This window comes from Periophthalmus magnuspinnatus, chromosome 15 (assembly GCF_009829125.3).
Source record: "Periophthalmus magnuspinnatus isolate fPerMag1 chromosome 15, fPerMag1.2.pri, whole genome shotgun sequence".
NCBI classification, from domain to species: Eukaryota; Metazoa; Chordata; class Actinopteri; order Gobiiformes; family Gobiidae; genus Periophthalmus; species Periophthalmus magnuspinnatus.
In genome coordinates this window covers 32,798,234-32,865,169 of record NC_047140.1, presented here as the reverse complement: position 1 = coordinate 32,865,169, position 66,936 = coordinate 32,798,234, and the positions used below count along the sequence as shown (strand labels likewise).

Here is a 66,936-nt window from a genome sequence, read left to right as displayed (position 1 = left end):
TTCAGGTCTGTGGACTTCAGCTGCAATGGAAACAAAAAGAGAATGTGGAGAATGTGAGAACCTGCTCCGTCACACACACCCCCACACCCCCCCCCCCCCCCCCACACACACACACACCCCCACACACACCCCCACACACACCCCCACACACACATACACCCCCCCTACACACATATACACACACACCCACACACACACACACCCCTACACACACACCCCCACGTACACACATATATACACACACACACGTACACACATATACACACACACTCAGTTTTGTCTCAGTTTTTTCCCAATTTTTTCTGTTTTGTTTCAGTTTGTCTCAGTTTGTCTCAGTTTGTCTCAGTTTTGTCTCAGTTTTGTCTCAGTTTGTCTCAGTTTTGTCTCAGCTGCTTTGACAGACTTAGAGTTGTCCGTGTGATTTCTGCAGATCACAGACTGTATAATACTGTATATATAATGTACTGTATATGTACAGTCTGTGCAGATGCACCAGTTTAGTTGCAGAGGGACATTTCAGCCCTTGGTTTTGTCTGTGATACTGATAAAATGTGTTGTTTTGTACAAATGTACTTTGTTTAGAAGTGTAACCTGCTCCTTGAGTTCTTTCTGTGTCCATTTTAAGACCTCTGATAACGACATAACAGTTATGATTTATGAAAAACCACAAAGTGCAAAAGAAAAGCTCTGACAGGATGTGACCAACTCTGAGTCAACAACAGCTCTGAGTCAGGAGGAACTGTGCCATGTGCCAAGAGCCACTGCCACACACACACACACACACCCACACACACCCCCCCACACACACACCCCTACACACACACACACGCACCCCCATATACATACACACACACATGCATACACACACACAAATACACACACATACACACACACATATACATACACACATGTACATACACACATGCACACCCATACATATATATGCACATGCATACACACACATATACATACACACACACATATACATACACATACACATACACACACACACACACACAGTATCTGTCAGAAGTAAAAGCCATTTTAAAGATAATCGTACCTGAGGCTCTAAACACACATGATTTTCACTGATCTTTTGTCGTCTCCATGGAGACAAACATAAACACTACAAGTTCAGACCAGCAGAGCCGCAGCACTGTTCTGGAGACACGGAGAAACCTTGTCATAATTGCATCATATTCAAAATGTCTTATTGGTCCTGGCCCCAGTGCAGCAGCTGTCCAGTGGTCAAAGAGTGTTGTGGGTCAAACTGTGCCCTGTGTGCTTTTCCCTGTGTGCTGTGCTCTGTGCCCTGTGTGCTGTTCTCTGTGTGGCTGTTCCCTGTGTACTGTTCCCTATGTGCTGTTCCCTATGTGGCTGTTCCTTGTGTGCTATTCCTTGTGTGATTGATCCCTGTGAGGCTGTTTCCTGTGTGCTGTTCCCTGTGCCCTGTGTGCTGTTCCCAGTATGCTGTTCCCTGTGTGGCTGTTTCCTGTGAGGCTCTTCCCTGTGTGCTGTTCCCTATTTGGCTGTTCCCTGTGAGGCTGTTCCCTGTGTGCTGTTCGCTGTGAGGCTGTTCCCTGTGTGCTGTTCCTTGTGCCCTGTGTGGCTGTTCCCTGTGAGGCTGTTCCTTGTGAAGCTGTTCCCTGTGTGCTGTTCCTTGTGCCCTGTGTGGCTGTTCCCTGTGAGGCTGTTCCTTGTGAAGCTGTTCCCTGTGTGCTGTTCCTTGTGCCCTGTGTGGCTGTTCCCTGTGAGGCTGTTCCTTGTGAAGCTGTTTCCTGTGTGGCTGTTCCCTATGTGGCTGTTCTCTGTGTGCTATTCCCTGTGTGCTATTCCTTGTGTGGCTGTTCCCTGTGAGGTTGTTCCCTGTGTGCTGTTCCCTGTGTGGCTATTTCCTGTGAGGCTGTTCTCTGTGTGCTGTTCCTTGTACCCTGTGTGCTGTTCCTTGTGCCCTGTGTGGCACTTCCCTGTGAGGCTGTTCCCTGTGTGCTGTTCCCTGTGTGCTGTTCCCTGTGTGGCTGTTCCCTGTGTGGCTGTTCCCTGTGTGGCTGTTCCCTGTGTGGCTGTGTGATTCTGTCCTACACAGTAATAAATCAGGACTTAAGGCTTTGGTGAGAAATACTGTCAGTTTGTGTGAGACTCAAACTGCAGCAGCATCGAGAGCCTTTTCTCAACCATGTTCCACACTCTGCCCTGAGCCTCGTCTAAAGAGACTGTTCTGAAGAGACTGTTCTGAAGAGACTGTTCTGAAAACTGTTCTTCTGACGGAGCACAGTTAAATGTGTCTTTGGGATAACACTTAGACAAGCTGGGACCTGCTCAGACTGGAGCCTCTCCGGAGATACCAAAGGTCGTCTGCGTCTGTGAGGAAAACCTGTGGTGAAACATGTGAAGGAATATAGATCTGAAAATAAATATAGATAAATATAAATATAGATAAATAAATAAATAAATAAATATAGATCTGAAAATCAGTTTTACAAATGGACTGGTCTCTGTGCCACAGTTTGTGCGATGGGTCAGTTTGAGTCAGTCGCTGTCATAGTATTTTAAAAGTGTTTTTCAAGTGTTGTTCTGTTTGAGTTACATCTTTTTACTGTAGTTTGGGCACAGACGGGTGATGAACCCTGTCACACATTTACCTTTAAAGTTTGACATATCGCTGATGTAAATATAAACAATAAAAGCAGATTTAAACCACAAAAACTCAAAATCTACAATATTGTTAAACTCATGAGCTGCAGTAAATAAACAGCAGAATCAAACACTTCACTAGTTTGTTTTCATCTGTAATGAGTCAGAGAAGTTTTACTTCTGTAACTCCAATCTTAAAATATAAAATGTCCCAGAGCAAAGAAAAAGTTTCCACAGTAAAAATGTAACAAAAAAAAAGTATCATTCCATCTCTCACGTGTCGAACCATGAGTTGAATCCTCAGACAGGCCTCCTCTACCCCTCAACCCCTTTACCCCTCTACCCCTCAACCCCTTTACCCTTTTACCCCTTTACCCCTCTACCCCTTTACCCTTTTACCCCTTTACCCCTCTACCCCTTTACCCCTCTATTCCTTTACCCCTCTACCCCTTTACCCGTTCCCGTGGGTTGAGGGTGTGTTGCAGTGAGAGGAGGGTCAGGGTTTGTCTTATCTGTCAGACGCAGGTTTGGGAGTTTCTGCCAAAGTGAAACACGTGACTCAAACATTTCTATTTACTAATAATCATAAGTTTTAGGTTTGTTCTTTGTGTCCAGGTCCATCGTGTTGAGGATTTAAAATGAGACGTTTGGCTCAGGGGCGGAGCCTCGTACACGTTTGTAAACACAGTGTTTTGACTCAGAGCCTGAATTTACTGTAAAAACATTTACCCACGAAAAATCTAAGAAGTAAAAGTAGAAATAAAACAACGAGACGTGTGCCACAGTAAAAGAGAAGAGGCACTAAACCAGATCTAAACCAGAACTAAACCAGGACTAAACCAGGACTAAACCAGGACTAAACCAGGACTAAACCAGGACTAAACCAGGACTAAACCAGGACTAAACCAGAACTAAACCAGGACTAAACCAGAACTAAACCAGAACTAAACCAGGACTAAACCAGGACTAAACCAGAACTAAACCAGGACTAAACCAGAACTAAACCAGAACTAAACCAGGACTAAACCAGAACTAAACCAGATCTAAACCAGAACTAAACCAGGACTAAACCAGGACTAAACCAGGACTAAACCAGAACTAAACCAGGACTAAACCAGAACTAAACCAGAACTAAACCAGGACTAAACCAGAACTAAACCAGAACTAAACCAGAACTAAACCAGGACTAAACCAGAACTAAACCAGGTCTAAACCAGGACTAAACCAGAACTAAACCAGGACTAAACCAGGACTGAACCAGAACTAAACCACGACTAAACCAGAACTAAACCAGGTCTAAACCAGAACTAAACCGGGACTAAACCGGGACTAAACCGGGACTAAACCAGGTCTAAACCAGATCTAAACCAGGACTAAACCAGGACTAAACCAGGACTAAACCGGGTCTAAACCGGGACTAAACCGGGACTAAACCGGGACTAAACCAGAACTAAACCAGAACTAAACCAGGACTAAACCAGGACTAAACCAGAACTAAACCAGGTCTAAACCAGGACTAAAGCTGAACTAAACCAGGTCAGGAGCTGGTGTGAAGTACTTCCTGGTTCTAGTCAGGACCCGAGCAGCAGTGTTCTGGATGTTCTGGATGTTCTGGATGTTCTGGATGTTCTGGATGTTCTGGATGTTCTGGATGTTCTGGATGTTCTGGATGTTCTGGATGTTACTGATTTGTTGTGGCTGATAAAGTAGATGATTTGATTTGAAGGTTTTAGAGAGAGAGACTGGAGGTGATGCTGACACTTTCTCTATGTTTCTGTGACTTGAGTCTTGTCTGAGTTTATCTGGAGAAAGTTGTTTTTCCTCCGCACACTGATCTTATTTATTTATTTATTTATTTGATTGGGACAGTGCATGTTAATGAACATACATGACAAAAGCACCAATGTAAACACGCCATGTTCTTCCTCTTATCCGGGCCGGGTCGCGGGGGCATCAGTCTAAGCAGGGACTCCCAGACTTCCCTCACCCCAGACACGTCCTCCAGCTCCTCCGGTGGGACCCCAAGGCGACATAGACATAGTCCCTCCAGCGTGTCCTGGGTCTTCCCCGGGGCCTCCTCCCGGTGGGACATGCCCAGAACACCTCCCTAGGGAGGCGTCCAGGAGGCATCCTGAGCAGATGCCCGAGCCTCAGCTGCTCCTCTCAACATGTAGGAGCAGCGGCTCTACTCCGAGCTCCTCACCCTATCCCTAAGGGTGCGCCCGATCACTCTGTGGAGGAAACCCATTTCAGCCGCCTCCTATGGTCGGATTGTAGCCGTACGGCTCATTTCCATCCGTAGTCCCACGGGTCACAGGGATCAAAAATACAACAACAATAAAATTTACATTAAACAATGATCAGGCCTTAAATACAATTTTCAACCATACAATCTTACAATCTTAGTCACTTTGCACAAAACTCCATTAACATTCACTCAGCTCATTATCCAGACCCACATGCAGCACACGATACTAAAACGGTCCATAAAGGAAACACAATATATAATAAACAGCCTGGCTCTTAGTGTGTGCAAGTTTGGTTTGCCCAGAGCCAGTTTTTCAGTTGAGCCTTAAATGAATTATATGTTGGGCCTCAGAGTTAAAGGGAGGATATTCCACAGGTTCCCACCTCGGACAGACAGGACCATCTGACCAAAGGTGGTGCGTCTGTGGGGTGTGACCATATCTCCTCTGGCGGAGGCTCGTGTGCTTCTTTGTGTGTTTTCTTTACTCTTGATAAATTCTTTTATTGGTGGAGGAGTGAGAGAGTGCAGAACTTTATAGATCAAACATGCTGATTTTAGATTGATCATGTTTTGAAAATGCAGTAATTTATATTTGTACAGAACATGGCAGTGGTGATGTGACAATGTTTTTTTGTCCAGTGTTTTTAAAGCTTTTTTGTAGAGGCATCTATGATTTTCATAGATGTGGGGCGAGTGACCATGAAGTGAGACAGTAATCAATATGTGAGATGATCATGGAGTAGAAATACATTTTAGCTGCTTGAAGTGTTAAGTTATTTCGAATATGGGGGAAATTAAATTTGACTACCTGTGCTACTTTTTTATATGACTTTTAAAAGAAAATGTTGGATCCAGAACTACTCCAAGGTATTTAAACTCTGAAACAAGGTTGAGCTCCTCTCCATTCAGAAAAACATTTGACCTGGTTGATTCTATGCAACGTTTTGAGAAATACATACAAACTGCTTTTTTGTGTTCAGCATAAGACACGAGTCCCTGAGCCAGTCCTGAGGACAGTGCAGCTGTTGATGCAGTGAATCCACTGGTCCATATTCACCTGCTGCAGTGAGACATAGATCTGACTCGTCTGCAGAGTTGTGTGTGACACATTATTGTTGTGTATTAACTGTCCTAACAGCAGCATGTAGAGACTGAACAACAGGGGTCCCAGGTTTGACCCCTGGGGCACCCCACAGCTCAGGGACATTTTACAATTTCAACAAAGTTCTCCCTGTTTTCTAAATAGGACTTGAACCAGTTTAGTGCAGTACCACAGATGCCCTCCCAGTCCTCTAGTCTCCACAGTGTGTGTGTGTGTGTGTGTGTGTGTGTGCGCATATGTATCTGTGTGTGTGTTTGGGTGTGTATATGTGTGTGTGTTTACGTGTGTGTACGTGTGTACATGTGGGTGGGGTCTTTTCAAACCTCTTTCTTTCTTTCTTTCTTTCTGTTGTTCTTTCTGAGCCTCAGTCGTTTGTTTCTTTGGACACGCCTCTGTTTTGTGATAAAACATAAATGAAAGAACAAAGCTCTTTGACTGTGGTCGAATCCACTGAAGAACACGAGCTTTAGTTTCTTTTTTCTCTGCAGTTGAACTGTTATAATGACACTCCCCCCACATCGCCCTCTACTGGTCGACATCTGTGTTTAATGAGTCATGTGTTAAATATTTGACCTTCTACAGTTCAAGGATCTACATACGACGCAAAGTAACACACCACTGGAGAAACTGTGTTGTCACAAAACAAAAATTTCAAACTTTCTGATTTTAAAGAAAGTTTTGATGCTAATATTGTATATTGTAATATAGTATATTAATAGTAAAGTTTAAATAGACTTACTATTTGTATGTTACAGTGTGTTTTTTACTGGTTTTGACTAAAAGAAGAAAGTTCTTCTTGGGATTTTGGTCAGTTTCTAATTTTAGTAGTTTTGAGATTTAGCTTGAGCTCTTTTAAGACAAATACAATATGGTTCATTACTAATTTACTGATCTATAAGTGAAGATTGAAATGAACCTTAACGTCTCCTTGTCTCCAGCACCTGCCTGATGGTGGCAGTGTGGAGCAGGGGAGGAGGCAGTCTGCTGATCCTGAGGATGTCAAATAAAATAATTATTTATTTATTTATTATTATAAGAGAGCTTCATCAGTGAGATGTTTTTCCTCAGACCTGCCCCAGTCTGACGTGTCGTATATCAGCGGTTGTTACTTTCTATAGGCATTGTCAGCCTAACGGACCAATCAGGTCACTCAGACTGACCACGCCTCCTGTCGCCCTGTGCCCCCGTCGCCCTGTGCCCCCGTCGCCCTGTGCCCCCGTCGCCCGGTGCCCCCGTCGCCCGGTGCTGATATCTGATGCTTATGATACATCACTGCCGGGGGGTGGTCTCTCGTTACATTATCTGACCACACACCACAAACATATTAGACAACAATAACAAAACAAAATGGAGGATTTCACTGTTGTCCGGTGCGGTCACTTTAATCGTCCTCCTGACCTCTGAGGGTCCCTGGACACACCTGTCCCCTGTGTACGGCAGGTTCTGTCCTTGTTTCTGCTTTGGGGGCTTTTAGTGTCACTGAAAAACAAAAGTGTTTCTAGTTTATTTCTTTGTTTTTTATTTTTTTTCACTCCAGTTGGACCAGTCTTAGTTCATATTGTCCCATTTCTACAAAGTCAGATCTGTCAAACAGGAAAACTTCCCCGTGTCCTGTTACTGAAGGAAATAACAAAGTAGTAAAGTTGTTCTTTGTCACACCACACTGGCCTCTGCTGACCGGTGCCCTCTGCTGACCGGTGCCCTCTGCTGACCGGTGCCCTCTGCTGACTGTCTTTATGAATTTTAGGGTTTGAACTTAATTTGAGATGTTTGGCCATAGCTACAATCGTGATATAAAATTGTGTCAGTCTGATCATCGCAATTACCATAAATTCTCACCAGAACACGCTCACCCTCGGGCGACAGTCGGGATGTAACACACACTCTGTCCACACACTACATGATCCTGGGCTTTTTATTTCACTATTGTGTCTTTAAATCAAGATATGAACATTAATAACAGACAAATCAGGTCCTTCTGTCCCTGAGGTCGCTCCTGTTAGCGTTAGCAACAGGATTGATTGACAGTGTTGCGCTTGCCTCCTACTAACCCAGCGGCACGAGTGGGAAGAGGCGTTACCTTCATCAGCCTCGCTCTGAACTGGCTCTTTGGTCGCTATGAAACTTTTGCATATGGTTGGAATTCAAAATACAGTGGTCCCTTGTTTATGGTGGGGGTCACGTTCTAAAAATAACCCACAATAGGCGAAATCCACGAAGTATCAACTTTATTTTGTACAATTATTCTCTATGTTTTTTGCTGTAAAACCCCTCACCACACACTTTATACACTTTTCTCACACAGGCATTAACATTTTGTCACATTTCTCTGGCTTAATTAATAGTGACTCAGGTGTATGTCACAGTTCCTCTGACCGCGCCTCCTCATCCTGACGCCGTTCCGCTGTAGTGTCAATCGAACATTTATGTAAGTTTAGCTGAACACATCCTGTGCTGTGCGGGAGGTGCGGCTCACAGACGCGGTTGACAGTGGTCTGCAGTGCCTTGGCCGGTCGAGACGCAGAACACAATGTGCATACACTGTAAAAAAGTGTGTAGAATTGCACTGGAAAAATCTGCGAAACAGCGAGACCACGAAGTTTGAACCGCGATATAACGAGAGACCACGAAGTTTGAACCGCGATATAACGAGAGACCACGAAGTTTGAACCGCAATATAACAAGAGACCACTGTACACGTCATGCTCCAGATCAGCCGCTCTCGCCTCGATGAGCTTCATTTGGAGCCGAACGCCATGGCACCAGACTCAGTCACTTCTTTACAGTCTGTGGTTGTGTCGATGTCCTACGGCAAGGCGACGCCTACGCATGGTGGTGTATATGGTGTAGGTGGTGTAGGTGATGTAGATGGTGTAGGTGGTGTAGGTGGTGTAGGTGGTGTAGGTGATGTAGATGGTGTAGGTGATGTAGATGGTGTAGATGGTGTAGGTGGTCTATATGGTGTAGATGGTGTAGATGGTGTAGGTGGTGTAGATGTTGTAGGTGGTGTAGATGGTGTAGGTGGTGTAGATGTTGTAGGTGGTGTAGATGTTGTAGGTGGTGTAGGTGGTGTAGATGTTGTAGGTGGTGTAGATGTTGTAGATGTTGTAGGTGGTGTAGATGTTGTAGGTGGTGTAGGTGGTGTAGATGTTGTAGGTGGTGTAGATGTTGTAGGTGGTGTAGGTGGTGTAGATGGTGTAGGTGGTGTAGATGGTGTAGGTGGTGTAGATGGTGTAGGTGGTGTAGGTGATGTAGGTGGTGTAGGTGATGTAGATGGTGTAGGTGGTGTAGGTGATGTAGATGGTGTAGGTGGTGTAGGTGATGTAGATGGTGTAGGTGGTGTAGATGTTGTAGGTGGTGTAGGTGATGTAGGTGGTGTAGATGGTGTAGGTAGTGTAGGTGGTGTAGATGGTGTAGATGTTGTAGGTGGTGTAGGTGATGTAGGTGGTGTAGGTGGTGTAGGTGGTGTAGATGTTGTAGGTGGTGTAGATGTTGTAGGTGGTGTAGGTGGTGTAGATGTTGTAGGTGGTGTAGATGGTGTAGGTGGTGTAGGTGGTGTAGATGGTGTAGATGTTGTAGGTGGTGTAGGTGGTGTAGGTGGTGTAGATGTTGTAGGTGGTGTAGATGTTGTAGGTGGTGTAGGTGGTGTAGGTGGTGTAGATGGTGTAGGTGATGTAGATGGTGTAGGTGGTGTAGGTGATGTAGATGGTGTAGGTGGTGTAGATGTTGTTGGTGGTGTAGGTGATGTAGATGTTGTAGGTGGTGTAGATGTTGTAGATGTTGTAGGTGGTGTAGATGTTGTAGGTGGTGTAGATGTTGTAGATGTTGTAGGTGGTGTAGATGTTGTAGGTGGTGTAGATGGTGTAGGTGGTGTAGATGTTGTAGGTGGTGTAGATGTTGTAGGTGGTGTAGGTGGTGTAGATGTTGTAGGTGGTGTAGATGTTGTAGGTGGTGTAGGTGGTGTAGATGGTGTAGGTGGTGTAGATGTTGTAGGTGGTGTAGATGTTGTAGGTGGTGTAGATGTTGTAGGTGGTGTAGATGTTGTAGGTGGTGTAGATGGTGTAGATGGTGTAGGTGGTGTAGGTGGTGTAGATGTTGTAGGTGGTGTAGATGTTGTAGGTGGTGTAGATGTTGTAGGTGGTGTAGATGTTGTAGGTGGTGTAGAAGTTGTAGGTGGTGTAGATGGTGTAGATGGTGTAGGTGGTGTAGGTGGTGTAGATGGTGTAGATGGTGTAGGTGGTGTAGGTGGTGTAGATGTGTGTGGTTGGAGGCTCTTGGTTCATTTTCGTCTCTGTTGAAGTTTCTTCTTAAAATCTGCTGCTTTAGTTTTACGTCTCTGAGTTTTGCTCCATTTTAAGGCAAAGAGCGACTTTAAAAAACTCTTTTAACAAAACTTTTTTTTAACGTGTGTCTTTCCTGGAGATTTCAGTCGGTAAAAACAAGATCCTCAGACCCTCAGACCCTCAGACTGTGTCCTTGGAGGTCGAGGTTAAGTTCACGTGGGTCTTAAGGTCGACACCAGAGCTCGACTCAAACGTCCAACACACACTCAAACACACACACACACCCCCACTGTACTCACACACACTGTACACACACACTGTACTCACACACACTGTACACACACACTGTACTCACACACACTGTACACACACACACACTGTACACACACACACTGTACACACACACTGTACTCACACAAACTGTACACACACACTGTACTCACACACACTGTACACACACACACAATGTACTCACACACACTGTACACACACACACACTGTACACACACACACTGTACACACACACACACTGTACACACACACACTGTACTGTCACGTATTTTATTTCACTGTTTAATGTTTTACATGTTTTTTATTGTTGCTTTTCACCTCGAGTGAACAAACTGTGTAAATGAAGACTGATCCTCTGCATCTGCAGAAGTTTGTTCTTTAACTGTCAAAAAAGTGAAAAACATGAAAACATATATATATATATATATATATATATATATATATATATATATATATATATATATATATATATTTATATTTATATGTTTGTGTTTTGTTCTTTTTGTGTTTTTGCAGCCTCTCTGTTCCGCTACAATGTTCTGTCGCTGGTTTACTTCCTGTACCTGCTGCTGCTGCCGTGGTTCCTCTGCCCGAACAAACACACCATCAAAGGTACGACCAAAATATACTGCAACCAATATATATATATCCCGTCTGGATATGTGTCCGTTGTAGGGAGTATTATACCTCTGATGATGTAATGGGGTTTCTCTAAGAGTATGGTGGATGGAGCCACATGTGAAAGCTACACTCTGTAACTTTTCAGGAAGGACTCCATGGAGACAATGATCAGTTATCTTTAATGCCATACTATGAAAAGTTCTAGGCAAAGTTCAATCATATCTGTGGAGACAAGCAGGTTGTGGATTTAGTTCCAAGTTCTAAAGACTTTTCTCTTAAGCAACAATTGTACTACTACACACTGTACTACACTATACTACACTGTACTACACTGTACTACACTATATTACACTGTACTACACTGTACTACACTATACTACACTGTACTAAACTGTACTACACTATACTACACTGTACTACACTATACTACATTGTACTACACTATACTACACTGTACTAAACTATACTACACTGTACTACACTATATTACACTGTACTACACTGTACTGTACTACACTATACTAAACAATTCTACACTGTACTACACTATACTACAATGTACTACACTATACTACACTGTACTACACTATATTACACTGTACTAAACTGTACTACACTGTACTAGACTATACTACACTGTACTATACTGTACTACACTGTGCTACACTATACTACACTGTACTGTACTAGACTATACTACACTGTACTGTACTATACTGTACTACACTGTACTACACTATACTACACTGTACTGTACTACACTGTACTAGACTATACTACACTGTACTATACTGTACTACACTGTACTACACTATACTACACTGTACTACACTATACTACACTGTACTACACTATACTACACTGTACTGTACTAAACTATACTACACTGTACTACACTATACTACACTGTACTACACTGTACTAAACTATACTACACTGTACTACACTATACTACACCGTACTACACTGTACTAAACTATACTACACTATACTACACTGTACTACACTGTACTAAACTATACTACACTGTACTACACTATACTACACTGTACTACACTATACTACACTATACTACACTGTACTACACTATACTACACTGTACTAAACTGTACTAAACTATACTACACTATACTACACTGTACTACACTACACTGTACTAAACTATACTACACTATACTACACTATTCTATACTGTACTATACTGTACTATACTATACTACACTACACTGTACTAAACTATACTACACTGTACTACACTGTACTAAACTATACTACACTGTACTACACTGTACTACGCTGTACTACACTATACTACGCTGTACTACACTATACTACGCTGTACTACACTGTACTAAACTATACTACACTATACTACACTGTACTACACTGTACTACACTATACACCTACTGTACTACACTATACTAAACTATACTACACTGTACTACACTACACTGTACTACACTATACTACACTGTACTACACTATACTACACTGTACTAAACTGTACTACACTATACTACACTGTACTACACTGTACTACACTATACTACACTATACTACACTGTACTACACTATACTACACTGTACTAAACTGTACTAAACTATACTACACTATACTACACTGTACTACACTACACTGTACTAAACTATACTACACTATACTACACTATTCTATACTGTACTATACTGTACTATACTATACTACACTACACTGTACTAAACTATACTACACTGTACTACACTGTACTAAACTATACTACACTGTACTACACTGTACTACGCTGTACTACACTATACTACGCTGTACTACACTATACTACGCTGTACTACACTGTACTAAACTATACTACACTATACTACACTGTACTACACTGTACTACACTATACACCTACTGTACTACACTATACTAAACTATACTACACTGTACTACACTACACTGTACTACACTATACTACACTGTACTACACTATACTACACTGTACTAAACTGTACTACACTATACTACACTGTACTACACTGTACTACACTATACTACACTGTACTAAACTGTACTACACTATACTACACTGTACTACACTGTACTACACTATACTACACTGTACTACACTGTACTAAACTATACTACACTGTACTACACTATACTACACTGTACTACACTGTACTAAACTATACTACACTGTACTACACTATACTACACTGTACTAAACTACTACAGTATACACTTACTGTACTACACTATACTACTCTGTACTACACTGTACTAAACTATACTACTCTGTACTACGCTATACTACACTGTACTACACTGTACTACACTATACTACACTGTACTGTACTAAACTATACTACACTATACTACACTGTACTACACTATACTACACTGTACTAAACTATACTACACTATACTACACTGTACTACACTGTACTACACTATACACCTACTGTACTACACTATACTACTCTGTACTACTCTGTACTACACTGTACTACACTTTACAGATTCTATTTTAAAATGACAATCTTCTGGTTCAGTCAAAGTTTTAGTGACGCAGTGAAACAAAGAGAAAAACAGGAGGCCCCTGTGGAAAATACAGCGCTCTGCCAACACACACTAACACACACGCTAACACACACGCTAACACACACACTAACACACACACTAACACACACGCTAACACACACGCTAACACACACACTAACACACACCCCAACACACACGCTAACACACACGCTAACACACACACGCTAACACACACGCTAACACACACGCTAACACACACGCTAACACACGCTAACACACACGCTAACACACATGCTAACACACACACTAACACACACACTAACACGGATCGGTGCAGCGTCTGCAGTCCCTGAGAGATAAGGGGAGGAGCTCAGTCACACGCGAAGAACTCGGAGTAGAGCCGCTGCTCCTCTAGGTCGAGAGGAGCTAGTCGAGGCCCGGGCATCTGTTCCCGATGCTTCCTGGACGTCCTGTTGAGGCTCGGGCATCTGTTCCTGATGCTTCCTGGACGTCCTGGACTGGGAACACCTCAGCATCCCCCTGAGGAGCTGGAGGAAGTGCGTGTGGAAAGGGAATTCTGGGCGTCCCTGCCCAGTGTCTGATGAACATCATGCATTTGAGGTTTGAGACACAAAATGTCTGCCTCTGCGGAGCTACTTGAGATGGTTTGAAAAGTGTAGATATTAAAGTCACACAAACATCTGTGACCTGCTGCACTGAAACATCGTCTGTATTTACAGTCTGTGTGTTAAACGATCCAGAGTCTAAACTTCTTTCTGTCCCTCTCGTCCACAGGTCACACGGGGCGATTTATCTCAGCTGTGTTCTGCACCGGGCTACTCTTTGTTCTGGCCCACGTTTGCTTCCAGACTGTCCTGTTCACCTACCCGCCTCTGGACACGGTTCTGGGGGACAACTGCTCACAATGGGACACCGTCAGCCGCCAGATCGGCCTGTCCAGGTACGCAGCACGTGACACAAAGTGCACCGCTCACGGTTCTCCATGAGGGGGCAGACACATTAGCACCATGACATTATTTAGGCTATTGCACTTTCAGATGCCACAGTAAAATAAGAACATTACATCATCTCTCAACATTTGCCATCTGTCTATCCTGAGGCACACTGTGTGTATCTAGTCTATCCTGAGGCACACTGTGTCTGTATCTAGTCTATCCTGAGGCACACTGTGTGTATCTAGTCTATCCTGAGGCACACTGTGTCTGTATCTAGTCTATCCTGAGGCACACTGTGTCTGTATCTAGTCTATCCTGAGGCACACTGTGTGTATCTAGTCTATCCTGAGGCACACTGTGTCTGTATCTAGTCTATCCTGAGGCACACTGTGTCTGTATGTAGTCTATCCTGAGGCACACTGTGTCTGTATCTAGTCTATCCTGAGGCACACTGTGTGTATCTAGTCTATCCTGAGGCACACTGTGTCTGTATCTAGTCTATCCTGAGGCACACTGTGTCTGTATGTAGTCTATCCTGAGGCACACTGTGTCTGTATCTAGTCTATCCTGAGGCACACTGTGTGTATCTAGTCTATCCTGAGGCACACTGTGTGTATCTAGTCTATCCTGAGGCACACTGTGTGTATCTAGTCTATCCTGAGGCACACTGTGTCTGTATCTAGTCTATCCTGAGGCACACTGTGTCTGTATCTAGTCTATCCTGAGGCACACTGTGTGTATCTAGTCTATCCTGAGGCACACTGTGTCTGTATCTAGTCTATCCTGAGGCACACTGTGTCTGTATCTAGTCTATCCTGAGGCACACTGTGTGTATCTAGTCTATCCTGAGGCACACTGTGTGCAGTCACATTCACAGTTGTGTCCCGTGTACAGGCTGCCCCTGGACGAGCCCTGGACTGTGGCGCGGCTCCTCTGTCCCGACCTAGCCGTGTGTCTGGTTTCCTTGGTAACCAGCATCCTGTGTCATCGCCTGGTGAAAAACCGGCGGATGGTGGCCGCCGCTAACATCACGTCTGTGAGTCACACCGTGTCAGCCATACTTCAGTAACAAAATGGCCGCAGCTGTTTTCTTTTCAAAATGAGTGTCCACAGTGTTTTTACCCCAGGTCGATACAGTAAATCTGTGTGTTTCAGCCTGAAATAAAACATGAATAAAACACACTGCAGACGTCTGGAATCACCTTAATTTAAATAAATCAATATATTTCCTCATTTTGAAAACCTAAAGTGGCAGAAAAATCAAACTGACTTTTAACAGAGTGAAACACGTCAGTTCAAACATAACAAACAACAGAAAAAGTCCAGAATGTTCAAGTTACTATAGCGATGTCCAGGTGTCACATGACTGGATCAGATGTACGTGATAACTGTATGTGCTGTCTGCCTCCTGCTCTGACCTCTGACCTCTGCTGTCAGAGAACGAGACACGAATGAAGACTAGTGTCTCACTGTTTCTGTACAAATTAAACTTTCACTTTTTTAGCCAAACGTCTTTTTCAAAGAGCTGTTTCTTTGGCTGAGACTCAGCTTAAAGTGAGTAACTCTGAATGTTTGACTCCAAAATGTTTTACCTCAGCTGGAGCCACGGACCGATAGCCAATCAGAGATGGAGGACAGTGAGGAAGAGGACGCAGAGGACGCAGAGGACGCAGAGGACACAGAGGACGCAGAGGACGGGCTGTCAGAGGATGAAGAGGTGTCTGCAGGGACTCGGGCGAAGCAGTTAGCCGAGCGCCTCAAATCGACCGCCTGCCGAGTCCTTCGAGATCTCGGCCGCATCCTCGCCATCAGCCTGCTGGCCCTGGCCGGTACTGCACCCACAAACACAGTGTCTAAATTAAGAAGTGGGTCATTCCTCTGCCCGTGTGTGAGGGGACGGGACAGTGGGTCATTCCTCCGCTCGTGTGTGAGGGGACGGGACAGTGGGTCATTCCTCCACCCGTGTGTGAGGGGACGGGACAGTGGGTCATTCCTCTGCCCGTGTGTGAGGGGACGGGACAGGACAGTGGGTCATTCCTCTGCCCGTGTGTGAGGGGACGGGACAGTGGGTCATTCCTCTGCCCGTGTGTGAGGGGACGGGACAGTGGGTCATTCCTCCACCCGTGTGTGAGGGGACGGCACAATGGGTCATTCCTCTGCCCGTGTGTGAGGGGACGGGACAGGACAGTGGGTCATTCCTCGGCCCGTGTGTGAGGGGACGGGACAGTGGGAATGTTAATTTGAAACAGGTGCTTCTTCTTAACAACTCGTTTATTTGTTTATTTATATATTAGTTTATTTATCTGTTTATTTGAAATGGGACATTTAAACCATAATATGCACATAAATAAATACTGTATGAGCGATACAGTTTCCTGCCGTAGTCCTTTGGCGAGGCGTAAAGTACCCGCAAATGCCGCTAAAGTACTCGCACATGCCGCTCCTCGTCTATTCTCGTGTGGGTCATGTGCCCGACGCCCAAACTGTGCCACGTTCAAATATTTACACTGAGAAACAACAGAAGAGGAAGATCTAAATATACAGACGGTTAAATGAGTTTAACATAATACTGTGAGTACTTTAACATAATACTGTGAGTACTTTAACATAATACTGTGAGTACTTTAACATAATACTACTTTAACATAATACTGTGAGTACTTTAACATAATACTGTGAGTACTCTAACATAATACTGAGAGTACTTTAACATAATACTGTGAGTACTTTAGCATAATACTGTGAGTACTTTAACATAATACTGTGAGTACTTTAACATAATACTGTGAGTACTTTCACACATAAGCCGTTAGTTTTAGTTTGTTTTAAAGATGTTTAGATGAACTTTACTTTGTTTAAATAAACTGTCTCTCTGTTCCAGGCATCACTCTGCCCTCCGCCTTCTCCGCCATCTACTTCCTCCTCTTCGTGGGCGTGTGCACGTGGTGGGCGTGTCATCTTCCCATCAGCCACTTGGGCTTTAACGCTCTGTGTGTGATGGTGGGCTTCTTCACCGCGGGTCACATGGTCTGTCTCTACGTGTACCAGAGCTCACTGTCCCAGGCCGTGTTCCCCCCCTCCAGTCTGTGGGCCCGGTACGTTCACTTGTGTTTACACAGAGGTCAAGGGTCACTCCACACCTGTCCTGAACCCATAACATCCACAGTAATGACCGCGCCAACTGTCCCGGGACGCGCCCGCTCTGTCCACACATTTACACACGTCTGTCTAAAACAGAGACACGGTGCTGTTTGGACACGAGGCGACGTCCCGGGACAAAATCTGCAGGTTTAGGCTGTAAATAAACGACGTGGACGCTCTGATGTGACAGAGGCCCCTGACCTCAGGGTCACCCTGACCTCAGGGTCGCCCTGACCTCAGGGTCGCCCTGACCTCGGGCCCATCACACTCATTTTACTGCTGTTGATGAAGGGAGTGTCCCAGATTCACATCCTCTTTTTTCTGCTCAAGTCTTTTTCCAAACACAAACTTGAAGTTTGACTTGTTTTGATTATTCTCTCATTTTACTTTATTTGTGACAAAAAAACCTTCTGTAAATATAAAATAGTTTTACACAAATCAAGAAGAAACATGAAAAATATGTTGAAAATGACACGAAGTAAAGAGTTCTACTTTAGTGAGGTCCTTTGGTCCTCAAAGCTCTTCATCAGTGAGTGTGTGTGTTGTGTGTGTGTGTTGTGTGTGTTTGTGTGTTATGCATGGGGTGTGTGTGTGTGTGTGTGTGTGTGTGTAGTGTTTGTACAGAGTGTTGTACTGTGTTACTTCGGGGCAGATGCAGCAGTTTTGATTGTTTTGTTAAAATTTGTGTTTTTTGTCGTGTTCTTGTGGTTCAGTTTAAACATCCTGATTTGACTTGTTCTGTTCATATTTGTGTTTTTTGTGAATCTGGTTAATTCAAGGCTGATTTGGTCCTGGTTTAGTTCTGGTTTAGTCCTGGTTTAGTCCTGGTTTGGTCCTGGTTTGGTCCTGGTTTAGTCCTGGTTTAGTTCTGGTTTGGTCCTGGTTTGGTCCTGGTTTAGTCCTGGTTTGGTCCTGGTTTAGACCTGGTTTAATCCTGGTTTAGTCCATCGTTTTATTCTCGTCTTTGTGTCTTGTGAAAGTTGTAACTCAGATCGTTATAAATTTCTTCAGAAAAACTTAATTTCTGTTCTGTCGGCGAAACTCGATATCGGCTCAAATGAGGATCTGGTTTCAAAACCTGTTTTAGTTTTGATTAGAATCTTTTGATAAAAACCATATGACCTCAGGTCCTTTATGATCGTCTCTTGACGATTTTTTAAATGTAGATGTTTTAAATGTAGATGTTTTAAATGTAGATGTTTTAAATGTAGATGTTTTAAATGTAGATGTTTTTATTGTAGATGTTTTATTGTTTTTATACAGACAGTTTTATATAAATGCACCAGTCTCGCTGAGTCTGTCCAGAATGTTCTGGATCTCTTCTGGATTAATGAGTGACAGGTGAAACTCTGTCTTCACCTTTTATTGATTCAGAGTATTTTTATACACAGATAAAGTTTCTGCAGCTTTTACAGCTGCTCCACTTCATTTAGACTTATCTAAACGCTGACGGTCCTTCCAGTTCGACCCCCCGCCTCGAGGTAGAGGGATCTGAGGTTGGAGGGGTCGGTCCGGGACTTGGGGGGAGGGGTGGCCTAAATATCTAAATATCTGTCACTTGCTGCTGATACCGACAGTTACTCTGGGCTTTTCCTGCTCATAAAAAAACACAAACCTGGATAAAAGTGACCAGTTTAAAATGACCCGTCTGGACAGTGCTGGACTGACCTGAGCCTGTCTCATGTCGTTGATGGACAGGTCTGCTCAGAGCTGCCCCCTGGAGGCAGTGTGTAGGGAATACACATCCTGAATACTTATCTAGAGTAACTGTAATCTGGTACACTTACTCTTACATTTGGTGATATTTAGATTACAGTTATTTTTTTATAAATGAAAACGAATACATGGCATTTGTGTGTGTGTGTGTGTGTGTGTTTGTGTGTGTGTGTGCGAGTGTGTGTGCATATGTTTGCATGTGTGTATGTTTGCGTGTGTGTTTGTGTGTGTGTATGTGTGTGTGCGTATGTTGGGGTGTGTGTGTGTTGAGTGTGTGTGCGCGTATGTTGGGGTGTGTTGTGTGTGTGCGTATTTTTGTGTGTGTGTGTGTGTGCATGTTTGCATGTGTGTATGTATGTTGGGGTGTGTGTGTGTGTAGGGGTGTGTGTGTATGTGGGGGGGTGTGTATGTGTGTGCGCGTATGTTTGCATATGTTTTCATGTGTGTGTGCGTGTGTGTGTCTATGTTGGGGTGTGTGCGTGTGTGTGTCTATGTTTGTGTGTGTGTGTTTGAGTGTATGTGTGTGTGTGTCCGAACGCAGTGCTCTGATTGGCCCATGTGTCAGAATACTTTACCAAACATTTTACTGCAGTATTGAGTTTTCTGTGACTAAACACGTTTCTTCTTCTGTGGCTTCATGAGACATGAATGAGTTGAGTCTGCCCCCTGCAGGCCGCTCTGGGGAGAAGAGTCCAGACTCTTAAAGCATCTGACACTTGGGTTTAGATGTCGTCAGTTTAATGATTCTGTTTCAAAATAAAATCATGAGTGAGTTATACTTTGGGTGAGTTATACTTTGTGTGAGTTATACTTTGGGTGAGTTATACTTTGGGTGAGTTATACTTTGGGTGAGTTATACTTTGGGTGAGTTATACTTTGGGTGAGTTATACTTTGAGTTATACTTTGTGTATAAACTTGTCAGTGGCGATTTGACATTGCGCCCCCTAGTGTTTACACCCGTGCCTTTGTTAAACATTCTGTGCTGTGTGTTGGAGCAGACTGTTCGGCCTGAAGGACATCATCATATCTGGAAACTGCTCCTCTGCGTTCGAACTCAGTCTGAATTCAGACCATGACTGGCCCGTGTACGCCAACCCTGGGGTCCTCTTCCTCCTCTACATCACCATCACCACTGTGCTCAAAACGGGCGCCATCGGGGCGTCAAAGGTTCGATTTTATATATAAAACATAATAATACATAAGAAATATATAATATAAAGGATGTATCTCCCTCCAGTCCCTTGTTTTAAGAACTGTTTGTGTGCGATACTTTTATGTGGAGCAGGAGGAAGAACAGAAAACGCACAGGGGGGCGGAGTCTCCTGGAGACGAGGAGATGGTGGCGTTTACGACCTGGAGAGGACCCAGTGATGACTGTCGAGATGATACTGAGGTATGGAGACACTGTCTGCGCCGGGTCATGGGCCTCAGGGGGTGTGGCTAAGAGAGTGGGCCTCAGGGGGTGTGGCTAAGAGAGTGGGCCTCAGGGGGTGCGGCTAAGAGAGTGGGCCTCAGGGGGTGTGGCTAAGGGGGTGGGCCTCAGGGGGTGTGGCTAAGAGAGTGGGCGTGTGGACTGTGAGGGGTGTGGCTCTGTCCTTTATCACACCATGACTCAGTCTCACCACATGAGCTCTGTTATTATCAGTATTTCAAAATCATTGAGCAATGATCAGATCTGACACACGAGCTCAGAAATGTATAAACATAAAAACATGATGATGTCATTCTACAAGTTTGTTCAAAGAGATTCTGAGAAATTTAAGGAGAGAAACACCTGCGTGTTTGATCACGCTGCGGCAGCTCATCACCAGCTCAACCTCACAGATTCTCTTTGTGTTTCTTTGTGTTTCTCTTTGTGTTTCTTTGTGTTTCTTTGTGTGTCTCTTTGTGTTTCTTTGTGTGTCTCTTTGTGTTTCTTTGTGTGTCTCTTTGTGTTTCTTTGTGTGTCTCTTTGTGTTTCTTTGTATTTCTCTTTGTGTTTCTTTGTGTGTCTCTTTGTGTTTCTTTGTATTTCTCTTTGTGTTTCTTTGTGTGTCTCTTTGTGTTTCTTTGTATTTCTCTTTGTGTTTCTTTGTGTTTCTTTGTGTGTCTCTTTGTGTTTCTTTGTATTTCTCTTTGTGTTTCTTTGTGTGTCTCTTTGTGTGTTTTTTTGTGCTTCTCTTTGAATCAGACCTCGTTTTCATGTTCATGTTTCAGTGCTGGATGTTGATTCACACATGTCATTGTTTCAGCTCATGCTTTTGTCCATGGGACCTGAAGGACCTAAAGAGGCCACCCTGGCCTCAGAGGAGAACACAGAAGTGGGTAAGAAAAACAGATCATTATCACTCTCTAAAATGAGTATTTGAGAAGCACGGGCTTTTAAATTTTTTATAATTAACCAAAACCTTTGGATCAAAATAAATACTGAAGTATCTTTATATCCCTTTTTAAACCTTTTAGGCACTGAAGCTCCCCCTAGTGGTGGGAAGAGTGAGAGCCCGTTCTTTTTGCTGGGGAGAGTGGTGATGCAGCAGAGCTATGTGTGCGCGCTCATCGCCATGATGGTGAGACTCACAGAGTTTAAACAGAGTAAGACTCTAGAGTAAGAGTCTAGAATAAGACTCTAAAGTAAGATTCTAGAGTAAGACTCTCACAGCCGTGATGGTGAGACTCACAGCACGTGGAGTTTAAACAGTAACTGGATCATAAACGTGTTCTGTTTGTGCTCAGGTCTGGAGCATCACATACCACAGCTGGCTCACCTTTGTGCTGCTGCTCTGGGCCTGTCTCATCTGGATCTTACGAGCCAGGTCTAGTATAACACTCTAGAATAAGACTCTCGAATAAGACTCTAGTGCATGACTCTAGAGAAAGACTTGAGTGAGACTGTGAGTTGTTCTGAGATTCCTGACCGTTTCGCTCTGGTCCAGGCGCCACGCTGCGACCCTGTGCTCCCCGTTCATTCTGCTCTATGGACTGGCCCTGTGCTGTCTGCAGTATGTGTGGGCCATGGATCTCCAGCCTGAACTGCCCTCCACTGTGGGCAACATGAGCCTCCGACAGCTGGGTCTGGAGCGGGCGCAGTTCCCCTGTCTAAGGCTGGGGGCGCTGGTGAGGCACACAAACACTTATACACTTACAAACCTGTAAAACAGAATAAAGCTTTGATCATACGTGTTTTTCAGTTAGTTTGAATGTTAACGTTTAATATGTCATATATGTAAACATATGTGTGCGTCTCGTGTTAAAATGACAGACCTGTGTTGTGCAGCTCCTGTTCACTCTGACCTTCTGGCTGCTGTTGCGACAGTCAGTGAAAGAAAACTTCAGCCGGAAAAGGAATATGGCGGCCCCTCTACAGGAAGTGACCACAGGAGGTTTGAACCTGCACAAACACGAGATCATTTTGAAGAGAACATTCTCTAGACACAATACAACAATAACATAATCATAATTAGTGCAATTTAGCAAACTGTTACACAGCACTCCTTCAGTCCATCAACATGGTGTTACATATACAGTCATGTGTGTGTGTGTGTGTGGGGGTGTGTGTGTGTATGTGTATGTGTATATATACATACATACATATATACATACACATATATACATACAAACGCATATATACACACAGATGATTCATGTTTTTTTGTTTTTCGAACAGAAGGTGGCACTGGCAGTGAGTCAGTGCTGAAGGTGCTGGGGGGCATGGTCATGTGTTGTTGGGCCAAATACTGGATTTATGTTTGCGGGGGCATGTTCATCATGGTGTCCTTTGCTGGAAAACTTGTGGGCTACAAGATCATCTACATGCTGCTGTTTCTGCTCTGCCTGTGTCTCTACCAGGTACAGATGACATTTGGGATGTTTTTGTGCCCCTGACAGGTTTATTTTAGTTTAACTTGTGCCCTTCTGCCCCAGGTTTACTACTCCCTCTGGAGGCGGCTGCTGAAGATCTTCTGGTGGCTCGTGGTGGCCTACACCATGCTGGTGCTGATCGCTATCTACACATATCAGTTTGAGGATTTCCCCGGCTACTGGATGCACTTCACAGGGTTCACAGAGGAGCAGTATGTTTCAAATGAACAAATCCATGAGGCTCATTTAATACATTTTAACATCAACACAATTATTTTATTAGGAGTTCAACATGATTCATTTCTTTGTCAAAAAGACCAGAGAGAAGAGGCTAACCCTAACCCCTAACTCTTACCCTAATTATATCTATCCCCATCATCACACAAACATAATGGATCTGTTTCTGGTTCTGTTTCTGTTGTTTTAGAGCCTCTCTCACAGATTATTCATTAAATATATTAACACACAGTGTGTTTGTGATGGGTGCAGGCTCGCAGCTGTGGGTTTGGAGACCTTTGCCCTGTCAGAACTCTTCAGCAGTATCCTCATCCCAGGATTTTTCCTTTTGGCCTGTATTCTCCAGCTGCACTATTTCCACACACCCTTCATGAGGATCACTGACCTGGAGAACGTCACCCCCAGGTATCAGTCCACCTCACAATCCAACCTCACAATCCAACCTCACAGTCCAACCTCACAATCCAACCTGACAGTCCAACCTCACAATCCAACCTGACAGTTCAACCTCACAATCCAACCTCACAATCCAACCTGACAGTCCAACCTCACAATCCAGCCTCACAATCCAACCTGACAATCCAACCTGACAATCCAACCTCACAATCCAACCTGACAGTCCAACCTCACAATCCAACCTCACAATCCAACCTGACAGTTCAACCTCACAATCCAACCTGACAATCCAACCTCACAATCCAACCTGACAGTCCAACCTCACAATCCAACCTCACAATCCAACCTCACAATCCAACCTCACAATCCAACCTCACAATCCAACCTGACAATCCACCCTGACAGTCCAACCTCACAATCCAGCCTGACTGCCTGCATCTAGAAATTCTGTCCATAAATTCAATGAACAGAACTGGTGACAAAGGGCAGCCCTGGCGGAGTCCAACATGCACCGAGAACAGGTCTGACTTACTGCCGGAAATGAACACAGCTCCTGCTCTGGTCATACAGGGACCGGACAGCCCTTAGCAAAGGGCCCCGGACCCCATACTCCCAGAGCACCCCCCAAAGGACACCACGAGGGACACGGTCAACTACCTTCTCCAGATCCACAAAACATTTTGAGGCCATCCGATAGTCCTCCTCCATGGACTCCCCAAACTCCCTCCGTACTCATCAGCTACCTCAGGAATCCCACGAGTCAACAAGGCTCGATAGGATTCCCTCTTCAGCTTGAAGGCATCCCTTACTTCCGGTGTCCACCACTGGGTTCAGAGGTTGCCGCTGCGACAAGAACCGCAGACCTTACAATCACAGCTACAAGCAGCCGCATCGACAATAGAGATGGAGAACATGGCCCACTCGGAGTCCATGTCCCCAAAATCCCCTGCGATCAGGGAAGAAGCAGGGAGAAGCTCTCCCGGAGGTGTGAGTTGAAGACCCCCCTGACAGAGGGCTCCGCCAGAGGTTCCCAACAGACCCTCACGATGCGGTTGGACCTGCCAGGTATGTCCTTCCTCCCCAGCGGATCCAACTCACCACCAGGTGGTGCTCTACAGCTCTGCCCCTCTCTTCACCCGAGTGTCCAAGACACGTGGCCGGAGATCAGATGACACGACAGTCGATCATTTTCCTCCGACCTAGAGTCTCCTGGTGCCTCATGCACTGATGGACCTTGTGCTCGAACATGGTGTTTGTTATGGACAAACTGTGACTAGCACAGAAGTCCGATAACAGAACACCACTCGGGTTCAGATCAGGGAGGCCGTTCTTCCCGATCACGCCCCTCCAGGTGTCACTGTCGTTACCCACATGGGCATTGAAGTCCCCCAGGAAAACAACAGAGTCCCATAAATACATTTATACAGTGTTGTTCTTCTGATAGACAGCAATGTTCAAACTACTTTTTTACTTTTTAGTGTACAGTGATGGGTTTTAATCAACTTTCATATGATCTTTATGTCTTGTGCTATTTTCAGAAAGAACAGTGAGACAGCTGGAGCATGTTGCACGGATGGAGGAGGAGGAGGCTTTGAAGAGGATGATGAGAACCTGGAAACTGAGTCTGAAGGTACAACAAAGCGACCATCTCATATCAGTGTGTCTGGTAATAGATCATTTGTAAAGAGGAGGAGAGGTCACTTCTGTGTCTCCTCCAGTGGCTCTGACGCCCAGTAAATGGGGCCTGGTCATGGACAGACTGTTGGTGTTGTCCAGGAAGTTCTCAGACATACTCACTAAAGCTCAGGGGTTTCTATGGCGTCTCCTGGAGCTGCACATCATCAAAATGGTGGCGTTCTTCTCTGTCTGGGTGTCTCTGGAAGAGGTAAGATCACATATCACAGAGCAGGTACAATAGACCTGTGCACAACAGCGCCCTACTTCCTGTTAGTGTCACTACTTCCTGTTAGCGTCACTACTTCCTGTCCAGTTTTATCTCTATGAGATTTTTGCTGAGTCATGCATAAAAATGAATAAATATTTAAAGATCAGACAGTGGACAGAGAGCTGCAGGTGGATGTCACGGACAACATGTTAAACACTAGACAAAAAGATATAATAAATATCAGAACTACACCACAAATGTAAGCGTATAAAAATAATGGGATAGTCTTTATTTTAATTCATCTAAATTCGAATAGGTTCCGTTTTCTGATTGTAATAAAAGTGACTGTTAGCTTTGAAACACAGTCAGTGAGCTAACGTTCTGCAGAACCTTCTGCTGTGTAGTAAAGTAGTTGTATTGTATTTCGTCTCTGTAGTTTACCTTTCATAAACTGCAGGACTTTTTACTTTCTTTAGTTGTGGCTCTGACTTTAGTTATAACTTTGATAAACGTTTTTCTGTGGTTTCTTTGGAAATCTTTAAGGTTCAGAATCCACCAGGGTTCAGAATCCGCCTGTGATCAGTAAGATGTCATTAATATGTTAAATCCACACAGAACATTACTATAATCCTACATTCACAAAACGCATCTGAGGCACTTTGATGTTGTAGTTGGCTGTTCTGTTTATCTTGCACTGACAGAAAAATAGGCTCTGTGTTTATTAAACACTAGTTGTACACGTGTTTGCAGCCGTCTGTCATGAACCTGGTGCTGGTGGTGCTGTGGTCCCTGGCCATGCCCTACAGCCGCTTCAGGCCCATGGCGTCCTGCCTGTCCACGGTCTGGGTGTGTGTCATCATCATGTGCAAGATGTTATACCAGCTCAGTGTGGTCAACCCAGCTGAGTACTCCAGCAACTGCACTCTGGTAAAGCTATAGACTGTACATATAAATGAACATAGCTAACCTGCTAGCCGCCGCGCTCCAAAGGAAGTCATTACCTTCAACAGTTTCGCTCCTGATTGGCTCTTTGGTTGCTATGATACTCGTGGTTGGAATTCCAAATGTAGATCTCACCTCAGTATGAAATATAAACTCTACCATGGAAAGCACCAATTACTAATGTGACAGACTTCTGTTCCCAACGGCGGCTGCGAGCGTCATCGAGCACTTTAGGTTTTAAATATATGACTTTAAGTGTTAAAAATGTGTCAAGCTCTGTTTTCTTTGTCTAAGAATCGTTTCTCTCATGTTTTTCACTTTTAGCCTTTGACCAATGAGACCAATCTTTTAGCTGAGGAGATGTTAAACTCCACCCTGTTCAAAGAGCCAGTGGACCCGGCGCGGTGGTTTGGCATCAGGAAAGAGGCGACTGTTCTGGGCTACAGCCAGGTGCGTCTGTGCCGTTCACTTCATTTCAGAACGACAGAAAAGAGAAAATCACCCTCTCAGTATTTCCTTCTTTTTGTGTCTTTTCAGAATCACCTGATTGTTTTGATGCTGCTGGTTTTTGAGGCCACGGTCTACCGCCATCAGACCCACCACTACAAACAGCTACAGTGCTCCCCCCCGACCATCCCCGCCCTGTTTCCCAGCGCCACACGGGACACTCTGGACCAGGGCCTGCTCCCCTGCATCAAGTATCTGCTTAACTACAGCTTCTACAAGTTTGGCCTCGAGGTAAACGTCACGTCACCGGGGCTTAAGATCCGTGACATAATTGAACACGTACCAAAAATACTTCTGAATACTCATTTAGAGTAACTGTACTCTGAATACCACCAAATGAAAGAGTCACTGTACTCTGCTACAGTTACTCTTTCATTTGGTGGTATTCACATTAAACTGTAACTAAAAACATTTCTTCAGAATTCTTCCATTTCTTCTTATGACACACTCTACTCGTTTAGATCTGTTTCCTGATGACGGTGAATGTGATTGGCCAGCGGATGAACTTCCTGGTGATTATTCACGGGTGCTGGTTGGTCGCCATCTTGGTGAGACGGCGGCGGGCTGCCATCGCTCAGATATGGCCCAGATACTGTCTCTTCTTGTCCATTTTCATGATCTACCAGTACTTACTGTGTGTGGGGATCCCCCCTGCTCTGTGTCTGGGTGAGTTCTGTTCATTTACCATAAATAAAATTTGCGTTTAAACAAACTGAATCCTGATTGGCCACGGTGTGGTCTGCAGACTACCCCTGGAGATGGAACACTCCGGTCCTCATGAACTCTGCTCTGATCAAATGGATCTACTTGCCGGACTTCTACACGATCCCAAACTCGAGGAACCTGATCGGTGGGTCTGAGTCGCTCCTCGTTCTGACGCTCGTGTTTGTGATCTGACCATGGCGTTTGTTCACAGCGGATTTCGTGCTGCTGATGTGTGCGTCGCAGCAGTGGAAAGTGTTTGAGTGTGAGCGTGTGGAAGAGTGGATGGTTCTGGCTGGAGAGAACACAGACGACTCAGAGCCCATGGAAGGTCGTCTGTTTAACCCGGCGCCAAACTTCATCAACTGCAGGTCTTTGTGAACTCTGACCTCCGACCTCTCTCTGTTTAGTTTTGGGAAGTAACTGAATACATGAAGAACCATTTTGTGGTATTCAGAGTACAGTTACTTATTAAAATCAAATAAATACATGTTGGTACCACATCATGTGATTTTGTATTTGAAGTGCACAGTTTTAGTGAGAAAAATACAAACACAACTCTTACAGTGAGTGTGTGAGATTTTGCCTTCTCTAATTAAAAATAAATTAATTCTGTTTGTAATAATATGTCACATTTTACTATAATATACAGTAAAGTAACTCTGTGTAAAAGTATTCAGAGTATTCAGAACAGTCCTAAATGTGTTAGAACACATTTTACTGCAGTATTCAGTGTTCTGTAAATGCATTTTCTTCAGTGTTCTTCTGTCTCTGGTGTGTCCTGACCCTGTGTATGTCCTTTAGGAGTTATCTGGACATGGCCAAAGTGCTGGTGTTCAGGTACTTCTTCTGGTTTGTTCTGTCTGTGGTGTTCATCACTGGAGCCACTCGTATATCAGCGTTTGGACTGGGTTATCTTCTGGCGTGTTTCTTTTTCCTTCTCTTTGGTACCAAGCTGCTGCTGAAGCCGTCACGGACCCGTCTCACCCTGTGGGACTGCCTCATCATTTATAATGTAGCGGTTATTATATCCAAAAACATGCTGTCCGTGAGTACATGTGGAAACTGTTTTTATTATAGTGGGGTAAAAATACTCGTTTGATGAATGTGTCGCTGTGTTTGGTAGATTCTGGCCTGTGTGTTCGTCTTTGAGATGCAGAAAAACTTTTGTTGGGTTATCCAGCTGTTCAGCCTCGTTTGCACCGTTAAAGGCTACTACGACCGTAAGTCCTGCAGCGGGTCTCTTAACAACACAGTATTCTACAGGCCAATCATGTTTAAAACAGATGGAGAAACTAAAATGAATATTCATAAAAGGCAGATTTTTGTTTTTAACACAATAGGTTCTAGGGTCTATTCACTCTGAGAAGTAAATGTTTGAAGCATTTGTGGATTGACCTTTTGGATATTTCATGGCAAAGTCCAGTGTACTCTGTCTGGGAGTATGACATCGTCACATTCTAGAATCTAAAAACACCAAAACAAAAGTGTTTGGCAAAATATTTGTCTGTAAATATTGTTTTTTGTTTGTTTTGTACAGCCAATGAGGTGGAGGACCGCAGCTGCAGCCTTCCTGTGGAGGAGGCTGGGATCATCTGGGACGGGATCTGTTTTCTGTGCCTCCTCCTCCAGAGGAGAGTCTTCCTCAGCTTCTATTTCCTTCATGTGAGGGCGGAGCTCCAGGCCTCAGCGCGACAGGCCTCCAGAGGATTTGAACTGTTTAAAGCGAGCATCATCAAGAACATCAAGTACTACCAGCAGCTGGAGCAGAAGTCTCTGTCACAGCTCAAGAGATCGTAAGTCCAGCACTTTAGAGTATCATCTCATTAACTGACTCTGAGCCTCAGCCTGACCCTGACCCTGAATCTGACCCTTTCTCTGACCCTATCTCTGACCCTATCTCTGACCCTATCTCTGACCCTATCTCTGACCCTATCTCTGACCCTTTCTCTGATGTCCTCTGACAGAATGCAGCGTATTCGATCCAAACAACAAAAGTACAGAGATGGACAAAAAACACACAAACAGCCAGACGATACTGAAGATGAAGGTAAACACACTGAGTACTACTTCAGAATACTACTACTACTGTTACTACTACTACTATTACTTCTACTACTGTTACTACTACTACTTTTAGTACTCCATTCATCCATCCATGTTCTTCCTCTTATCCGGGGCCGGGTTGCGGGGGCAGCAGTCTAAGCAGGGACTCCCAGACTTCCCTCACCCCAGACATGTCCTCCAGCTCCTCCTCCTCAGATGCCTGAGCCTCAGCAGCTCCTCTTGACGTGGAAGAGCAGCGGCTCTACTCTGAGCTCCTCCCGTGTGACTGAGCTCCTCACTCTATCTCTAAGGGAGCTCCTCAGCCACCCTGCAGAGGAAACACATTTCAGCCGCTTGTATCGGCGATCTTGTCCTTTTGGTGATTACCCAGAGCTCATGAGGTGAGGTGAACGTAGACTGGGGTAAATCAGAGCTTTGACTTTGGACTCAGCTCCTTCTTCACCACAACAGACAATACAGCGACCGCATCACTGCAGACGCTGATCCAACTGTCAATCACACGCTCCATCCTCCCCTCACTCGTGAACAAGACCCCGAGATAATTGAACTCCTCCCGTTGAGGCAGAGACTCTCCACCATCTCCAGAGGGCACCACCTTTTTCCGGTTGAGAACCATGGCCTCGGATTTGGATGAGCTGATTCTCCTCTCAGCCTTTTCACACTCGGCTCAAACCGCCCCAGTGCTGCAGGTCCTGGTTCGATGAAGCATCAGGACAACATCATCTGCAAACAGCAGAGATGAGATCCTGTGGTCCCCAAAACGGACCCCCTCCGGCCCCTGAACCAGACCCCCTCCGGCCCCTGGCTGCACCTAGAAATTCTGTCCATAAAAACAATAAACAGAACCGGTGACAAAGGGCAGCCCTGAGTCCAACATGCACCGGGAACAGGTCTGACTTACAGCAGAGAACACAGCTCCTGCTCCGGTCATACAGGGACCGGACAGCCCTTAGCAAAGAGCCCCGGACCCCATACTCCCAGAGCACCCCCCAAAGGACACCACGAGGGACACGGTCGAATGTCTTCTCCAGGTCCACAAAACACATGTGGACTGTGGCAAACTCCCATGAGCCTCAAAGACCCGATGGAGAGTATAGAGCTGGTCCAGTGTTGCTCCTCCTGTTACTACTACTGTTAATACTACTACTATTATTTCTACTACTATTACTTCTACTGCTGTTACTTCTACTTCTGTTATTGGCCTGGGGGAAAGTCCATTCATTACATCCCTTAAAATTGTTATTAGCAGAAAACCAAAAGGAGCAGAAGAAGTGGTACCAGCCGTGGTTGGACCATGCCAAAGGTAAGTGAGATACTCAAGTAGCTGTAAAAGTACTTTTGTGTTTTTGTGAGTTTTGTAAGTTCTGATCGCTGTGTGTGTGTGTGTGTGTGTGTGTGCAGTGCTCCACTCTGGGGACTACTACCTGTTTGAGTCCGACAGTGAGGATGAGGAGGAGCAACAGGCCGACGAGCAGAAGACGAAGAAGCAAACCGCCTGTCAGGTCAGACTCATCATCTGCTTCTTCATGATACATTTATTCTTTCGTCACACGTCCAGTTTTTCCATCATTAAAGAGTAAAATGATTGGTTTGACAGTTGGCGTATCAGGCCTGGGTGAGCAGCGTGAAAGAGGCGCTGAGAGACCGACAGAGGAGACAGAGGCAGCTGCGGAGGATGGAGAAAGCAGCAGCCCACCAGCTCCACCAGGACACAGGTCTGGAGATAAGTTTATCTAAAATTATAACGTCACATCAAACTAGTGAACGTGGACTTGTTTGGCAGGTGGTCCAGACAACGATGTGTTTGAGGAGCATGTGGAGGAAAGTAAGGAGCCGGAGGAGCAGGACTCCGGTATGTCACTTGGTTCTGTTGGTTTTGTCAGCACTATGGCTTTGGGAGAATCAGTTTGAATCGGTTGTTCTGCAGGACATGGTGAGATGGTTCAGAGGATCCTGGATCTCCTGCGCTTCCTCTGGGCCATAGTCCTGGCCATGGTAGATGGACTGACACAGTGGCTCAACCTTCTGACCAAACAGTACAGAGAAACATCCACTGTGCTGTGTAACGAGCGCTACCTCATGATCCACAAGATCCAGCAGGTACAGCTCTTCATCTGCTCAAAGTCCGTGAAAGTATTCTCACCCTCAACGTTCTTGGCCTGTAAATAGATTAATTTACACATTATGTAGCTTGAGACTTGCAGAGCGTTTTTATTAGAATGCTCAAATTTGACCTTTAAATAAAACCTGTTTTTTAATCCCCATTGACAGCAGCAAACCACCGCCTCCACAGTCGAGCTTCTGTCCCAGGGCAGTCACACTCTGGAGACGTGTCTTGACGACACTGAGGCGGATCATTCCAGATACAGCAGTCTGGATGTAGATAGTCTGGAGGTCCCGGGTCAGTCCACCCCCAGACCTTTAGTGGCCAGTGTAGGCAGCCTGCTGAGTCCAGAGCCCCTGGACAACAGCCTGGATCTGCTCCCGGATCTGCCTAAACAACAGCGCCACTCCAGGACAGCCAGTGAACTGCTGGGAGAGAGGTGAGTGAGATGAGTGTGAGTGTGTATGTGTTTAATATATATATATATATGTGTGTGGGTGTGTGTGTGTGGGGGGGGGGTGTGTGTGTATGTGTATATATATATATATATATATATATATATATATATATATATATATATATATATATATATATATATATATATATATATATATATATATAAAATATTGAGCCATTGGAATTCTCAGTGGCCATGGCATAAAGTGCTTTACAGAATAAGAAAGTCTAAAATTACAAACAAACAAATCAAAACATAAATTATCATTATAAAATGAAGATTAAAAGAGACGAGGGAGAATAAAAACCTCTCAGTCACATGCAGCTAAACAGAACCATAATACACACACCAGCCAGCACTCCATGTTCCACCACATCCCTCCATGTTCCACTGTGTTCCCCCATGTTCCACAGTAAAAACACAGGTTACTATGGAAGCCGTGTCTTTGTGCAGACAGTTCTATATCGAGGAGTTGGAGCAGAGCCGTGACTTCTACAACAGCCAGAACCGTCTGCTGAAGCTGCTGTTCGCTCTGTATAATTTACTGGCTGCTAACTCTGAGCTGGTGTGTTACCTCATCATCGTCCTGAACAATGTGGTCAGTGCGTCGGTCATCTCCCTGGTGCTTCCCATCCTGGTGTTCCTGTGGGCCATGCTCTCTGTGCCCAGACCCACCAAACGCTTCTGGATGACCGCCATCGTGTACACGGAGGTACGACTGTACTGCAGCAAATGTGCCTCTTCACAAACAGGAGTTGTGTTTTTGTTTCATTCTCACATGTTTAACACACAAACTCTGCAGATTTAGGCTCTTCTCTCAACTGAAAACACTCTGTTCCACCTTGTGATGTCATGCTGTAATACAGGAAGTGCTCTGTTCCTGTAGCTGTAACATCTCCAAACACGTGAATGAAACAAAACTCCAAGTCTGTTTTTGAGAGCAGCATTAGAACATGGATTAAAGCTACAAGAGTCAGTTTGTGTCATACTGAACCTTTAACATAACTAAACACACTATTTCCCCAAACTGTAGGTGATGGTGGTGGTCAAATACTTGTTCCAGTTTGGCTTCTTTCCCTGGAACAGTGTTTATGAGATGACCCTAAACGAGGACAAGCCCTTTTTCACCCCTCGGATCCTCGGCCTGGAAAAGTCTGACAACTACATCAGATACGACCTCCTGCAGCTGCTGGTCCTGTTCTTCCACAGATCTCTGCTCATGGTGCCTCACTCCACACTGCTACTGATATAAGTGTTATATTATTATTAATGTTATTATTATTACTTTATTATTATATTGAACAGCATTAGAACACGGATTAAACCTACAAGAGTCAGTTTGTCACACAGGAGCTTTAATAAATGTGTGTGTGGCAGCGTTACGGTTTGTGGGACCATGAGGAGCCCCTGAAGGAGAAGACCTCACCCCAGAGCAGCCCCGATGACAGAACAGAAGAAGTGTTTGAAAATGGCACCAGGCCTCACAGTCGGGAGGACCAGCACAACACTGAGGTGGGTCAAGAGTCAATCATTTATTAGATCATTTAAACGTCATTTATAAGATTGTTTATGTGTAATTTCTGAAGTTGTTTATACGTCATTTCTAAGGTCGTTTATGTCATTTTTAAGGTCCTGTATATGCTCGGGTCGTTAAAGGGGTCCACACATAATCCTCAGTAAAAGTGGTTTGAGGCAGAATGGGTTTGAAGGAAGAAATGTAAAGATGTTTTAGGTTAAAAGGTCTGTGCTGTTGATGCTTAAGACAACATAAGAATTTGAACATATGTTTTTATAAATGGCACTGCCCTGGTAAACTGGCACGATTAAACTGATTATATTACAATAACATCTGTGAGCTCTAAACATGAGGAAACACGCACTGTTTACCAGGACCCAGTGGAGTACGCAGAGTCCTGCAGCCTCACACCAGCTCCCACACCGCCCCCTGCTGTTCATTCAGATAATACGGCATCAGTGGATGAGCAGGGGTCCACAGGAGTCAACTCTACAAATGTCCAGGAGGAAACATCGAGCACAGACCTGAGACCAAAGAAAAGCAGCATACGCTTTCGCAAAAAGAAGAAACAGAAGAGGACGGGTCAGTGTCAGTCAGACATATTAGATAAATACAACTGCAGCATCACATTCTCATGATTTTAATCACTTTAGAGTTTAAAAAAAGTGGAATTGTTTTTTTTGTTTTTGACCTTAGCTGCGGCCTCAGGGGGAGACACACCAGAACCAGAACCAGAACCAGAACCTGAAAGTAAACCAGAGAAGAAGAAAAAAAGTAAAAGAAGAGAGGCCGCGAATCAGCGCCTGCAGGCCGTGGGACAGAAGCTCAAACACGTCTGTTTATCTGGGTGAGTGGGTCATCGTCTGCAGGATCATGTTCCTCTCCTGCAGCTGAAGCTCCTGAAGCTCCTGAAGCCTTGTTGTTGTTGTCTGCAGGTTCCAGGCTGTGTACGAACCCACTCAGAGCTTCTTCAGGGACATAGTTCGCGCCGAGTATCGAGCCGCCACCGATGTCTACGCCCTCATGTTCCTCACCGACGTCATTGACTTCATCATCATCGTCTTCGGCTTCTGGGCCTTTGGGGTATTTGGAGCTAAATTCATCAGTGCAGTGAATATTTCACATGTTTAACTGAGTTTTGTCGCAGAAACACAGCGCGGCCGCAGACATCGCCTCCTCGCTGTCGGAGGACCAGGTTCCTGAGGCGTTCCTGGTGATGCTTCTCATTCAGTTCAGCACCATGATCATCGATCGAGCGCTGTACCTGCGCAAGGCTGTCCTGGGAAAACTTATTTTCCAGGTTATTAGCTTTATATATCTGCATTTATTTTCACACCACATCTGTTTGAAATAACTGATGAATATGAAAGTACTGAAACTACCGTGAAGATGATTTCTGAAACTTTATAAACATGAGTTACACTGCTGTGTTCATCTGTCCCTTTGGCCTCTGCAGGTCATCCTGGTGTTTGGGATCCACATCTGGATGTTCTTTATTTTGCCTGCAGTCACTGAGCGGTAAGACCAGAGCATCTTCTTCACTTGTGTGAAAAGGATCAGAGTCATGTGTGTCTCTATCTTCAGGAAGTTTAATCAGAACTTTGTGGCTCAGCTCTGGTACTTTGTGAAATGCGTGTACTTCGGCTTGTCGGCGTACCAGATCCGCTGTGGTTATCCTACGCGTATCCTCGGCAACTTCCTCACCAAGAAATACAACCATCTGAACCTGTTCCTTTTCCAGGGGTATGGGCCTAAAAGAGGCCTCACTCTATTATCTCTACTGTGGGTGTGTCCTCTTCTGATTGGATGATTGTTCTGTGGGTGTGTCCTCTTCTGATTGGATGATTGTTCTGTGGGTGTGTCCTCCTCTGATTGGATGATTGTTCTGTGGGTGTGTCCTCTTCTGATTGGATGATTGTTTTGTGGGTGTGTCCTCTTCTGATTGGATGATTGTTTTGTGGGTGTGTCCTCCTCTGATTGGCTGTTCTGTTCTGTGGGTGTGTCCTCTTCTGATTGGATGATTGTTTTGTGGGTGTGTCCTCTTCTGATTGGATGATTGTTCTGTGGGTGTGTCCTCCTCTGATTGGATGATTGTTCTGTGGGTGTGTCCTCTTCTGATTGGATGATTGTTTTGTGGGTGTGTCCTCTTCTGATTGGATGATTGTTTTGTGGGTGTGTCCTCCTCTGATTGGCTGTTCTGTTCTGTGGGTGTGTCCTCCTCTGATTGGCTGTTCTGTTCTGTGGGTGTGTACTCCTCTGATTGGATGATTGTTCTGTGGGTGTGTCCTCTTCTGATTGGATGATTGTTCTGTGGGTGTGTCCTCTTCTGATTGGATGATTGTTCTGTGGGTGTGTACTCCTCTGATTGGATGATTGTTCTGTGGGTGTGTCCTCTTCTGATTGGCTGTTCTGTTCTGTGGGTGTGTACTCCTCTGATTGGATGATTGTTCTGTGGGTGTGTCCTCTTCTGATTGGATGATTGTTCTGTGGGTGTGTCCTCTTCTGATTGGATGATTGTTCTGTGGGTGTGTCCTCCTCTGATTGGCTGTTCTGTTCTGTGGGTGTGTACTCCTCTGATTGGATGATTGTTCTGTGGGTGTGTCCTCTTCTGATTGGATGATTGTTCTGTGGGTGTGTCCTCTTCTGATTGGCTGTTCTGTTCTGTGGGTGTGTACTCCTCTGATTGGATGATTGTTCTGTGGGTGTGTCCTCTTCTGATTGGATGATTGTTTTGTGGGTGTGTCCTCTTCTGATTGGATGATTGTTTTGTGGGTGTGTCCTCCTCTGATTGGCTGTTCTGTTCTGTGGGTGTGTCCTCCTCTGATTGGCTGTTCTGTTCTGTGGGTGTGTCCTCCTCTGATTGGACGTCTGTGCGTAGGTTCCGCCTGGTGCCCTTCCTGGTGGAGCTTCGGGCTGTTATGGACTGGGTCTGGACGGACACCACTCTGTCGCTGTCTGACTGGATGTGCGTGGAGGACATCTACGCCAACATCTTCATTATTAAATGCAGCCGTGAGACAGAAAAAGTACGAGCCGGTCTTAAGAGAAAAAAACAGAGATATTTTTTCATGTTGTTTTATTTATTTACTTTTATTTTTACAGAAATATCCGCAGCCAAAAGGACAAAAGAAGAAGAAAATTGTCAAATATGGGATGGGCGGACTCATCATCTTTTTCTTAATTTGCATAATATGGTTCCCTTTGCTCTTTATCTCATTGGTCAGATCAGTAGTGGGTGTGGTCAACCATCCCATCGATGTCACAGTGACAGTCAAACTTGGAGGCTACGAGGTACAAACGTTGAGTCTTTGTTTTAAACTGTGGAGGAAAGTGAAATTGACCTGTCCTTTGTGTCCAGCCTCTGTTCACCATGAGCGTCCAGCAGCAGTCCATCAAGCCCTTCGTCCAGTCCGACTACGAGAACCTGACCCGGACCTTTGGAGATAACGCGGTACTTCTACACTTTATATTAGATTATTATTTCATTATGTTGTTGTTCCCAAATATACTTTTTACCTCTAGTATTTTTCTCTTGGGTTAAAAATGTTTTCAAATGAACTGGTGTCTTTCAAAGAGGTTAATATTTGACCCGAAACATAACAAAAGACATTAATTCATCAGGATTTCTCTAAAACTTAGATCTAGATACACACTGATCCAGCTTTTTTTGCTCCGATACCGATGTCGATACTTTGGCTTTATTTATCTGCTGATCCCTGATACCTGCCTACACCAGTCGATATCAACCGATATCATTTGATACCAGAGATTGAACAGAGTATTTCCTTTAAACACAAAGGGCATTTGGTGAAAATGATCACTATGTTTCACGTGTTTATGTCGCCAGCGAGGTCATTACTTTGAGTCTTCTTTGAGACTGTGTCCAAATATATACATTTATATGTGTGTATCTTTATATATATATACATACATGTGTGTGGGGGTGTGTGTGTGTGTGTATGCTGCAGGTGGCCATGCAGTTCATCACTCTGTACAGTTATGAGGACGTTGTCACAGCCATGATCGAGGGCAGCTCTGGCTCCGTGTGGAGGATCAGCCCCCCGAGTCGACAAGAGCTGATCAAGGAGCTGCTGGACAGTCCAGTGGACCTGACCCTCAGGCTGGCTTGGACCTTCCAGAGGTACGTTTAGTATAAAGAGAGTGCACACTGTGTCTGCACACTGTGTCTGCACACTGTGTCTGCACTGTGTCTGCACACTGTGTCTGCACACTGTGTCTGCACACTGTGTCTGCACACTGTGTCTGCACACTGTGTCTGCACACTGTGTCTGCACACTGTGTCTGCACACTGTGTCTGCACACTGTGTCTGCACACTCTGATTGACCCGTGTTACACTGGTTTTCGTTCCACAGAGACTTGGGAAAAGGAGGGACGGTGGAGCACACCTTTGACAAACACTCGATCGACTTGGAGCCAGGGAGTCCCGTCCGGTCGGAGCTCGCCTCTCTGCTGGTCGGGAACCGCACCAAACCTGTGTAAGTGCCCGCGAGCCGCCCGGAGGCGTCAGTGAGAGTTTATGTAACATGATGATGTCATTATCAGGCTCGTGCCTCACATGTTCCCAAACTACATCCGAGCCCCAAACGGAGCCGAGGCCAAACCCGTCAGTCAGCTGTACGAAGGTGAGCTCGCCGCAGGGTGAGGGGCACAAACACAGAGAGCCGTGTTTGATCTGAGTGTGTCGTTGTAGAGGACGAGAGCGGATACCTGAACATCACTCTGTCCCTGATGAGCGACAAGTCCCTGAGGAACAGCGGGACGCAGGAGTGGTGGGACATCGCCATCGCAGACTGTGAGCCTGCCTCGTGTGGCGTTCTGCCCATGGTCATCTTCAATGACAAAGTCAGCCCCCCCAGTTTGGGTTTCCTGGCCGGATACGGGTGAGCCGCCCCCTCTGGACACTCGAGCCGCTCTGTAACTTTAGAATGATGTTTTTAACATAGAACAGAGCTGCAGGAGGCGACTCCTCAGAGAAACTTTGGCTTTTACTTTATGAAAGAGAAAAACTTTAACACTACAAATACTAATAATACTAAGTGTTTCATAATGTGATTATTATTTTGATGCATTTTTGTTTGGGTTGAGCAGCGTTTAAATGGACAAACGTCTGGACACGCCCCCAATATTTCTACTTTATTTTTACTACGTTCTACGTTATATAAACACACAAGACAAATATATGAAACAAGAAATATGGAATTATTTAAAAGAAAAAGTGAAATAACTTTTCTGCTTGATTCTACAAGGATTTGAATATAAATATAACACATGTATATAAATATAATATTTATATAAATATCACACATTTATATAAATATAACACAATAATATAAATATAACATTTATATAAATATAACATGTATATAATTATAACACATGTATATAAATATAACAATATAATGTCTTTTTTCAGGATCATGGGGCTGTACGTGTCCGTGGTCCTGGTCATTGGAAAGTTCGTTCGTGGATTCTTCAGTGAAATCTCTCACTCCATCATGTTTGAGGAGCTGCCGAGCGTCGATCGCATCCTGAAGCTCTGCACGGACATCTTCCTGGTTTGTGTATTTCTGATTCTGAGAGTCTGGAACTGAACTGTCGACTAAAGCACGTGTGTGTGCATGTGTGTGTGTGTGTCTGTGTGTTTATGTGTCGGTGTGTGGGGGTGTGTGTGTGTGTGTGTCTGTGTGTTTATGTGTCGGTGTGTGTGTTTATGTGTGCATTTGTCTGTGTGTGTTTCAGGTGAGGGAGACAGGTGAACTGGAGCTGGAGGAGGAGCTCTACTCAAAGCTGATCTTCTTGTATCGTTCTCCTGAGACGATGATCAAATGGACCAGAGACAGTCACAGCTCTGACCAGGAGAGACGCTGACCGAGGTCACTGCAGGACGATACTACAGGACGATACTGCAGGACGATACTACAGGACGATACTATAGGACGATACTATAGGACGATACTACAGGACGATACTACAGGACGATACTACAGGACAATACTACAGGACGATACTACAGGACGATACTACAGGACGATACTACAGGACGATACTATAGGACGATACTACAGGACGATACTACAGGACGATACTACAGGACAATACTACAGGACGATACTACAGGACAATACTACAGGACGATACTACAGGACGATACTACAGGACGATACTATAGGACGATACTACAGGACGATACTACAGGACGATACTGCAGGACGATACTACAGGACGATACTATAGGACGATACTACAGGACGATACTGCAGGACGATACTGCAGGACGATACTGCAGGACGATACTGCAGGACGATACTACAGGACGATACTACAGGACGACACTGCAGGACGACACTACAGGACGACACTACAGGACGATACTATAGGACGATACTATAGGACGATACTATAGGACGATACTATAGGACGATACTATAGGACGATACTACAGGACGATACTACAGGACGATACTACAGGACGATACTATAGGACGATACTATAGGACGATACTATAGGACGACACTACAGGACGACACTACAGGACGATACTATAGGACGATACTACAGGACGATCCTATAGGACGATACTACAGGACGATACTATAGGACGATACTACAGGACGATACTATAGGACGATACTATAGGACGACACTACAGGACGACACTACAGGACGATACTATAGGACGATACTATAGGACGACACTACAGGACGATACTACAGGACGATACTACAGGACGATCCTATAGGACGATACTACAGGACGATACTATAGGACGATACTACAGGACGATACTATAGGACGATACTATAGGACGACACTACAGGACGACACTACAGGACGATACTACAGGACGATACTATAGGACGACACTACAGGACGATACTACAGGACGATACTACAGGACGATACTACAGGACGATACTATAGGAGGATACTACAGGACGACACTGCAGGACGATACCATAGGATGACACTATAGAACGATACTATAGGACGATACTATAGGACGATAATATAGGACGACACTACAGGACGATACTACAGGACGATACTATAGGACGATACTACCATGTTTACGTGGAATATGTCCAGATCCAGAGTGTAGATGAGGAGCCGGAACCTCACGTCACAGACCTACAGAGATCTTTGGATGTTGAGTGTTTACACACAGGCGTCGTGTCTGCGGGCACATAATGGGACATAATGGGACATAACGGGACATAATGGGACATATTGGGAGATAACGGGACATAACGGGACATAACGGGACGCGTCTGTGGAGTTTGGAGCCTGACTGAAGGCTCTATTTCAAACACATGAGCCGCACAGATCACAGCGTTTGAGAATATTGTGTTTTGATGTTTCTTGAAGCCTCTGTGCCTCAGATGGACTTAAGTCTTTGTCTTAAAATGTCAGAAAACCTAAATTATTTCATAAATGTTTTGTGACATTTTAGCTGAAATCTAAAAAACTGTTTGTTTTTTTGTGGTCCTAAAACAAAATAGTGTTTTAAATAAAACTGTGTCTCATTAAAGTCTTATGATGGAATATTTTAAATGTTTGGAGTCAGTTTAATCTGTGTCAGAATGTTATGTAAAATACTCCTGTTGTGTGAAAACAGTGTGTGTGACTCCCTATACTCTGTGTGTAAGGGTTTAAACAGTGTGTGTGACCCTGTGTGTAAGGGTGTATAAAGTGTGTGTGACTGTGTGTAAGGGTTTAAACAGTGTGTGTGACCCTGTGTGTAAGGGTCTATCCAGTGTGTATGACTCTGTGTGTAAGGGTTTATATAGTGTGTGTGACTGTGTGTAAAGGTTTAAAAGTGTGTGTGACTGTCTAAGGGTTTATACAGTGTGTGTGAATCTGTGTGTAAGGGTTTAAAAAGTGTATGACTGTGTGTAAGGGTTTATACAGTGTGTGTGACTGTGTGTCAGGGATTATACAGTGTGTGTGACTGTGTGTCAGGGTTTATACAGTGTGTGTGACTGTGTGTCAGGGATTATACAGTGTGTGTGACTGTGTGTCAGGGTTTATACAGTGTGTGTGACTGTGTGTCAGGGATTATACAGTGTGTGTGACTGTGTGTCAGGGTTTATACAGTGTGTGTGACTGTGTGTCAGGGTTTATAAGGTGTGTGTGACTGTGTGTCAGGGATTATACAGTGTGTGTGACTGTGTGTCAGGGATTATACAGTGTGTGTGACTGTGTGTCAGGGATTATACAGTGTGTGTGACTCTGTATAAACCCTTACACAGAAAGTCAAACATTGTATAAACCCTCACACAGAGAGTCACACACTATATATAGAAACCCTTTTACACAAAGTCACACAGGAACATATACAAACACACTATTAACCACACAGAGAGTCACACACACTGCATAAACCCTTACACACAGAGTCAAATGTACTGTATAAACCCCTACACACAGAGTTACACACTATATATAGCAACCCTTTTACACCAAGTTGTACACACATACTGTATAAACCCATACACACAGAGTCACATGCACCGTATAAACCCTTACACACAGAGTAACAAACACTGTATAAGCCCTTACACACAGAGTCACACACACTATAATCCCTACACACAGTATTACACATTGTATAAACCCTTACAGAGTCACGCCAGTTTATAAATCCTTACACACAGTCAGACACACTGTATGAACCCTTACACAGTTTGTAAAAGGGTTTCTATATGCACTAGGTGACTCTGTGTGTAAGGGTTTATAAAGTGTGTGTGACTCTCTGTGTAAGGGTTTATACAGTGTGTTTGTGCGACTCTGTAAGAGTTTATACAGTGTGTGACTCTGTGTGTAAGGGTTTAAACAGTGTGTGTGACTCTGTATAAACCCTTACACAAAGGGTCAAACATTTTATGAACCCTTACACAGTCTGTGTGAATCTGTGTGTAAGGGTTTATACAGGGTGTGTGGGTGTGTGTAAGGGTGTATACAGGGTGTGTGACTGTGTGTAAGGGTTAATACAGTGCGTGACTGTGTGTAACGGTTTATACCATGTGTTTGTGTGACTCTAAGGGTTTATATAGTGTGTGTGTGTGTGTGGGGGGGGGGGGGGGGTGCGTGGGGGTGATCAGGTGTGTGTGTGTGTGATGGGGTGTGTGTGATCAGGTAGGGGGGGTGTGTGTGCGTGTGTGTGCGTGTATGTGAGCAGGTGTGTGTGTATGTGATGGGGTGTGTGTGTGTGATAGGGTGTGCGTGTGTGTGTGCGGGTGGGGGTGTGCGGGGGTGTGTGTGATGTTTCCCGGGGCACATTCCATGGATAAATTTGAGACGCCAGAATAAAAGCAAAGCAGCGGTAAATAAAGGTCAAAGGTCAAAGGTCACATCTAAACATCTTATTGGACAGAATCATCAAACCTCAAGGTAAAGACAAAATGATTTTTAAATATTTGGTCAAACGCCCAAAGATGAAGGATGTAGATTTCAGTCAGTGGTCAGAAGGTGAAGGACTGAAATAAACAAAAAAATAAACAATCATAAGACGTTTGTTTATAAAAAGGTGCAGGTCTTCAGATGTTCAGTAACTTCCTGATTTTCTTTGCCCATTTGTTTCCAGCAGCTTGTGGTGAACGATCAGCAGAATCAGCGCCGACATGTCGCTGTCCCACTGGAAAACAAATCTTCACCTGTCAAGATTCAGTCTTATTATTATTATTATTATTATTAATAATAATACAATGTGAATAACTAGAATAACAGAAGTGAAGCATTTATTTAAAAAAAAAACTGTGGTCATACAACTAAATATTAGTGTAGTGATTCACAGGATTGCTAAATTCTACAAACAAAAATGTTTCTACAGAATAATTTTGAGTTTGTAAAATCAATGTCAGACACTGCTATTTTTCTGAACACACTCCTTTCCACTTGTTGCCCAGTGGCTCAGCCTTAAGGTCGTACATATCTTCAATGTTGGGTGTGTTTGTTTTCTGAGAATCTACTGCACCTACTGGTAACTTGTTTGCCACGTAGAAATAAAAATATACTAAAAACCTGGATTATTCTGGTTAGTCACATTGTACTGCTATTATTTTGAACAATACTGTAAGTACAAGCCAAACGTGCATTAAAGTGAACCGTTATCCTTTGTGAGGAAATAAATTCTACACGTGTTGTGTGTATTTACCTCGCTCCTCTGGGGCTGGAGGCTTCATTGAGGACGGCCTCTAGACATTGTCTCTTTTAGGGTCTGTGCTTCTTGTTGTAACGGGTGAGTGTGGCGGACCAAAGGATGCAGACTCGGGGAATATTTACAGGATTTATTGTAGAAAATAGGACAATGTACAACCAGTGGGTGATCCGGAGGTGAGCAGGTGAGCAGGTGAGCAGGAACACAAGACACAGGAACAGACCACATGAAGGGATGACAGGACGACAGGCAGACCAGACGGGCATAGGGCAGAGCAGGCAGGAGACATCCAGGGCCGGAGCACGACAAGAACACAAGGGCGACAGGAATGCAGGCAGGAAAGACGTGACACGACAGGGTGAAGTGAACATGACAATGATCCCGCCCTGAGTCTCCTCTCCCAGCTCCTTTTATGCCCAGCAGGCGTGTTGATTGCACTGATGGGCTGCAGGTGCGCGCGGGAGGAGCCAGGAGCCCAGCCCAGATCTGGCAGGTGAGGGAGGGAAGGAGCACGCAGGGAGGAAAACCAGGAGTGGACACTGTGGATCATGACACTTTTTTGATTTCTTTAAAGTTCATGGTCCATTTTTCATGGAATCTTGCAGAAACTTCATCTCCAAACGTCAAAGAAAAGTCTTGTAAAATTTATTAAAGAACAAGAAACAATTATTACCCCCATCGTAATAATTTAAATTTGATTTGAACAGCTTCATATTTACTGTTGTTTTGTCTCCATAAAAGGAGGAAACATCTGCAGTTCATCCAAAGATTGTTGTGGATCATTGGGGAGCTGCTGATGACTCAAGGTTTGTCAGTGCTTTTCTGAACTTTTTTTCCCTCTCTTCTTCTTTTCCGTCATAGTCAAATAAGTGTCTGTTTAGGTAAAAGTCTTTGTGGCGCTGTGGCTTGTGAATAACCTCACTGATGGTCTGAGGGGCTGAGTGAGGTTGTACTGGGTTTGTTAGAGCATCTGGTGGGACTGCAGTGTCTGTAGGGACCGTGTGTGGTACTTCATGAGCACGTCTGAGGAGTCTACGGTTCCTTCTGAGAACTGTGCCCGACTCAGTTTAAGTTCAGTCACATAACTATCAACCTGCTGAAGCTCTAATTTCTCGTGAAAAATGTACTGCTCCAGTGTCTCACCGTGCGACTGCAGAAGTTATGAAACTTCATGTCCTTGACCTTCCAGTCAGACTGAGCTGTGTCCAACATTAAAGTATCAAGCAGCTCTGCCACTTTCACCAGCCAGAGAATGTAAGAGTGTTTTTTTCCTCGTCATCTGCAGCAAGTTAATCCAACACAAAGCTGAAACTCATCTCTCCGTGTTTTGGACTAGTTGTTGGAGTCTAGACACGTCAGTGGAGCCTCTGTCCATGCTGCTAGCTTGTCCACGTGCGATGCTAATCTTTGTTAAACTGTTAGCACTTTACCTCTTCTCTGGTGCGTCCGCAACAAACGGCTCCCAAGGACTCAAAAAAGTCAGGCACCATGTTAAAGTGTGCTTTTCTATAATAAAAAGAAAAAAAAGTCCAGTTTCTTTGCTCTGGCCAAACCGGGTCTGCATTTATTTTTAACATTTCTCATTGTTACACTACACGGCTTGAACCCATAAACATGACTCATGTTTGCTCTATAACGGCGGCTCTATTGTGTGCGATGCAAACATACTGTACCCCATTGTTCCAGCTTCCAGACATTCATTTTTATTTGCGTGGCGTCATCGCCCTAACGCCACAGAAGCTCAGTCTTGGAGACGCTGGTCCACCTCTGTGTGGCTGTGAGCTGTAGACACCATTCTTCACTGGAGCTGCAGTTTTTAGAAACCACTGAAGGAACCCAGAGTTACTTTCCATGTCATAGAAGTGTTCCTAAAAAAATTATATTTAGCCCAGTATTATATATTATATATTTTAAATTGTGAGAAAGTGAAAGACTTGCATGTCCCTTTTTGGAATTTGGATCCTTCAGCGAGAGGAACATCTGCTCTGCCGAGAGCAAGAAACTCGTTAGTTTGTCTGAGAACTGCTCCTGGATTAAGAGAAAAAACATGAAATTGTTCATAATAATGAAGTTGCAAACACAGGGTGTGTGTGATACAATATTCTCTTTTTCACACACGGCAGCAACAGACACATTCACCATAATGTGTCCAGGTGAATGTCCAAAGTTCCAGTTTCTGTGTCTTTAACTACATTTCTGCTCTCGGGATTAGATCTCAGAATTATTTCCACATTCTGAAATAAAAAAATAATAATAATCTGTAAATACTTAAAAAGTGCACTGTAACTTTTCCGGTGTGTTCCACTCTCCTCAATGATCTTTGTCTGAACAATTCCAGTCATAAACTCATTTATCATCTACACATTATAAAAGTGAACAGTACAAGTGTTTTTACTGATATAAAACACAGAGGAAATACGATGAATGACTGAACATTAATACTGTGGATTTCATCAGAAAAGTTGTAGTGCACCTTTAAAACATCATGAAGCTGAGAACAGGCTCAGACTCACTGCTCCGACTGAGACACAGAGTCAGCGCCACATTTTGGATCATTCTCATCTAAAAGTGTCACACATGATATGTCTACACACACACACACACACACACACACACACCCCCACCTGATAACCCCCCCCCCCCCCCACACACACACACACTTTAGTACTACTTTTGTCTCCACAGCCCTCAGGTCAGGCAGGTTTGGGGCATCACCAAATATATTTACATCTGTGCAGAACAACTCACCGACTGCAAGAGAAGCATTAAAATAAAATAAAAAATCATTTTAAAAAGCAAAGACAGATCTCCTTAAAAACACTTTAATAAATCATTAACGTCCATTAGTCTGACTCAACCGTCTTTAGCAGCGTCGGCAAACACGTCCTCAATGTCCACTCCATGGTCATGATGGACCCCCAGAGTGTGGGACCCCCAGAGTGTGGGACCTCCAGAGTGTGGGACCCCCAGAGTGTGGGACCTCCAGAGTGTGGGACCCCCAGAGTGTGGGACCCCCAGAGTGTGGGACCCCCAGAGTGTGGGATCCCCAGAGTGTGGGATCCCCAGAGTGTGGGACATCCAGAGTGTGGGACCTCCAGAGTGTGGGACATCCAGAGTGTGGGACCTCCAGAGTGTGGGACCCCCAGAGTGTGGGACCCCCAGAGTGTGGGACATCCAGAGTGTGGGACATCCAGAGTGTGGGACCCCCAGAGTGTGGGACCTCCAGAGTGTGGGACCTCCAGAGTGTGGGACATCCAGAGTGTGGGACATCCAGAGTGTGGGACATCCAGAGTGTGGGATCCCCAGAGTGTGGGACATCCAGAGTGTGGGACATCCAGAGTGTGGGACCCCCAGAGTGTGGGACCTCCAGAGTGTGGGACCTCCAGAGTGTGGGACCCCCAGAGTGTGGGACCTCCAGAGTGTGGGACCCCCAGAGTGTGGGACCTCCAGAGTGTGGGACCCCCAGAGTGTGGGACCTCTCTGATTTCTCTGATTTCTCTGATTTCTCTGAGCCTCAGTGGGATCTGTGCGTGTCATTCCGCGGCGGTAGGTGGCAGTAGAGCTGATCATAAACCCCGGAAGTGCCGAGTGTCACAGCCAAAACAAACCGTGCACATGGATCTCGGGTGATATAATAGTGTTAATAATAGTGTTAATAATAGTGTTAATGAGAAAAACATCAATGGACCGAGTGAGATGAGAGAGTGACGTCACGAGCCGCGAGTCTCTGCCACAGGTGAGTTTATTTATGTACAGAATATACACAGTATATACACACAGTATTTATACACACAGTATTTATACACACAGTATTTATACACACTGTATTTATACACACGTGAGTTTATTTATGTGCAGAATATACAGAATAAATATCCACGGGCGAGTTTGTGTTATATGTGTGCAGACTGTATTTACAGTGGGGCAAAAAAGTATTTATTCAGTCACTAACTGCACAAATTCTGCCACTTAAAAAGATGAGAGATGATTTGTGGACATTTTGACCCCACGGGGTCAGATCTTGGTGGAGCCCCAGGTCTTGGTCTTGTTCCATTTTCTAATACTTGCTCCACAGTTGATTTGTTGACTCCAGCTCTTACCTGTTGCAGATTGAGTGTTCGGGGCCTGGTGTCTACAGTTTTGTTTGTGGTTCCTTTGCTCTTTGGTCTTGTCCATAGTGGAGTTTGAGTCTGACTGTTTGAGGTTGTGGACATGTGTCTTTTATACTGAGGACGAGTTCAAACAGGGGCCATTAATACAGAGAACGAGTGGAGGACAGAGGAGCCTCTGAAAGAAGAAGTTACAGGTCTGAGAGACACAAAACTTGTGTTTGTAGGTGAACAAACACTTCATTTACCGAGGAATTTACCAAATAAATTATTTAAATATCAGACAATGTGATTTTCTGGATTCTTTCTCCTCATTCTGTCTCATAGTTGAAGTGAAACTATGATGAAAATTACAGGCCTCTGTCATCTTTTTAAGTGAGAGAACTTGAACAGTTGGTGGATGAATAAATACTTTTTTTGCCCCACTATACAGGTCAGAACGTGTGTGTTGTATACAGACTGTATGTACAATCTGTGTGTGTACATATATATATATATATATATATATATATATCCCATCTGAGGCAGGTGCAGCCTAAACTGACTCAGGGCATGTTCAAGTTTAAACTGTAAACATAATGAAATGAGGGAGTCCTTTTGTCCCCTGTAGACCCGGGACCTCGCGAACAGGACACTGGACACGATGATGATAATAAAAATAATAATAATAATAATAATAATGCCATATTATGATGCTTTATTTGAAGTCCTTTTAAACATGATGGGCTCTGCTGTGCTGTAAGAGGACGTCATGCTGCAGCTCCCTCTGGTGGTGACGGCGCAGGTGGACGTGGTTCTGCTCCTCGTGTCTGTCCTCGCTCTGTGGACCAGGCTGAGCCGACTCAGTTATCCCAACTCTGTGGTGTGAGTCTTCTCCCCAAATACTGAATATATCTGTACACATACTGAATATATCTGTACACATACTGAATATATCTGTACACATACTGAATATATCTGTACACATACTGAATATATCTGTACACATACTGAATATATCTGTACACATACTGAATATATCTGTACACATACTGAATATATCTGTACACGTACTGAATATATCTGTACACGTACTGAATATATCTGTACACACTGAATCAGGCCTGTCACTGTCGGGGCTGGACATTAAGTGTTTTCTGACCCACTGTAAGTTTATTCCCAGACACAGATCCACAGTCCATTAAAACAAAAGAGTGTTTCATTTAAATTAAACTTTTTGTCTGGTCGTTTAAACCAGACGAACGATTGTGACTATTTTTGGTCTTTTCATTAAATTGTTCAAACACAGAGAGGAGACTGTCCCATGAGACACAATATTTATCATTTTATAAACTACAAATAATCTGATTATTCCTGATGGCAGCGTTGGAATTAACAACAGTTTAACAAATCATTTCTATAGAATGAAAATGTGACAGAAACATCCTGTCCTGGCTCCTGTAGAAGACCCTAGAGAAGAAGAGCCCCCCGAAGAAGAGCCCCCTGAAGAAGAGCCCCCCGAAGAAGAGCCCCCCGAAGAAGAGTCCCCCCGAAGAAGGGCCTCCCGAAGAAGAGCCCCCCGAAGAAGGGCCTCCCAAAGAAGGGCCTCCCGAAGAAGAGTCTACCGAAGAAGAGCCCCCCCGAAGAAGAGCCCCCCGAAGAAGAGCCCCCCCGAAGAAGAGCCCCCCGAAGAAGAGCCCCCCCGAAGAAGGGCCTCCCGAAGAAGGGCCTCCCGAAGAAGAGCCCCCCGAAGAAGAGCCTCCCGAAGAAGAGCCCCCCGAAGAAGAGCCCCCCGAAGAAGAGCCCCCCCCGAAGAAGGGCCTCCCGAAGAAGAGCCCCCCGAAGAAGAGCCCCCCGAAGAAGAGCCCCCCGAAGAAGGGCCTCCCGAAGAAGGGCCTCCCAAAGAAGGGCCTCCCAAAGAAGGGCCTCCCAAAGAAGAGTCTACCGAAGAAGAGCCACTGTGGCAAAATACTGTTTGACTCCTTCACCTCTCACAGTTTCAGTTTCAGATCCGGGTTCTTGCATTTTACAAAGAACAGTTTTAAACAGCCTTTGAAATATTTTAGTGCCACAACATAAACAATAATACATTCATAGGCCTGCATTTTCTTCATGTTCTCCTCATGTTCTCCTCCTCATGTTCTCCTCATGTTCTCCTCATGTTCTCCTCATGTTCTCCTCATGTTCTCCTCATGTTCTCCTCTTTGTGTTCTTCAGGTTTGATGAAGTGTACTATGGTCAGTTTGTGTCTCTCTACATGAAGAGGGTTTTCTTCATCGACGACAGTGGTCCTCCGCTTGGTCACATGATTCTAGCGGCTGGAGGTCAGTGCTGCATGAGAACGAAACAAGAACATATTCTGTAATTTATACATCAGAACAATTATGATAAGAGACCAGTGCTCCATGTGAGTGTAACACATCTGTGTTACACGCCTGTGTTACACGTCTGTTACACGCCTGTGTTACATGTTTGTGTTACAGCGTATCTTGGAGGTTTCGATGGCAATTTTGTGTGGAACAGAATTGGGGCCGGTAAGTGACACTAAGAGACTGTGGGCCTCAGTGTGAGACTGTGGGCCTCAGTGTGAGACTGTGGGCCTCAGTGTGAGCGTGTGGGCCTCAGTGTGAGCGTGTGGGCCTCAGTGTGAGCGTGTGGGCCTCAGTGTGAGCGTGTGGGCCCCAGTGTGAGCGTGTGGGCCTCAGTGTGAGCGTGTGGGCCTCAGTGTGAGCGTGTGGGCCTCATTGTCCCTGTGGTCTATGTGCAGAGTACCCGGACAGTGTGAGTGTGTGGAGTTTGCGGGTGCTCCCTGCTCTCTGTGGGGCCCTCAGTGTTCCTCTGGTCTACAGTCTGTCTCTGGAGCTGGGCCTGTCTTACATATCGGCTCTAGGGGGCGCACTGCTCTTTTTACTGGGTAAGAATTCACACGAGATTTAGGTATTTGTGATAATGGATTTTTATCTTATTGTCCGTGACCTCAGTGAGCTGCATGATTTTAAAGTCAGTTTAAGTTGATTTCCAAAGAAAAATAAAAAAAATCTGATGTATGTTTTATTTGAGCGTAAAACATGTGATTACAGAGAACGCGCTCATCGTGCAGTCACGCTTCATGCTGCTGGAGTCTGTGCTCATCTTCTTCACACTCTTGGCCTTGTTTTGTTACCTGCGCTTCCACAACACGCAACACAGGTGTGACTGTCATAAAACATACATAAAACATATATAACATACATAAAACATATATACAACATACATAAAACATATACAACATACATAAAACATACATAAAACATATATAACATACATAAAACATACATAAAACATATATACAACATACATAAAACATACATAAAACATATATAACATACATAAAACATATATAACATACATAAAACATACATAAAACATATATAACATACATAAAACATATATAACATACATAAAACATATATACAACATACATAAAACATACATAAAACATATATAACATACATAAAACATATAACATACATAAAACATATATAACATACATAAAACATACATAAAACATATATAACATACATAAAACATATATACAACATACATAAAACATACATAAAACATATAACATACATAAAACATACATAAAACATATATACAACATACATAAAACATATATAAAACATATATAACATACATAAAACATACATAAAACATATATACAACATACATAAAACATACATAAAACATATATACAACATACATAAAACATACATAAAACATATATAACATACATAAAACATATATAACATACATAAAACATACATAAAACATATATAACATACATAAAACATATATAACATACATAAAACATACATAAAACATATATAACATACATAAAACATATATAACATACATAAAACATATATAACATACATAAAACATACATAAAACATATATAACATACATAAAACATATATACAACATATATAACATACATAAAACATATATACAACATACATAAAACATATATAACATACATAAAACATACATAAAACATATATACAACATACATAAAACATATATAAAACATATATAACATACATAAAACATACATAAAACATATATACAACATACATAAAACATACAAGTCCATGTTATTCAAATGTGTTGATTATGTTTTTTTAATCTCTCAAGTTCGTGGTTCAGTTACTTCTGGCTACTTCTGTCTGGAGCCTCCATCGCCGCAGCAGTGGGGTAACGAACATAGTACTAGTACACAGTACACGCAGATGATGTAGTATTAGTACACAGTACACGCAGATGATGTAGTATTAGTACACACAGATGATGTAGTATTAGTACACAGTACACACAGATGATGTAGTATTAGTACACAGTACACACAGATGATGTAGTATTAGTACACAGTACACACAGATGATGTAGTATTAGTACACAGTACACACAGATGATGTAGTATTAGTACACAGTACACACAGATGTAGTAGTATTAGTACACAGTACACACAGATGTAGTAGTATTAGTACACAGTACACACAGATGTAGTAGTATTAGTACACAGTACACACAGATGTAGTAGTATTAGTACACAGTACACACAGCTGATGTAGTATTAGTACACAGTACACACAGATGTAGTATTAGTACACAGTACACACAGCTGATGTAGTTTTAGTACACAGTACACACAGATGTAGTATTAGTACACAGTACACACAGATGATGGTGTTCTGTGCTCAGGGTCAAGTACATGGGTCTGCTGTCGTACCTGTTGCTGTTGGGCGTGGCCTCTGTGCACACCTGGAACCTGATTGGAGACCGCTCCTTAAGTCATGTGAGTTCTCTGTATGTCCAAAAGTCCTTTAGGAGCCCTGTGTAAATATGTCCCGTGTAAATACGTCCCGTGTAAATACGTCCCGTGTAAATTTGACCCGTGTTTATACGTCCTCATGTCTCTGACAGCTGAGCGTCTGCGTTCACGCCGTCTGTCGACTCATGTGTTTGGTTCTGGTCCCGGTCCTTCTTTACGTGTTCTGGTTCTACATCCACCTCAGCCTCCTCCACCGCAGCGGACCTCACGACCAGCTCATGAGCTCCGCTTTCCAGGCGACTCTGGAGGTAACCCCGTCTCCTCTAACACAGACCTCAGTGTAACACGGGCCTCAGTATAACAGGGGCCTCAGTGTAACACGGGCCTCAGTGTAACAGGGGCCTCAGTCACAGACCTCAGTGTAGGACCTCAGTCACAGACCTCAGTCACAGTCTTCAGTCACAGACCTCAGTGTAGGACCTCAGTCACAGACCTCAGTGTAGGACCTCAGTCGAAGTCCTCAGTCACAGACCTCAGTGTAGGACCTCAGTCACAGACCTCAGTGTAAGACCTCAGTCGAAGTCCTCAGTCACAGACCTCAGTGTAGGACCTCAGTCACAGACCTCAGTCACAGACCTCAGTCACAGACCTCAGTGTAGGTCCTCAGTCACAGACCTCAGTGTAGGACCTCAGTCACAGACCTCAGTGTAGGACCTCAGTCACAGACCTCAGTGTAGGTCCTCACAGACCTCAGTGTAGGTCCTCACAGACCTCAGTGTAGGTCCTCAGTCACAGACCTCAGTCACAGACCTCAGTGTAGGACCTCAGTCACAGACCTCAGTGTAGGACCTCAGTCACAGACCTCAGTGTAGGTCCTCAGTCACAGACTTCAGTCACAGACCTCAGTGTAAGACCTCAGTCACAGACCTCAGTCACAGACGTCAGTGTAGGTCCTCAGTCACAGACGTCAGTGTAGGACCTCAGTCACAGACCTCAGTGTAGGTCCTCACAGACCTCAGTGTAGGTCCTCAGTCACAGACCTCAGTCACAGACCTCAGTGTAGGTCCTCAGTCACAGACCTCAGTCACAGACCTCAGTGTAGGTCCTCAGTCACAGACCTCAGTGTAGGTCCTCAGTCACAGACCTCAGTGTAGGTCCTCAGTCACAGACCTCAGTGTAGGTCCTCAGTCACAGACCTCAGTGTAGGTCCTCAATCACAGACCTCAGTGTAGGACCTCAGTCACAGACCTCAGTGTAGGTCCTCAGTCACAGACCTCAGTGTAGGTCCTCAGTCTGCAGGCTCTCTCTGTGTCCACAGGGGGGCCTCTCTAGGATCACCCAGGGGCAGCCTCTTGAAGTGGCGTATGGGAGTCAGGTGACTCTGAGGAGCTCCGCCTCCAACCCTGTGCCCTGCTGGCTTCACTCACATAAGGCCAACTACCCAATCAGGTGAAGGGGGCGGGCACACGCTCGTTTATATTACTTTTATTCTTTTTCAAACCTCGTCCACGACTTTCTGTTTGAATTTCCTCCAACTGAATATTTTTAGCTCGATGGTGTGTTTCTGCTTTTTGTTCAGGTATGAAAATGGGCGGGGCAGCTCTCACCAGCAGCAGGTCACCTGTTATCCTTTCAAAGACGTCAACAACTGGTGGATTATTAAAGACCCGCTCAGGTCGGGCTAACTGCAGACAAACGTGTTTCCTTAGACAGTTTCCAGGTTTTTTTCAGACTCGTTTCATTCTGTTTGTTTCAGGCAGGAGCTGGCGGTGGGGACTCCTCCGAGGCCCGTTCGCCACGGAGACGTCGTCCAGCTCGTCCACGGAATGACATCACGTTTTCTGAACAGGTAAAATCCTGAGGGTGACGAGGTTAAGATCCCTGAAGGAAATTAATGTGTCTTATTTAGTTTCAATTCTGTCATAAATATTTATGTCAATAGAATAGAATAGAATAGAATAGAATAGAATAGAATAGAATAGAATAGAATAGAATAGAATAGAATAGAATAGAATAGAATAGAATAGAATAGATTTATTGTCACTATACACATGTACAACACCACACACATGCACAGTGAGATTAAAAACAACTCACCCTCCAATACAGACACATGGGACACTACAACACAATATAACTAAGATAGTGCCAGACATTTAAAACATTTAAAACATTTAAAACATTTAAAACACCCCAGACTACAACTCTCAACAAAATTTACAAGTAAATACTGCAGAGTCACATACTGCACTGAACAAATATTGCATTATATTAGTTATTGCACTGTTAAATATTGCACTACATTAAATATTGCACTGTGTTAAATATTGCACTACATTAAATATTGCACTGTATTAGACATTGCACTCAGTCAAACTTATTGCACTCAATAAAAATATTGCACTATATTAAATATTGCACAAGTTGGAGGTCAGTGCATACGTGAATTCAACAGGGTTGTGGCACTTGGGAAAAAACTTTTTTTGAGTCTGGTGGTTGTTGCTTTGGTGGCCCTGTAGCGCCTTCCCGAGGGCAGCAGATGAAACAAATCGACGCCGGGGTGGGAGCTGTCGTTAATAATGTTTTTGGCCCAGCTGAGGCAGCGGGAGGTGTAAATATCCATCAGAGAGGGGAGAGGGCAGCCCATGATCTTTTGGGCTGTCTTGACCACCCTCTGAAGCCTCTCTCTGTCCGCCATGGTACAGCTGCCGTACCAGACTGTAATACAGTATGTCAGCAGGCTCTGAACGCACGGTAGAACGTGAGCAGCAGGCTGGGGTCCGATCCATATTTCTTGAGCACCCTCAGGAAGTGTAGTCGCTGCTGAGCCTTCTTGGTGATAGCTGTTATGTTCTCAGTCCAGGATATGTTTTCTGAACTGAGAACACCAAGAAACCGGAAAGTGCAGACCCTCTCCACACACTCGCCATTGATGTAAAGGGGAGCGAGGTCTGTGCTGTGCCTCCTGAAGTTGATGATGATTTCCTTGGTTTTCTTGGTATTCAGAGCAAGGTTATTCTCTGAGCACCAAGCAGCCAACTTCAGGACCTCCTCTCTGTAGGCCGTCTCGTCGCCCTTTGAAATGAGCCCGACCACGGTTGTATCATCAGCAAACTTCACAATGAGGTTGCTGTCACTGGCCGGGCTGCAGTCATGTGTGTAGAGACAGTACAGGAGGGGGCTCAGCACACAGCCCTGTGGAGAGCCGGTACTCAGCGTGTGAGTGTGAGAGAGGTGAGGGCCGAGTCTCACAGTCTGGGGTCGGTTTGTTAAAAAGTCTTTAATCCAGGCGCATGTAAGAAGTGGGAAACCGAGGGCATCCAGTTTGATGATGAGAATGTCCGGGATGATTGTGTTAAAAGCTGAACTGTAATCCACAAAGAGCATACGCACATAGCTCTGCTGTTGTGCAATCTTACTTTACAAGTTTAATTTATTGAATTAAATGCAACAGAAAACAGCCCGTGTCATTAACGTGTTGCCTGGGATCCAGACAACACTCCAGAAGGACGTCCATTCTGAACATGTGAACATCTGTGTTCATATGTGATCAGTGCATCACAAAGTTTCTTTGATAAATAGTTTGAGTGACAGGTGAACTTTGACCCCTTCACTTTAAACATGCACTGATCTGCTGTGTTTGTTTTTCAGTCATGACGTTGCTGCTCCGATGAGCCCTCACGCTCAGGAGGTCTCCGGTTACATAAACTATAACGTGTCCATGGCCCCGCAGAACATGTGGACAGTGGTGAGGCTCCTGTAAACTCAGGAACAGAATGTTAAAGCTGTAAATGTGGAAAAACAGGTCTTAAAATAACAGAATCTGAGTTTTTAGAGTTTTTGAGCATTCTATTGATTTATATATGATGTTTAAGCACTTTGTCTGTGACACTGACGGATCTGTGAAATACAAACATCTTTATCTGGTCTTATTTAAAAACAGAACCAACTTTAGCCCCAGAAGAGAACTGCAGCCTAAATGTGACTAAAACAGAAATCCTGGAGCCAGTTTTTTCTATTTTAGGAAATAAGTGACCGGGAGTCGGACACTGAGGTGTGGAAGACCATTCTGTCCGAGGTACGGCTGGTGCATCTCAACACATCAGCCGTGCTCAAGGTAAAACGCCTCCAGCTTCTGCCGTAGAATGGACTTTATCTGCTCCTACAGCTTCATGTGTTTGTTTCTCTGCTTCTTTAGCCGAGCTTCAGTGATGTGTCGTGTTGTGTTTTTTCGTCCCGTAGCTGAGCGGAGCGTCTCTGCCGGACTGGGGCTTCCATCAGTTGGAGGTCATCGCAGAGCGGCTGTTCTCTGGTCACAGCAGCGGTCAGAGCTGGACTGTGGAGGAGCATCGATACGGAACCAGTATGAATCCAAATGTTACTAAAGACAGTTTCATGTGCAGCCTTATTGTCCTGTGTAGAGATGCACGATCCTGCTTTTTCTTTTCCAATACCGACATTGATACTTTGGCTTTAAGTATCGGCTGATCCCTGATATGAACTGATTCCAGTTTAAGGACAGTGAATGTCTCTTATTTCATTAAAACACAGTGACTTATTCCACACACTGATCTGTCGTGTTCTGTAACTGTTATTTCTCCTCCAGACTGAAGACTGAAGTTTTTGATGAAGAAAAGAAAACATTATGAGACATTCTGGGTCAGATCCAGCATGTAAATGTTCTTACTACATCAAATTAAAGCCCAACCAGGAACCGATAGCAGAACCGACAGAACCGATAGCAGGGAACCCATACCTGATCCAGCTCATTTTTCAGTATCGGTGCCGATATTCGATACCGGCATCGGTGCATCTTTAGTCCCTGGTTTAGTCGGTGGAGGCGTAGACAAACACAACGACCTTCTCCTACCTGACCGTGTCCTACCCGACCTACCTTCAAACTATTATCCCTGATTAATGAAGCAGCCAAAGGACTCAGTGTAAAACTGTGTAGTATTTAAATGGCCTCTCTTACAATAATAATAATAATAATAATTCTTACCCTCTTCACTCTCTGCAGGTCAGGAGCAGAGGGAGCGGGAGCTGGAGCTGCACTCACCCACGCACATCGACGTCACCAGAAAAATCTCTCTGTGGGCAAAGTTTGTTGAGCTTCAGGTAAGTCACGACTGAATGTTTTTGTTTTTCATTTATTTCATCAAATCCAAACTCAGTCTTGTGACTTTTGGCAGTGGAAGATGCTCAACGCCAAACAGGAAAACTCCGAACACAAATACAGCTCGACTCCATCCGAGTGGCTCACCCTGGAGACCAACATCGCGTACTGGCTGCACTCCTCCACAAATGTAGGTCAAAGGTCAGACAGACGTCACAGTGGGAACGCGGTTTAACCTTTGACCTGCTCATGTCTCCTCACTGTTCCAGGCTCAGATCCACCTCATTGGGAATCCTGTGTCTTGGGCTATAGCCAATATGAGCCTGGTGGCCTATCAACTGCTGGCAGTCATCCACCTGCTTCGGAGGAGGCGGGGCTTCAAGGACATACCTGACGGTACGCACCTCCTCCTCCGCAGACGAAACCATCAGATCTGTATAAACACATATATATGTAGATATATATAGATATATAAACACATATATATGTAGATATATATAGATATATAAACACATATATATATAGATATAATGTCCTGGCCCCTCACACATGTCTCTGTTCAGACGTTTGGAGGCGGTTCGTCTTTCTTGGCGCCGTTTGTGTCGGTGGATGGTCTGTGAACTTTGTTCCTTTCCTCCTGATGGAGAAGACTCTGTTTCTGTATCATTACCTCCCGGCGCTGTGCCACCTGCACCTGTTAACCCCCGCTGTGCTGGAGCACATCCACTCTCACCTGCTCAGGTACGAGTGACTTTGGATAAGTGTTTGTGTCGCGCAGACTCTGTGTTGTGTTTGTTTTCTGATACAGTTCTTCTTCTTTCAGTGGTGCAGCTCAGCGACGTGCCATGGCTGTGTGTGTGTTGGCGTTGGCAGTGTCGGTAGTGTTGTCCTATCAAAACTTTTGCCCTTTGACCTATGGGAGCCCGCAGCTGTCGGCCTCTGAGCTGCAGAGGCTCAAGTGGAGAGAATCCTGGGACATTTTGTATCGTCGTCATTAGACTTTTGTTTCTACTCAATAAAACAGACTTTTATTCACTTCTATCTGTTAACGTTGTTCTGTTGAAATGGACTTGGCTCATCTGGTCTGTGAGCTGAGGCGACTTCTGAATTCTGAACTCCAGCTCTTGCAGAACATAGTTTTGTGTTATTTTAAAATTAAGGTAAAAAAATATTTTGCTTCATAAAAATAATAAATATTTGTACAGGGGATAATTTTTTACCTAATCTTTTTCTGAACCAAACAGTGGTGTTGGTTCAAACGCAGGTGTGTGTTTTGTGTTGTTTTTGTGCTGTGATCACAGACTGTAAATATAAACCCTAAACCTTCTTTACACTGTGCTCACACAGTGAGGTCTTTGTAAAGTAAAGTGTGATCAGTAGAACTGAGTCTGACCCAATAAAACACTCGATCCCACGAATCAGACAAAGATCCATCACCAAACATAAAACAAGGATTTTTAATAGACTGAATATTCAGTGATTAATCCAGGGTTAATTTAGAAGAAAAAAAACAAACGTATATCAAAGTGTTAAACTGTAAACTTAAACCTTTGGGGTAAATGTTTAACCTGCTGCAGAAAACAAACATCCTGAAGCTGCTGTGCTTCAGACAGTGAGGGTCAACAGGACAGAGACCTGCAGGGTTTAGAGGCACGGGGTACAGGGTTTAGAGTGACACTAAGGAGTGACCCAGTGTGAGGAGTGACACAGTGTGAGGAGTGACCCAGTGTGAGGAGTGACACAGTGTGAGGAGTGACCCAGTGTGAGGAGTGACACAGTGTGAGGAGTGACACAGTGTGAGGATGACACAGTGTGAGTGTTTTATAAAACACACTAGATGACAAATATTATGTCCTGAGGCGCGTTATCTGCCTCTTGTGTCTCCCCGTGTCTCCCTGTGTCTCCCCGTGTCTCCCTGTGTCTCCCTGTGTCTCCCTGTGTCTCCTCCCCCTCCCGCACCTGGAGCACCAGCTCAATCACCTCCACCTGCTGCGGAGCTTAAGATGGACGAGCTTCAGACACTCGGGGCCAGACCGTCCGCGTGTCAACGTTCCTGCTCCTGCCTCCGCACCCCAGCTCCGGTACAGTCCACCCTTTGTCTTCGCCTCCTGTCCTGTCTGGGTCTCCGTCTTGCTCCTCGTCTCCCGCCCTGGGTCTCTGGATTACTCCTGCTCGGCTCGCCCTGGCCTCGTTCCTGGTCTCGTTCCTGGTCTCGTTCCTGTCCTCGCTCCGGTCCTGGCTCCCCGTCCCCGCTCTGCACGACGCCCGCCTGGTCTGCCTCCCGCTCCCCGTTTGTGACTTATGAACTATTGACTTATGTTTCTGCACAAATTGTGAATAAACACTGAACTTGCCCCGAGTCTGCGCTCCTTGGTCCGCACCTGCACCTGCCATTACGACATATTAACGTTTATTATATTTTAGAATTAAGATTTTGGGTTTTTTTTCCCAAGATTGACAGGCGAGGCTCTGGCTCACCTGAATGCACGTCACTGGTGCTGGTCCTCCTGGGAGGTGGTGCTCCTCGCGGGGTGGTGGTGCTCCTCGCGGGGGGGTGGTGCTCCTCGCGGGGGCGTGGTTTCTGAGGCGTTGCTATGGAAACACAGACGCGGAGATTGTACCGGTGAAGTCCTCGTCTTGGTGAAAGGTTTAAAATGAACAAGAACTGCGAAGAAAATGGAGAAGTTTTTGAGCGTCCAGCCCCAGGACCCCGGGCCGGAGGACCCCGCGGAGGGGCCGGAGTGAGCCACTCTGGACCCGGACAGGGCGCACTGAGCATCGGCCTGAGCCAGAGCAGAGCGGCCCCGAGTGGAGTTTACAGACAAATGTTTGACGCGCAGGTAACGAACAAAACAGGGGGGTGAGTTGTGGCTCTTTTATCACAGTGTGTGAGTTGTGGCTCTTTTATCACAGTGTGTGTGTGTGAGTTGTGGCTCTTTTATCACAGTGTGTGAGTTGTGGCTCTTTTATCACAGTGTGTGTGTGAGTTGTGGCTCTTTTATCACAGTGTGTGTGTGTGTGTGAGTTGTGGCTCTTTTATCACAGTGTGTGAGTTGTGGCTCTTTTATCACAGTGTGTGTGTGAGTTGTGGCTCTTTTATCACAGTGTGTGAGTGTGTGAGTTGTGGCTCTTTTATCACAGTGTGTGAGTTGTGGCTCTTTTATCACAGTGTGTGAGTTGTGGCTCTTTTATCACAGTGTGTGAGTTGTGGCTCTTTTATCACAGTGTGTGTGTGTGAGTTGTGGCTCTTTTATCACAGTGTGTGAGTTGTGGCTCTTTTATCACAGTGTGTGAGTTGTGGCTCTTTTATCACAGTGTGTGAGTTGTGGCTCTTTTATCACAGTGTGTGAGTTGTGGCTCTTTTATCACAGTGTGTGTGTGAGTTGTGGCTCTTTTATCACAGTGTGTGAGTTGTGGCTCTTTTATCACAGTGTGTGTGTGAGTTGTGGCTCTTTTATCACAGTGTGTGAGTTGTGGCTCTTTTATCACAGTGTGTGAGTTGTGGCTCTTTTATCACAGTGTGTGTGTGAGTTGTGGCTCTTTTATCACAGTGTGTGTGTGTGAGTTGTGGCTCTTTTATCACAGTGTGTGAGTTGTGGCTCTTTTATCACAGTGTGTGTGTGAGTTGTGGCTCTTTTATCACAGTGTGTGTGTGTGTGAGTTGTGGCTCTTTTATCACAGTGTGTGAGTGTGTGAGTTGTGGCTCTTTTATCACAGTGTGTGAGTTGTGGCTCTTTTATCACAGTGTGTGAGTTGTGGCTCTTTTATCACAGTGTGTGTGTGAGTTGTGGCTCTTTTATCACAGTGTGTGAGTGTGTGAGTTGTGGCTCTTTTATCACAGTGTGTGAGTTGTGGCTCTTTTATCACAGTGTGTGTGTGAGTTGTGGCTCTTTTATCACAGTGTGTGAGTTGTGGCTCTTTTATCACAGTGTGTGAGTTGTGGCTCTTTTATCACAGTGTGTGAGTTGTGGCTCTTTTATCACAGTGTGTGAGTTGTGGCTCTTTTATCACAGTGTGTGTGTGAGTTGTGGCTCTTTTATCACAGTGTGTGAGTTGTGGCTCTTTTATCACAGTGTGTGTGTGAGTTGTGGCTCTTTTATCACAGTGTGTGTGTGTGTGTGAGTTGTGGCTCTTTTATCACAGTGTGTGAGTTGTGGCTCTTTTATCACAGTGTGTGTGTGAGTTGTGGCTCTTTTATCACAGTGTGTGTGTGAGTTGTGGCTCTTTTATCACAGTGTGTGTGTGTGTGTGAGTTGTGGCTCTTTTATCACAGTGTGTGTGTGTGTGTGTGTGTGAGTTGTGGCTCTTTTATCACAGTGTGTGTGAGTTGTGGCTCTTTTATCACAGTGTGTGAGTTGTGGCTCTTTTATCACAGTGTGTGTGTGAGTTGTGGCTCTTTTATCACAGTGTGTGTGTGTGTGAGTTGTGGCTCTTTTATCACAGTGTGTGTGTGTGTGAGTTGTGGCTCTTTTATCACAGTGTGTGTGTGAGTTGTGGCTCTTTTATCACAGTGTGTGAGTTGTGGCTCTTTTATCACAGTGTGTGTGTGTGTGAGTTGTGGCTCTTTTATCACAGTGTGTGAGTTGTGGCTCTTTTATCACAGTGTGTGTGTGAGTTGTGGCTCTTTTATCACAGTGTGTGTGTGTGAGTTGTGGCTCTTTTATCACAGTGTGTGAGTTGTGGCTCTTTTATCACAGTGTGTGTGTGAGTTGTGGCTCTTTTATCACAGTGTGTGTGTGAGCCACACTTAAGTCTTAACCCAGAGCCTTGTCCAGGTGCAGTTGTCCCGTTCTCTTCTGGCCGCGTGGAAAGACCAGAGTGTCCAGAGTCACACAGACTGCAGCTCGGCCAACAGGTAAACAACACAAAAAGAGAACGTATGTGCGGAATATCACGATATTTTATGATTTTAGTGAAAAAGAAGTTGTTGACAGTGACGACAGTGAGGACGTGAGCGCACTCCCGGACACTCTGGGTTTGTATCAGTGTTGTTAACACTGTTAACTGTTTATGTTGTTCCTGTTTGTCTTGTTCCTGTTGTTCATGTTGTTTATGTTGTTCGTGTTGTTTGTCTTGTTCCTGTTGTTCCTCAGAATCATTAGACTTTTATTGCCATAGTCTGTGAACACAGTTCACAAACCAGGAACTTGATACGGTGAAAAAGTGCAACATAAACACACTGAATAAATACAAATACAAATAAGGGCATGCACAAAGTTAAAAAGATATGCTTAAAAAATCAAATGAAATACTTAAAGGGAGAAAATATAAACAACAGCAGCATCAGAACAACAGTGCAAAGTGGCTTATTAAAGTGACCGGTGTTATAAAGTGTCCAGTTTAGTGCAGATATTATAAAGTGTCATGAGACAAACAGCAGAGGGGAAGAAACTGTTCTTATGGCGAGAGGTTCTGGTCCCAATGGACCGTAGCCTCCTGCCAGAGGGAAGTGGCTCAAATAGTCCATGTCCAGGGTGAGAAGTGTCAGCTGCTATACGGCCTGCTCGCCCCGAGTCCTGGAGACGTACAGGTCCTGTAGAGATGGAAGGAGCAGCCAATCACCTTCTCAGCAGAGGCACAATGTGCTGCAGTCTCTGTCCCTGGCCCCAGTGAACCACACAGTGATGGAGGAGGTGAGGATGGACTCAATGATGGAAGTGTAAAACTGCACCATCATCTGGACTGGCAGCTTGAGTTTCCTCAGCTGCCGCAGGTGGAACATCCTCTGCTGGGCTTTCTTGATGAGGGAGCTGATGGTCGGCTCCCACTTGAGATCCTGGGTGATGCAGGTGCCCAGGAAGCGGAAAGAGTCCACAGTGGTGATGGGGGAGTCCGTCAGGGTGAGGGGAGGCAGGGGGGCTGTGACTTTCCTGAAGTCCACGATCATCTCCACTGTCTTCTGGGCGTTGAGCTCCAGGTTGTTGCTGCTGCACCAGGACACCAGCCGGTCCACCTCCCTCCTGTAGCAGACTCATCGCCGTCCGAGATGAGTCCGATGAGGGTGGTGTCATCCGCAAACTTAACCAGTTTGACGGAGTCGTGGCTGGAGGTGCAGCAGTTGGTGTACAGGGAGAAGAGCAGGGGAGAAAGTACACAGCCCTGTGGAGATCCTGTGCTGATAGTCCGGGTGTCCGAGACATTCTTCCCCAGCCGCACGCGCTGTCTCCTGTCTGTCAGGAAGTCAGTGATCCATCTGCAGGTGGAGTCAGGCACGTTGAGCTGAGCTTGTCCTGGAGCAGAGCAGGGAGGATGGTGTTGAATGCAGAGCTGAAGTCCACAAACAGGATCCTGGCGTAGGTTCCCGGGGAGTCCAGATGCTGGAGGATGAAGTGAAGGGCCAGGTTAATGGCGTCGTCCACAGACCGATTGGCTCTGTAGGCAAACTGCAGAGGGTCCAGGAGGGGGGAGGTGAGGGACTTGAGGTGGTGCAGGACCAGGCGCTCAAATGACTTCATGACTACGGACGTCAGCGCCACAGGTCTGTAGTCATTAAGTCCAGTGATCCTGGGCTTCTTGGGGACGGGGACAATGGTGGACAGCTTGAAGCAGGCTGGGACGTGACATGACTCCAGGGAGGTGTTAAAAATGTCCGTGAAGACAGGAGCCAGTTCCTCAGCACAGTGTCTAAGGGTGGAAGGAGAGACACCGTCTGGGCCCGCGGCCTTACGGGGATTCTGCTTCCTGAAAAGTTTAGTCACGTCCTGCTCCACAACTGTGAGGGCAGTGGGGGAGGAGGGGGGGGTCCGAGGTTGGTTTGGAGGTAATGTCCATGATGGTGGGGGAGGAGGGGGAGGGGTGTGAAACTTCAAACCTCGCATAAAAGCCGTTTAACTTTTCTGCTAGTTGTTTGTTGTCCACGGCGCGAGGGGCTTTGGGCCTGTAGTTGGTGATTTGCCTAAACCCTCTCCAGACAGAAGCAGAGTCGTTGGTGGAGAATTGCTGCTCCAGACGTGTATTGTATTTCGCTTTAGCCTTTTCGCTAAACGCATACTTGCAACGCCTGTAGCCTTCACGATCTCCTGCCCTGAAAGCCATCTCCTTTTCCCTCCTCAAATGTCTCAGTCTGGGTGTGAACCAGGGTTTGTCGTTGTTAAAAGTCGCCCTGGTGCATGATGGAACGATGCTGTCCTCACAGAACTGAATGTATGATGTCACAGTGTCTGTGTCCTCATCCAAACTGTCTGTGGCCTTGAACACATCCCAGTCTGTAGTGTCCAAACACGTGCGAAGCTCCTCCACAGCCTCACTGGTCCACTTCTTAGAAGTCCTCACAGCAGGTTTGGAGAGTTTCAGCCGTTGTTTGTAAGCAGGGATGAGGTGAACCATGACGTGATCAGAGTATCCTAGAGCAGCGCGGGGCACGGCTCTGTAGGCTCTGTAGGTTCTATGGGCTCTGTAGGCTCTGTAGGTTCTATGGGCTCTGTAGGCTCTGTAGGCTCCACTGACCGTTGTGTAACAGTGATCTAGTGTCTTCTGCTCTCTCGTCGGGCAATTAATAAACTGTTTATATTTGGGCAGTTCCTGGCTCAGATTTCCTTTATTAAAATCCCCCAGGAGGATCAGTAAAGAGTCCGGGAAGGTTCGCTCCACATCCAGAATCTGCTCCGCGAGCGCTGGGCCTCGTGCGTGTCCAGAATGAATGAAGTGAACTCACGTGGAGAATAGAAAGGCCTACGGTTAATGAACAGATATTCCACGGCGGGAGAGCAGTGTTGGGAGATCACAGTCACATCCGTACACCAGGCGTTGTTGATGAAGAAACAGACACCTCCACCTTTCGTCTTTCCCACGGAGAGTCCCCGTTGTCTGTCCGTGTGGAGGAGCTGGAATCCCTCCAGTTGAAGCGCACAGTCCGGGATACGCTCATTGAGCCATGTCTCCGTGAAGCATAAGACGCAAGAGGAAGACAAGTCTTTGTTTCTCCTCATCAGCAGCGCCAGTTCGTCCGTCTTGTTGCTGAGTGAGCGAACGTTAGACAGGAAAATTCCAGGTAGGGGCGAGCGCCGCGTCTCCGGAGGCGCACCAAGGCCCCTGCCCGCTTTCCTCGTCTTCGGCGTCTCACTCTTTTGGCCAAAGAGTGAACAAAATCTACTGCAGGAACTAAAAAGACCGGCAGTAGATCGACAGGAGTGGTAGTTCTGATGGATAAGAGCTCTTCACGGGTGTAAGAGCGAACACAGGACAAACACACAAAAACAAAAAACACACAGCGCACCAAATCACCAGGGCGACCGTACGTGGCGCCATCTTGGATCACATCACATTCCTGTTCGTGTTGTTCCTGTTGTTTGTCTTGTTCGTGTTGTTCCTGTTGTTCGTGTTGTTTATGTTGTTCCTGTTGTTTGTCTTGTTCCTGTTGTTTGTCTTGTTCGTGTTGTTCCTGTTGTTCGTGTTGTTTATGTTGTTCCTGTTTGTCTTCTTCATGTTGTTTGTCTTGTTCCTGTTGTTTGTCTTGTTCATGTTGTTTGTCTTGTTCCTGTTGTTTGTCTTGTTCATGTTGTTTGTCTTGTTCCTGGTGTTTGTCTTGTTCCTGTTGTTCGTGTTGTTCCTGTTGTTCGTGTTGTTCCTGGTG

At 44.9% G+C, this 66,936-nt stretch overlaps 2 protein-coding genes across 2 annotated transcripts; both read left to right on the top strand.

Moving 5' to 3' along the window:
- Positions 1 to 11,040: 11,040 nt before the first annotated feature.
- Positions 11,041 to 41,726, top strand: piezo1 (piezo-type mechanosensitive ion channel component 1; the record flags this gene model as incomplete). The annotated part of the gene is made up of 51 exons (XM_055227117.1): positions 11,041 to 11,170; positions 14,498 to 14,663; positions 15,553 to 15,694; positions 16,256 to 16,487; positions 17,540 to 17,753; positions 20,515 to 20,683; positions 20,802 to 20,909; positions 21,748 to 21,820; positions 21,959 to 22,062; positions 22,229 to 22,308; positions 22,429 to 22,609; positions 22,770 to 22,875; positions 23,160 to 23,341; positions 23,417 to 23,565; positions 23,843 to 23,995; positions 25,525 to 25,616; positions 25,705 to 25,871; positions 26,622 to 26,798; positions 27,138 to 27,263; positions 27,351 to 27,551; positions 27,782 to 27,986; positions 28,066 to 28,170; positions 28,237 to 28,393; positions 28,827 to 29,070; positions 29,149 to 29,245; positions 29,563 to 29,818; positions 29,990 to 30,072; positions 31,339 to 31,392; positions 31,491 to 31,591; positions 31,687 to 31,804; positions 31,873 to 31,941; positions 32,017 to 32,189; positions 32,361 to 32,632; positions 33,104 to 33,362; positions 33,684 to 33,872; positions 34,028 to 34,162; positions 34,541 to 34,748; positions 34,863 to 35,013; positions 35,102 to 35,249; positions 35,314 to 35,466; positions 35,623 to 35,684; positions 35,751 to 35,909; positions 37,045 to 37,192; positions 37,269 to 37,457; positions 37,525 to 37,617; positions 38,135 to 38,307; positions 38,541 to 38,663; positions 38,731 to 38,810; positions 38,879 to 39,068; positions 39,602 to 39,743; positions 39,928 to 41,726. Coding segments are annotated over 51 exons (7,617 nt in total), but the record flags the coding sequence as incomplete, so codon positions are not given.
- Positions 41,727 to 47,926: 6,200 nt separating this feature from the next.
- Positions 47,927 to 59,780, top strand: pomt1 (protein-O-mannosyltransferase 1). The gene is made up of 20 exons (XM_033980007.2): positions 47,927 to 48,082; positions 49,163 to 49,319; positions 50,652 to 50,758; positions 50,918 to 50,968; positions 51,202 to 51,348; positions 51,515 to 51,623; positions 52,611 to 52,670; positions 53,179 to 53,272; positions 53,401 to 53,556; positions 54,567 to 54,697; positions 54,828 to 54,923; positions 55,005 to 55,097; positions 56,900 to 56,996; positions 57,273 to 57,365; positions 57,491 to 57,611; positions 58,269 to 58,366; positions 58,441 to 58,554; positions 58,634 to 58,760; positions 58,928 to 59,105; positions 59,188 to 59,780. The coding sequence occupies exons 2-20, from the start codon at positions 49,207 to 49,209 to the stop codon at positions 59,360 to 59,362; spliced, it is 2,160 nt and encodes a 719-aa protein (XP_033835898.1). The 5' UTR covers positions 47,927 to 48,082; positions 49,163 to 49,206; the 3' UTR covers positions 59,363 to 59,780.
- Positions 59,781 to 66,936: the final 7,156 nt, after the last annotated feature.

What these genes read in the sequence shown, in the direction of transcription:
- pomt1 (XM_033980007.2), top strand. Translation starts at nt 49,207, where the DNA reads ATGCTGCAGCTCCCTCTGGTGGTGACGGCGCAGGTGGACGTGGTTCTG. An exon ending in GTGGAACAGAATTGGGGCCG is followed by an intron (nt 50,969 to 51,201) that starts GTAAGTGACACT and finishes GTCTATGTGCAG; the next exon opens with AGTACCCGGACAGTGTGAGT. An exon ending in GGAGCATCGATACGGAACCA is followed by an intron (nt 57,612 to 58,268) that starts GTATGAATCCAA and finishes CACTCTCTGCAG; the next exon opens with GTCAGGAGCAGAGGGAGCGG.